Below are 72,089 nucleotides of genomic sequence, written 5' to 3' on the forward strand. Positions count from 1 at the left end.
GGATATATAACAGTAGTGTACAGCAGCCGCTGTACTAGTAGTCAGAGTGACGCACCAATAGAAATATATTTTTTGCTTTGGCTCACACACAGAGGATATACAGCAGTAGTGTACGGCAGTACACAGCCCCTTATAGACAGAGAATACCTGGTCCTATACATACACAGCCACAGTATGCTACTATGCAGAGCCCTAACACAGTGACAGCACACTCAACTCAACTCTCCTTGCAAAACAACCCTTCTGCTCTCTCCTGTCCCCTTTTGCACTCTCCCTGCTTGCTCCTTCCCTAACAGCACACAAGGAATAGCACACAGCACAGAAGGAACACATCCTTACTGTGTACTCTCCAAGTCCGGAGTGAAGATGGCGCAGATCAACGGGACTATATATAGAATCCAAAACCCGCAAAATCAGATAGCATGATGATGATGATGTTTTGCCTCATTTTTGGATCCGAGTCAGGCGAGCAAAACCGAGCCTGACTCGTATCCTTGCCCGGATCCCGATGTTCGGGCGGGTTCGGTTCTCAGGGAATCGAACCCACTCATCTCTAATATTAAGTGCAATTCACTTCCATTAAAATTTATTATCTACAGTATGGAAAACTATTTAAATTTCCCAGATTCTTTATGTAGTATTGATCCTAGTAAGAAAATCCTCTGAATATGTCCTAACACGATCAGGAGCAAATAAAATATATTTACAGATAGTGCTGTTATGTTATAAAGAAAAGGTTGATAACATTTTGTGATTGAAACTTAAAAGTGCAAATGTTCTACTGTATATGAGCAAAACTTATGGACAGGCAGCATCTGGAGAAAACATTTTATTTGAAAAAGTTTCTACTACTTTGCCATGTTTATTATAGTATTGTTCTCCTATGTCACCTTCTATGGTACCAGCAGACACCTGGCCTCTAGATGTGGCATCATCACGATTTCTGCCACAGTTTCCTAACAAAGTTAGAAAAACTGGAAGAAAAACTAGCCCATGCAGGATTCCAAATGTAATGACGAGGAATATGATCTTAAAAAATGTTCTAAAGATGTAACTCGCTGATGCGGATAGAGCGATGACCCCAAGGAAGGTGGACAGAGCACCCTGCACTATAGGATAACCAAGAGAGTGTAAAGCATCAGTCATCCTCTCATTGACTGTGGTCTTCTGACTAGACACATAGGCATATGAAATGTGTGCTGAGAAGTCGACTGAGAACCCAATGCAGATAACAAGGTTGATCATAGAGATGGAATCTAAGTTAACATCCCAGAAAGCCATAAAGCCGGTGACACCAACTATAATAGAAGCTATGGTGAAAGTCACCCACAGGGAACATAGAGGATTTGGAATTAGCAGCATTGAGACCACAAACATGGCAGCTGCAGCAACCACAACATTCTGGATGGTGTTGTGGATGATTACGGCATATTGGTCAAAGTATATGAAGGCTGGATGATACACAAGAACCGGGATGTCACAGCTGATCACTGTGTTCCGGACATGGTTTAACATTTGTCTCTCATCCACTGCAGAAGTAACATTCACAGTCTGGATGAAGACACGAGAGGCTCGTATAGACCCTGAATAAATGTCCACATCCTGTTCATAATCAGGAGCTAATTTAAATAGTTGTGACAAGTTACCAATAAAATCACTTTTAGTATTAATGTCAAGTTTAATGAGATTAGCCATGCCTATGTATATATCCAACCAGGACTCTGAGAGGGACTCACTAACATAGCAGTCATCTTTAAGTGACTCTATACACCTGTCAATTTTAAGACGTACATCTGAATCCCAGTATGAAATCTCTTCTCTAACAACAACCATAACTCTGGGACCATACTGTGAAAAATATAACTCTTCATTGTCATAGAAGGAACGAACATATGAGTTGTCAGTAGCCAAATTTCGTAGGTCGATTCCTTCCTGCACCTGAAAACAGCCATATATACTGCTGGCCAGATATCCACCATACAGACCCAGCACCAAGCACTTGATCCACTTGTTTGTGATGAATGGACCATATTGCTTATGGAAAAAATCAGCAACTGGTTGGTCACTCTCTTTACCAGTGATCTGGCTGTATTTTCCCCCAACACAACACAGGTTATATGAACATGAACGATGATCATCTGTTTGGTCCTTCACCCTTCTACAAATCAGCCAATGCCTATTACTCTCTTCCCTTCTACCATTAAGGGCTAAAAATGCCCCAAAGAAAGTGATATTATACAGGAAACAGAACAATAATGAAGTTCCAGCATAGATACAAAATGCCTTCACTGATTGAAAAGGCGTCATAATTCCTATGTAGAGGGCTAGAACATCTGTGAGTGTTGTAATTGTTATCGAGACAGCGGCTTCAGTGTATGTCTCAGCCATTCTTTCTTCCACTTTACTCTTTACTTTAGTTTGTTGCCAACTGGAAATCATAATGAACATGTCATCTACCCCGACACCTAGAAGACAAAGTATTAATATATATTATTCATTCTAACACATTTCAGTACAAGCTCCTTAATAGTTTGAAAGTTTGGGGATAAATTATTTGGATTTTTTTTAATGAGGATTGGTTTCTATGTACCTTATATGCTGCATGCTATATTACTCTTAATTAAAGATTTTTTTTTTCTTTACCAACATTGCACTTGTTTTTTCTTATTAGATCCCTAATATCTAAAATACATTACTTACAGTATGTGAATTCCAATTAGATACAAGCATTATACATTGCCTTGTTATAAAAGTACATAAAAATGTATATAATAGCAGTATAAGCATAAATGTAATACATGGTTATCCACCACACAAAGTGAAATACACAGTAAGAATGTAATGTATTATGCACAGTATATATATACACACACACACACACACACACACACACACACACACAGTGATTCAAAAGTCGCAGTACACCCTTTTGTTTAAAAAACTGTGCAGGAAATGTTGTGAAAACTGAATACACCAGTAAGGTATGGGTGAGGTGGTATATACCGAACATGGGCGCCATCTTGAAATCGGCCATCTTGAATCTAAATCATTTTTGACAAATGGAAAAGGGGTCGTGTAACATATCAAACAACATCAGAATTTGCTGAAAAGTTTATTGCTGCTAACATATTTGAAATAGCAGTTATGCTTCAAAAGTTACAATACTTTTTTTGTTGCAGGTAACTGAAGATGGCTTTGACAAAAGAGGAGAGAATTTAGGTAATTTTGATGTCTGGAGAATAAAGTTTCCTTGTGACATAGCTGCAAATGCTAACAACCGGCACCCAGAAAGACCTCCAATTTCACATAACACTGTCATGTGCCTAATTTCCAAATTCCGAGAAACTGGGACTGTGGCTGACAAGTCACGGAGTGGTCGTCAAAAAAGTGCTACTGACGAGACAACCACAACAATGGTTGAATGGTTGAATTTGTGTTGACCAAGAGGGACAACATGTTGAAAACATTAAATGAGAACAGTTCAGCCTGTAATTCCAACAAAAAAAGTGTTGTAACTTTTGAACCATAACTGCTATTTCAAATCTGTTCCCAGCAATAAACTTTTCAGCAAATTCTGATGTTGGTTAAAATGGTACACGACCCTCTTTCCATTTGAAAAAACTGACTTTGATGAGACTGACTTTTGATGACCGATTTCAAGATGGCGCCCATGTTCGGCAAATGCCCTAAAAGATAGCCCACCTCACCCATACCTTACTGGCATATTCAGTTTTCCCATTTCCTGCACAGATTTTGAAACAAAAGGGTGTACTGCGACTTTTGAATCACCCTGTACATAGTATACATCTCACAGCAATTTCTATATACTGTAATCTTGAGGCATTTATCTAATAGCTGTTTTTCCTCTTACCAATGTTGTTCCACACTGTTGCTTCCTCTCCCTCTAATCTAATCTAATTTTCTTTTACTCCTCACATTATTCACACATGCAGCAACAGCTGCTCCTACCTCTTTAACCCTATATTTGTATCACTCCTGCGATGCCCTGGGGTTGTCTGGCTGGGTGGCTCTGGGGTGTCCTGCCCCCCGGACCTGAACCCCTATAGTTAGTGTTAGGGACTTACCCAATGAGAGGCTACCTTGATGCGGTGGGTAAGCTCATAGCCCTGGCCAGGAATAAGCTAAGTGCCTCTGGTTACTACAGGTTGAGCTAGTGTGAGATAGTGCACCTGCTACCTTTTCCCTCTGTACACTTTACTAAGTCTCAAGCAGAGTAGCACCTCACTACCTAATTAAGGTGTGCAAATGAGGGCCCTTTTCCCTCTGTAACTGATGTATTCATACATTTTTGAAGGTAGGAGACACCTTCACCCTAATTTAGCACCCTGCCCCACCCACCCCTCTGATTTTAAATAGTCCAACACTCTAGCCTTTACATTTGGAATGAGCACACTGAGGTAAGACTCTTACATTTTGTTTAATATGGCAGTCCATAAAATGGGGGGAATTCTCTGGGGTGCGGGGCTCCCTGTGCCTGCCTTGGCTGGGTGTCCCTGGGGCATCGCAATTTAACACTATTTCATCACTCCATGGCACTTATAGTTTGTTTTATATATATGTAACACCTTCACATAATTTTCTTTTACCCCTCACATTATTCACACATGCAGCAACAGCTGCTCCTACCTCTTTAACCCTATATTTTTATCACTCCTGCGATGCCCTGGGGTTGTCTGGCTGGGTGGCTCTGGGTTGTCCTGCCCCCCGGACCTGAACCCCTATAGTTAGTGTTAGGGACTTACCCAATGAGAGGCTACCTTGATGCGGTGGGTAAGCTCATAGCCCTGGCCAGGAATATGCTAAGTGCCTCTGGTTACTACAGGTTGAGCTAGTGTGAGATAGTGCACCTGCTACCTTTTCCATCTCCCTCTAATCTCCAAGACTTCACTGAGGATTCATCCTTGCTGTGGAACTCACTTGCTCAGGTTTTTCTACCAGCCTCCCCAGTTTTAAATGTGCCCTCAAAACGTAACTTTTTATTAAAGCATACCAGCGCTCCTCTTAAAATGATCCTTCTACAATACCCCACCATTTATCTTTCACAGTTCACCCTCCAACTGTTCTATGCTCTGACTAGTATGGCCTTCCTCCCTCTTTTTCTTCTCTAGTACACTGTGTCACTAGTGCTCTGTGCCCTGGTCTCTTTGTCCCCTTCATCAAGTCTGATTCTGTCTCCTCGTCCATACATTATACTGTACATTGGTTGCAGCAGAATTTCTCTATTATAGTCCAGATTGTATGGATATTCATGCTTGAGTTCAGAGTGTAGCCATGTTCATCTTACTGCATGTGGCATGCTGCATCACCAGGCGATTGCTCCATCAAGTTCCTAATGGAATTAATGGATTGATCGTCGGCTGCGAATTGTTACAGCTCGGTGCGTCGTGCAGCTTGCCACATCGCAGCAAAAATTAACATGGCTATATCTGTAGTAACATTTAAGAGTTAATATAAAAAGTCCTGTGCTTTAGCCAGTGATTTATCCTTTGGTTAAGGAGTTAAGAGATATATGTTATGCCAAATATAATGTTTAATAAAGTGATTACAATTACACCTTATTTAAAAGAGTTCTTGCACACTATTTGACTTGCTACAGCAGATGGAAGCAAGCCAATCTGAAACAGAAATTATTTATTTTGATTGAGAGTCAATCCAGAACAGTCACCTTAATAACATGGTTACAGGTAAGGGTGAAGCCAGAGGCGTCACTCACCTCTGTAATACCCGGTGCAGCAGCGAGAGAAAAGGGGACGGGGCTTTGCGGGAATGGGCTTAAATAGAGGGGCGGGGCTTCCAGGCGGCACCCGTTTTTAGCCCATTGAAGGCACAAAAAGGGGCGGGGCTTTGCGGGAGGGGCAGGGCTTCGTGTCCCGACACTCGTTTTTTTGTCACTGGGGGGTGTTGGAGGTGAGGGCTGACTCTCAGGGGTGCTGTCCCTGCAGTGCTGGCTCCTACACAGTGATAGGAGCCGAGTGCTGCACATAATATAACAGTGCAGCACTCGGCTCCTGTCACTGTGCAGGAGCTGACATTTTGGTGTCACCCCTCGGCGGGTGACACCCGGGAGCGGGCCGCACCCCCCTTGTGACGCCACTCGGTGAAGCTAGGCTTTCTGAGGGCGAGGCAGCAGGGTCTCAGGCAGGGATAGGAGTATAAGAAAGGACAGGGTTAGGAGGGGGCAGGGATCTTGGGTTTCAGGCAGGGAGGGCAGGAAGTACTTGGGCATCTGCAGCATGAGCACTGGCAATTGGTTCTTCAGAACCCCCCTAGGTGTGTCCCTGCTTACAGGTTATTGTGCCATCTAAAACTAGCTGTCTGTTATTATTGCAACACAATTTTTTCATCTGAAAAACGACTCACAGTTTTCAGTCACCGACTGAACAAAAAAACAGACAGGACAATTACAAATATGGAATTATATTCACATAGCAAATTGAGTAGAAACATGACTGGGTGTAGTATGTTATGCCGGCAATCAAGTAGTCCCCTGGCGCTAACAAGATAGTTAAATTCAATTGTAATAAACGTGTGTGTCCCAAGAAAAAAAAAAAAAAAAATCTGATGCAGCTCACTGCAGAGCTGGGGGACCTCTCCACCCCCTGCAAAAAACAGTTACCACAGAAAAAAAAAAACACAGACAGCGCTACCAGATTTCTTATTAAAATACAAATGTATTTAATTTATTCTGTTATCATTAAACTTTCATTAACCATTCTCATCTCTAAGGCTAATTTGCATACATTTATAAAATTGGTATTTAAAATACTGGCCTAATCAATGAACAATCATACCATAATTCTCTGTTCCCTATACCACTTAATACTCCCCTGCTGCACAGAGCCTCCAGCTGTAATCAATTACCTAACACTGTTTCACTTGGATATTGAGTGTAACAGTTTAGTATTTAGTACATTGATACAAAGAATACCAGCTCTGATTCAGATGTAAAATGTCTCTATTCCATTCCAGATAGAAGTATATATTGTACTGATACTTTTTGTAGCGGAAGAATCACTTGTTTCGAATCAAGTTGTATATTTAAGACTCTTTACTTCCAACAGTTCATATGAAATGTAGATATTTAGACAGCTGTTTACTTTCTTTTGTAGAATCAATTTTGATTTTGTGCACAACCCATATCAATAATTATTTGATTAGTTGATTAAATGTGCATGCATATATGAATTGATCTCAAAGCAGCAGAGTTAATATGATGTCTCAGCAGACATTTAAAACATGGCCATGTTAAAATCCCGTCTTTACCGCAATTACTTCTGGGTTTCTTTTTACCAAGCTCCCGGCTTCTGGTGCCAAATACCTTTATCCAAAGCCTTATCCGGAGACCCAGGTTCCTTCCCAGCACAGCAGCCATCTCGCTGCACAGCGGTCACGGGTTTCACAAGTATAAAAGACGCGTTTCTCCGCCTATCGGCATCGGCGGCTTCCTCAGTCAGATCCCGACTGCCAGCCGGGATCCCGACTGCCAGCATGCAGGCAGTGGGGTGAGCGCAAAAGAGCCCCTTGCAGGCTCGCTGTGCTCGCCACACTGGGGGTATGGTGGCGCGCTAAGCATGCCACGCTATTTATTCTCCCTCCAGGGGTGTCATGGACCCTCCAAGAGGGAGATAAGTTGTCAGTATGGTGAGCGCTGGGATCCCAACAGCCGACGTATCAAATGCCTCCCACATGAATAATAGCCAATATTGTACAGTATGTAACAATATTGGGGGTAATTCCAAGTTGATCGCAGCAGGAAATTTTTTAGCAGTTGGACAAAACCATGTGCACTGCAGGGGAGGCAGATTTAACATGTGCAGAGAGAGTTAGATTTAAAAGTGTAAAAATAAAGCAGCCAGTATTTACCCTGCACAGAAATAAAATAACCCACCCAAATCTAACTCTTTCTGCACATGTTATATCTGTCTCCCCTGCAGTGCACATGGTTTTGCCCAACTGCTAAAAAATTTCCTGCTGCGATCAACTTGGAATTACCCCCAATAACATTGATTGTCCAAAGTTGAGTTTATAACCATAAAGACAGTTCAAACAAAGTAACAAATAACATGTTTAATCCCAGAGTTATATTCCCCCCCCTCAAATAAACTTACCCAGAATAAGAAATGGAGCATTTGCTACAGTAATGACAAAGGGCACTCCACACAGTAACAACAGCCCAAAACTAGAGAGAATGGCTAATCCAGAAGAAAGGACTCCGAAAGCAGCAGTCCATGCTTTAGTTCTCACACAATCAAGTCTGTGTAGAATTACAAATAAGAGAAATGTAAAAGTAAAAACATTAAAATCATCAAATTAAACATTTTAATTCCACTATATTATTATCAATTATATTTAAAAACAAACAAATAAAAACACAAACAACCTAATACACACTAACATAACCGGGAGTGAAACTGCCTTTGTGATTTACAATGTAAAGTTGGATATAAGAACTTAACTTTATACAGATCAGAGAGAATTCAATGACACATATGCTTGTAAAGTATTAAATAACACAAATTCAATTTATTAAAATATAAATTTTATGTATCCCACAGTCGACTGGACAGAAAAGATATTAAAAACCCACAATATATAAAATGCTATATAGTATGAGCTTTTGTATATAACATCACTCCCCAGGAGGCTAATTCGAGGATTTGTCCATATAGCAGCAAATATTAATCACTTTAATGCTGATTATGATGGTTCACTTGCAACTACAGCTCTGCAGTTTTATAACTCTGTGCACAGAGAGAATGTTCTTTCTGGAAATCTCACACCATAGTGATAATAAAGGCTCTTTATCTTGCAGTGTCCATAGGCAGTGTCGGACTGGCACATGAAGGGCCCACCGGGGAAAAGCAGTGGTAGGGGCCCATTCTTAGAGGCTTGGCAAACCATTAGTGCATGGTCTGGGCCCCTAGATATATAATACACTGCTCAAAAAAATAAAGGGAACACTTAAATAACACAATGTAACTCCAAGTAAATCACACTTCTGTGAAATCAAACTGTCCACTTAGGAAGCAACACTGATTGACAATCAATTTCACATGCTGTTGTGCAAATGGAATAGACAACAGGTGGGAATTATAGGCAATTACCAAGAAACCCCCAATAAAGGAGTTGTTCTGCAGGAGGTGACCAGAGACCACTTCTCAGATCCTATGCTTTCTGGCTGATGTTTTGGTCACTTTTGAAAGCTGGCAGTGCTTTCACTCTAGTGGTAGCATGAGATGGAGTCTACAACCCACACAAGTGGCTCAGGTAGTGCAGCTCATCCAGGATGGCACATCAATGCGAGCTGTGGCAAGAAGGTTTGCTGTGTCTGTCAGCGTAGTGTCCAGAGCATGGAGGCGTTACCAGGAGACAGGCCAGTACATCAGGAGACGTGGAGGAGGCCGTAGGAGGGCAACAACCCAGCAGCAGTCCCGCTACCTCTGCCTTTGTGCAAGGTGGAACAGGAGGAGTACTGCCAGAGCCCTGCAAAATGACCTCCAGCAAGCCACAAATGTGCATGTGTCTACTCAAACGATCAGAAACAGACTCCATGAGGGTGGTATGGGGGCCCGACGTCCACAGGTGGGGGTTGTGCTTACAGCCCAACACCGTGCAGGACGTTTGGCATTTGCCAGAGAACACCAAGATTGGCAAATTCGCCACTGGTGCCCTGTGCTCTTCACAAATGAAAGCAGGTTCTCACTGAGCACATGTGACAGACGTGACAGAGTCTGAAGACGCCAAGGAGAATGTTCTGCTGCCTGCAACATCCTCCAGCATGACCGGTTTGGCAGTGGGTCAGTAATGGTGTGGGATGGCATTTCTTTGGGGGGCCGCACAGCCCTCCATGTGCTCGCCAGAGGTAGCCTGACTGCCATTAGGTACCGAGATGAGATCCTCAGACCCCTTGTGAGACCATATGCTGGTGCGGTTGGCCCTGGGTTCCTCCTAATGCAAGACAATGCTAGACCTCATGTGGCTGGAGTGTGTCAGCAGTTCCTGCAAGACGAAGGCATTGATGCTATGGACTGGCCCGCCCGTTCCCCAGACCTGAATCCAATTGAGCACATCTGGGACATCATGTCTCGCTCCATCCACCAACGACACATTGCACCACAGACTGTCCAGGAGTTGGCCGATGCTTTAGTCCTGGTCTGGGAGCAGATCCCTCAGGAGACCATCCACCACCTCATCAGGAGTATGCCCAGGCATTGTAGGGAGGTCATACAGGCACGTGGAGGCCACACACACTACTGAGCCTCATTTTGACTTGTTTTAAGGACATTACATCAAAGTTGGATCAGCCTGTAGTGTGTTTTTCCACTTTAATTTTGAGTGTGACTCCAAATCCAGACCTCCATGGGTTAATAAATTTGATTTCCATTGATCATTTTTGTGTGATTTTGTTGTCAGCACATTCAACTATGTAAAGAACAAAGTATTTAATAAGAATATTTCATTCAGATCTAGGATGTGTTATTTTAGTGTTCCCTTTATTTTTTTGAGCAGTGTATATATATATATAGTAAATACTGCTAGTGCATGCATGATAATGTTACAGAATAATAACAGCAATGCACTGTAGAAAATACACCATAGTCCTGTGCAGCATAATGTAACATATTCATAATGTATAAGTGAGAGGGTGGGCCCCCAGGCAGTGGGGCCCACCGGTGGTTTCCCCTGTACCCCTATGGGCCAGTCCGGGCCTGTCCATATACCTCTCCTTATTAGGATGCTCCCGGCTGCTGGTTGAATCCTTTAGGCACAGCTCAGGCTTGGTGCTCCAGATAGAAACAGAGGGTAGAGACGGTTTCCTGAACATGCAGGTCGGCTCTCTGTCAGTAGTACAGACACTGTAGAGGCTGTAACGTAGAGTGGTGTTATATAAAAAAGCTCATAATATATAGCATTTTAAATGTTGTGGGTTTTTAATATTTTTTCTGTCCGGTCGACTGTGGGGTATATGATATTAATATTTTAATAAATTGAATTTGTATTTTTTAATACTTTACAAGCGCATGTGTCATTGAATTCGCTCTGATTTGTGTTTTTCTTTTAAGGGGTTGAGTATTCCCCTCTCTGACACAGCTGCTAGGTAAAGGGATTTTTTACAGGGCAAACCAGGAGCATTATCACTTTTCTGTCTGTTTAACCTTATACAGAGCTGCGATGGCAGAGCTATCATATGCAATTTTTCAAAAACTATGCAGGATTTTGACAGGATTTTGCCAAAACCACCCTCTGTGTTTTGTTTTTGCCAAAACCACCATCAAGTGTTTTGGTTCGGATTTGGTTATAGATTTCTTGAAAATTGATAAAACATCAGATGAGTTGGTTAAGTTTCTTAAAGATAAATGTAGGTATGCATGGCAATATAGATCTATTAAAAATGTGGGGGTTCATTTATCTAGAGATAGAGATTTATTTGACTGTAATTATAATGTCTTGCTATGTAGCTTTGAGAAACTTGTTACAGATTGGCTGACTCATGAGATATCTTGGTTGGGGCGTATTGCAGCCACCACGATGATCCTACTCCCAAAACTTATGTATCTATTCCTTACTATCCCCAGACCACTCCCCAAATCTGTAAGTGATAAATTTAATAAGATCCTATCCCAATATGTTTGAAAAGGTGCTAGGCCCCGTATAGCCAGACGGACTCTTGTTCTACCCAAACCTATTGAGGGTGTGGCCTACCTTGATCTAGACGGCTATCATGCAGCCTGCATACTCAATCAGGTTCGAGATTGGTTTGCTTCACTGACACCGAAGCCCTGGGTAATGATAGCACGTTCCTTTGTATTACCAGTGACGCTTACAGACTTGCTTTGGCTCCCTTCACATGCTGCCCCTCAGTTGCTCGGTCCGGGAGCGGTGATTAGGACAACCTTGTCCGTGTGGCATAGACTTGTCTCCAAACTGATGATTTATCTATGCCTGCCCCTGACCTTATGCTTTTGACTATCGCACGGCTCATTCCTGATTTGAAGCTTGATTCGTTGCACTTAGTGGGCCTCTCGAGCTTAAGAGATATCTTCCCTGAAGGGCAACTAGCATCCTTTTCCTACATACAGATGCACTTTCATATTCCTAAACAGGATTTATTTAAGTGTCTCCAATTACGTCACTGGTTGACCACCTACCTTGGTGGGGCGCATGTTCTCCCTCTTTTCCCTAAACTGGTACTGTCTAGATTGACCTCCCCACTGTGCAAGAGGGCATAATTCACACCAGAGCTGCAACACAGTATATGGCCTTCCACTTCCCGGTATTGCTGGAGGTACTGTGGCTGTATAGGGAGTATAGATCATATTTTTTGGGAATGCTCTGTGCTCCGTCCGCTTTGGTCTGAGGTATTCTCTCTTATAGAAGATGTGTTACTTGTGATAATTCCTGTTGACCCTATAGTGGCATTATTTAATTATTCTTCTCAGCAGCTTCTTAGGGGCGACACTTATCTCCTTGGACATGTATTGATTTCTACTAAGGCTTCTATAGCGCAGTTATGGAAATCAGCTTCTGTGCCTTGTATTCAGCATATTGTTCATAAAGTCCACAAACATTATGTGTTTGAAACGGCTGCCTATAAATATTCCTCCTCTGCCTCTTCTATACATATGAAGTGGTTCAAATGGAGCGAATACCGGGAGACTGTGGGTCAGTCCACTATATACAGTGATCCAGAAGTTTTCACGGTTTTACAGTCTACAAGAGACACTTTTGTCCCATGATTCATCTGAACCACGGTATACTGTTTGATTTATGATTGACATGCACATAGTACTGTTTGTGTTTATTACCTTGTCTACCCTTGTCTGTCTTTGTCTAGCCCTCTTGTTTCCCCCTTATATTTGTTTGCTTAATTAATTGTAAGATTGTTTGGCTTAGTACATAGTACATTGCACTGTATTCTTGTCACTGTACCTGGAGTTTTGGGTTATTTGATCATAACATTGCTTGTACTCTGTTTTTCTTTTATGCGTTCTTGCTGTTTAATTAATAAAAAAAATATTATTTAAATTAAAGAAAATAGATAAAACAGCTAAAATCATGTCATTTGGACCTATTTTTGTTACTATAGTATTTTTAACCCAAATAACATTCATTTCCAGTATTTCCAGCAAATTTGACTCATGCTGTGTCACTTGTTTTAATTTTTAACAATAGCAGCAGGAACAATTGCTCAATATTTTCTAGTAGACAGGCGGTATATATCAGCCAGGCCAAGCACCCAGTATGTATTATGTAACACACAACCCAGCTAATACTGTATGATATGTTGTGTCACTTGTTTTAAGAGCAGCAGGAACAATTGGTCAACTTCAATAAGAATAATTTTCTAGTATATAGATAGGCATAATATTAATAAAGTATCTTAAAAAATATTTAATGATTATAAACAGGACATATTTTTTTAATTATTCTTTTTTATAACAGCCACGAAAACACTCAAGATGGCTACTGCAGTGTGTATCTGTGTATGTCTGTGCGTTTGTGTGTGTGACCAGAGCCATATTTACATTCAATATATGAGCCAAAAGGTACATCCGGGCATTATATACAGGTGCAGCAGTATAAACTCCTAGAAATTTGGGGAGTTTTGATTAAAGATGTGCGGAAAAGGTAACCAGGTGAGGCACTGCTCCATCTGCCATAGACTTTTTACTCCAGAGTTTTGGCTATAAAAATGATTAGAATAATGAAAAAAAGATATTTCAAACATATTCCTTGTACTTTTCATATACTTTATACAGTCAAAACTCTGTCACAAACGTTAGTATGATAGGAAAGGCTCTGCCTCATCTGCCTCACCCCACCACACGTCACTGCTGTGCAGTATGTGTGTGACAAATAGTGCACTTGCAGTGTGTGTGTGTGTGTGTGTGTGTGTGTGTGACAAACAGTGCACTGACAATAATGATGCCTGCAGATACTGACAGGCAAAACCACTAAGTACAATTATTGTTTATAACAGGCTCTCTATACTCCTATAGCACAGTAATGGTGCCCTGATGGTGTGCTATAAGAGTATAGAACACTTGGTAAATGGTAATGGTGTTTTTACTTGAAATAAACATCTGATGCAGCCTCCTCCAGCATTGTGCCCGCGTCCTTCACCCGCTCCCTCCGGTCTACAGTGTGAAATGGCGTTCACAGTCATGAGGGAGGGACTTATATGGAATCCAAAACTAGAGATGAGCGGGTTCGGTTCCTCGGAATCCGAACCCCCCATTGACCCCCCCCCCCTGAACTTCACCCATTTTACACGGGTCCGAGGCAGACTCGGATCCTCCCGCCTTGCTCGGTTAACCCGAGCGCGCCCGAACGCATCATCCCGCTGTCGTATTCTCGCAAGATTCGTATTCTATATAAGGAGCCGCGCGTCGCCGCCATTTTCACTCGTGCATTGGAGATGATAGGGAGAGGATGTGTGCAGCGTTCTCTCAGTTGTGTTCAGTGTGCTGCAAATATCTGTGCTCAGTGTGCTGCAAATATCTGTGCTCAGTGTGCTGCAAATATCTGTGCTCAGTGTGCTTTATTGTGGGGACTGGGGACCACCAGTATTATATAGTAGGAGGACAGTGCAGAGTTTTGCTGACCAGTGGCCACCAGTATTATACGTTCTCTGCCTGAAAAACGCTCCATATCTGTGCTGCATTGTAGTATATAGTAGGAGGACAGTGCAGAATTTTGCTGACCAGTGACCACCAGTATTATATCAGTACGGTACAGTAGTCCACTGCTCTACTTACCTCTGTGTCGTCAAGTATACTATCCATCCATACCTGTGCTGCATTTTAGTTGTTGTGCGCAGTAGTAGGAGGACAGTGCAGAATTTTGCTGACCACCAGTATTTAATATATAGCAGCAGTGCCGTAACTAGGCATTTTAGCACTGTGTGCAAGAAACGACAGTGGCGACCCCCCCATGCAAGATAGGAGCAGTGCGCGCCGTAGGCGCGCAAAACCATATATAGAGGCGTGGCTTCATGGGGAAGGGGCGTGGCCACAAAATAATAGCAATTCATACTACGGTGCACAGTAGTCTACATTATTCAAATTACGCTGCACAGTAGCGCCACTACACCAGGTAGAGACCCTTTTATACATTACAGCAGACAGCGTCCCCCTTTTTACACATTACAGCAGACAGTCTCCCTTTTAAAACATTGCGGCAGCCAGTCCCCCTTTTTACACATTGCGGCAGACAGCGTCCCCTTTTTTACACATTACAGCAGACAGCGTCCCCTTTTTTAACATTACGGCAGACAGCGTCCCCTTTTTATACATTACAGCAGACAGCGTCCCCGTTTTTACACATTACGGCAGACGGTGTCCCGCTTTATACACATTGCGGCAGCCAGTCCCCCTTTTTACACATTACGGCAGCCAGTCCCCCTTTTTACACATTGCGGCAGCCAGTCCCCCTTTTTACACATTGCGGCAGCCAGTCCCCATTTTTACACATTGCGGCAGCCAGCCCCCCTTTTTACACATTACGGCAGCCAGTTCCCCTTTTTACACATTACGGCAGCCAGGCCCCATTTTTACACATTGCGGCAGCCAGTCCCCATTTTTACACATTGCGGCAGCCAGTCCCCCTTTTTACACATTACGGCAGCCAGTCCCCATTTTTACACATTACGGTAGCCAGGCCCCATTTTTACACATTGCGGCAGCCAGGCCCCCTTTTTACACATTGCGGCAGCCAGTCCCCCTTTTTACACATTACGGCAGCCAGTCCCCATTTTTACACATTGCGGCAGCCAGTCCACTTTTTACAGATTGCGGCAGCCAGTCCCCCTTTTTACACATTGCGGCAGCCAGTCCCCCTTTTTACACATTGCGGCAGCCAGTCCCCTTTTTACACATTGCGGCAGCCAGTCCCCTTTTTACACATTGCGGCAGCCAGTCCCCCTTTTTACACATTGCGGCAGCCAGTCCCCCTTTTTACACATTGCGGCAGCCAGTCCCCCTTTTTACACATTGTGGCAGCCAGTCCCCCTTTTTACACATTGCGGCAGCCAGTCCCCTTTTTACACATTGCGGCAGCCAGTCCCCCTTTTTACACATTGCGGCAGCCAGGCCCCCTTTTTACACATTATCGCAGACGGTGTCCCCCTGAGAGAGAGAGAGAGAGAGAGAGAAAGAGAGAGACATACTTACCATCTCCCCGCTGACAGGCTCCTCGTGCAGCTCCCTCGGTGCAGGCAGGTGAGAAGGAGGAGGAGGGAGGGGGACTGGAGCCGCAGCAGCGCTATTTCATTGGTAGTAAGCGCCGCTGCAGCATCCCCCTCTCCTTCCGTATTGGCTGCCCGGCGCTGCTGTGGATGCTGGGATGGAGGAACCGCATCCCAGCATCCACAGCAGCGCCGGGCAGCCAATACGGAAGGAGAGGGGGATGCTGCAGCGGCGCTTACTACCAATGAAATAGCGCTGCTGCGGCTCCAATCCCCCTCCCTTCTCCGCTGCCCGGCGCTGTAGCTCTCCTCCACAGCGCGGCGCACGGCGCAGACTTCAGAGGCATGTAATGAGTCAATTTGACTCATTACATGCTGCTGGCCTTGCGCCCTCAGGGCAACTGCGCTGTGTGCCAAGCCCACTTGGCACACACGTAGTTACGGCCCTGTATAGTAGTACGGTACAGTAGTCCACTGCTCTACCTACCTCTGTGTCGTCAAGTATACTATCCATCCATACCTGTGTGCATTTTAGTTGTGCGCAGTAGTAGGAGGACAGTGCATAATTTTGCTGACCACCAGTATATAATATATAGCAGTATGGTACAGTAGTCCACTGCTCTACCTACCTCTGTGTCGTCAAGTATACTATCCATCCATACCTGTGGTGCATTTTAGTTATTGTGCGCAGTAGTAGGAGGACAGTGCATAATTTTGCTGACCACCAGTATATAATATATAGCAGTACGGTACAGTAGGCCACTGCTATTGATATATTACTGGCATATAATTCCACACATTAAAAAATGGAGAACAAAAATGTGGATGGTAAAATAGGGAAAGATCAAGATCCACTTCCACCTCGTGCTGAACCTGCTGCCACTAGTCATGGCCGAGACGATGAAATGCCATCAACGTCGTCTGCCAAGGCTGATGCGCAATGTCATAGTAGAGAGCATGTAAAATCCAAAAAACAAAAGTTCAGTAAAATGACCCGAAAATCTAAATTAAAAGCGTCCGAGGAGAAGCGTAAACTTTCCAATATGCCACTTACGACACGGAGTGGCAAGGAACGGCTGAGGCCCTGGCCTATGTTCATGGCTAGTGGTTCAGATTCACATGAGGATGGAAGCACTCATCCTCTCGCTAGAAAACTGCAGTGCCACTCCTAGATGGGCCAGGTGTTTGTGTCGCCCACTTGGGTCGCTTAGCTTAGTCACACAGCTACCTCATTGCACCTCTTTTTTTTCTTTGCATCATGTGCTGTTTGGGGACTATTTTTAAATCTGCCATCCTGTCTGACACTGCAGTGCCACTCTTAGATGGGCCAGGTGTTTGTGTCGGCCACTTGGGTCACTTAGCTTAGCCATCCAGCGACCTTGGTGCACCTCTTTTTTTCTTTGCATCATGTGCTGTTTGGGGACTATTTTTTGAAGTGCCATCCTGTCTGACACTGCAGTGCCACTCCTAGATGGGCCAGGTGTTTGTGTCGGCCACTTAGGTCGCTTAGCTTAGCCATCCAGCAGCCTTGGTGCACCTCTTTTTTTCTTTGCATCATGTGCTGTTTGGGGACTATTTTTTTAAGTGCCATCCTGTCTGACACTGCAGTGCCACTCCTAGATGGGCCAGGTGTTTGTGGCTTAGCTTAGTCACACAGCGACCTTGGTGCACCTCTTTTTTTCTTTGCATCATGTGCTGTTTGGGGACTATTTTTTGAAGTGCCATCCTGTCTGACACTGCAGTGCCACTCCTAGATGGGCCAGGTGTTTGTGCCGGCCACTTGGGTCGCTTAGCTTAGCCATCCAGTGACCTTGGTGCACCTCTTTTTTTCTTTGCATCATGTGCTGTTTGGGGACTATTTTTTAAATCTGCCATCCTGTCTGACACTGCAGTGCCACTCCTAGATGGGCCAGGTGTTTGTGTCGGCCACTTGGGTCACTTAGCTTAGTCACCCAGCGACCTTGGTGCACCTCTTTTTTCTTTGCATCATGTGCTGTTTGGGGACTATTTTTTTAAGTGCCATCCTGTCTGACACTGCAGTGCCACTCCTAGATGGGCCAGGTGTTTGTGCCGGCCACTTGGGTCGCTTAGCTTAGCCATCCAGTGACCTTGGTGCACCTCTTTTTTTCTTTGCATCATGTGCTGTTTGGGGACTATTTTTTAAATCTGCCATCCTGTCTGACACTGCAGTGCCACTCCTAGATGGGCCAGGTGTTTGTGTCGGCCACTTGGGTTGCTTAGCTTAGTCACACAGCGACCTTGGTGCACCTCTTTTTTTCTTTGCATTATGTGCTGTTTGGGGACTATTTTCTGAAGTGCCATCCTGTCTGACACTGCACTCCTAGATGGGCCAGGTGTTTGTGTCGGCCACTTGGGTCGCTTAGCTTAGTCACCCAGCGACCTTGGTGCACCTCTTTTTTCTTTGCATCATGTGCTGTTTGGGGACTATTTTTTGAAGTGCCATCCTGTCTGACACTGCAGTGCCACTCCTAGATGGGCCAGGTGTTTGTGCCGGCCACTTGGGTCGCTTAGCTTAGCCATCCAGCGACCTTGGTGCACCTCTTTTTTTCTTTGCATCATGTGCTGTTTGGGGACTATTTTTTAAATCTGCCATCCTGTCTGACACTGCAGTGCCACTCCTAGATGGGCCAGGTGTTTGTGTTGACCACTTGGGTCGCTTAGCTTAGTCACACAGCGACCTTGGTGCACATTTTTTTTCTTTGCATCATGTGCTGTTTGGGGACTATTTTTTTAAGTGCCATCCTGTCTGACACTGCAGTGCCACTCCTAGATGGGCCAGGTGTTTGTGCCGGCCACTTGGGTCGCTTAGCTTAGCCATCCAGCGACCTTGGTGCACCTCTTTTTTTCTTTGCATCATGTGCTGTTTGGGGACTATTTTTTAAATCTGCCATCCTGTCTGACACTGCAGTGCCACTCCTAGATGGGCCAGGTGTTTGTGTCGGCCACTTGGGTCGCTTAGCTTAGTCACACAGCGACCTTGGTGCACCTCTTTTTTTCTTTGCATCATGTGCTGTTTGGGGACTATTTTTTGAAGTGCCATCCTGCCTGACACTGCAGTGCCACTCCTAGATGGGCCAGGTGTTTGTGTCGGCCACTTGGGTCGCTTAGCTTAGCAATCCAGCGACCTTGGTGCACCTCTTTTTTTCTTTGCATCATGTGCTGTTTGGGGACTATTTTTTAAGTGCCATCCTGTCTGACACTGCAGTGCCACTCCTAGATGGGCCAGGTGTTTGTGTCGGCCACTTGGGTCGCTTAGCTTAGTCACCCAGCGACCTTGGTGCACCTCTTTTTTTCTTTGCATTATGTGCTGTTTGGGGACTATTTTCTGAAGTGCCATCCTGTCTGACACTGCAGTGCCACTCCTAGATGGGCCAGGTGTTTGTGTCGGCCACTTGGGTCGCTTAGCTTAGCCATCCAGCGACCTTGGTGCACCTCTTTTTTTCTTTGCATTATGTGCTGTTTGGGGACTATTTTTTTAAGTGCCATCCTGTCTGACACTGCAGTGCCACTCCTAGATGGGCCAGGTGTTTGTGCCGGCCACTTGGGTCGCTTAGCTTAGCCATCCAGCGACCTTGGTGCACCTCTTTTTTTCTTTGCATCATGTGCTGCTTGGGGACTATTTTTTAAATCTGCCATCCTGTCTGACACTGCAGTGCCACTCCTAGATGGGCAGGGTGTTTGTGTCGGCCACTTGGGTCGCTTAGCTTAGTCATCCAGCGACCTCGGTGCAAATTTTAGGACTAAAAATAATATTGTGAGGTGTGAGGTGTTCAGAATAGACTAAAAATTTGTGGAAATTATGGTTATTGAGGTTAATAATACTATAGGATCAAAATGACCCCCAAATTCTATGATTTAAGCTGTTTTTGAGGGTTTTTTGTAAAAAAAAACACCAGAATCCAAAACACACCCGAATCCGACAAAACATTTTCAGGGAGGTTTTGCCAAAACGCGTCCGAATCCAAAACACGGCCGCGGAACCGAATCCAAAACCAAAACACAAAACCCGAAAAATGTCCGGTGCACATCACTATCCAAAACAGGAGAGATCTGACTCTGGGAAAATACAAAACATGCAGGGGCCGACACTGGGAATATGATGTTTTGTCTAGTGCACAGGTTCTCAAACTCGGTCCTCAGGACCCTACACAGTGCATGTTTTGAAGGTCTCCTCACAGAATCGCAAGTTAAATAATTAGCTCCACAGGTGCTGGGGACACCTGTTTTTTTAAGATCATGCCTTGTTTGTCTACTTGTTAAGGTGGACAATCCTTTATGGTGAGAGTCCAGTGTTCATCCTAGCTTGTTTGTCTTATGTTAATAAAAGCGGTATTATACTATACCTGTTTGTACTCTTTATGACATTGGAAAACGTGAGAGACATATATCAGAGAGGAATAGACGATGAAGCTGAATTCCATTAAGGATTGACCTTCTCCATTCACGCTATTAGTGTATACAATTGCAGTAGACAATTCCTCACAGTACGGATCCCACTTGCAGTGTTATTATAAGAACTGAATTGAAATAACAATATCACACCATTGTTGTTCTTTTTTGTTTTATTATACATGTTGGAGGATTGTAAAAGGTTGGAAATTCAAAGTCCTTCTGCTAAGGAGCATTATTCCAAACGCAGATCCATCAGTGCCTGTGGGCAGTTTGGTGATATCTCTGGTTAATTAGAATATTGTTTTGGGTGTATGGTGACACGCTATTTCATTGAACAGTTCATGCTGGGCAGCTAAATTCCTGCGCACTATTCATCGTCACTTTCTTTTGACTTGTGCTATTAGAGAGATGCAGGCGGTCGGGAGACCAGAAAAACTGAAGAGTCTATGCACACACCAGCTATCTCTACGTAGCTTATGCTGACGCACTTATAACATCAACGGGCTCTCTAGGTGAATGGATATAAAACATAGGACATGAATGTCCGGAAATGATTGTATACAGATGGGGCCTTTCTAATCTATGCCTGCCTAGTCGCAGGCGTGCACTCCCGGCGTGACTAGGCGATCCGTCCGCCTTGTTACCCTGGGAGTGCACAGAGCTGCTTCCCATTGTAAGAGTCTCTGTGTGGATATATATATATATATATATATATATATATATATAGTGATGGTGGATGCCGTGACATGACCCTGCTCTAGGAGTAATTTCTCCACTCATTGGCATTAGACTGCCCCTCATATCAGTCATACTTACAGAACATCAGTTATAAGATGGCGGGGCTGGCAAAAACATTGTCAAACATTGAGGTAAGTGGTGTGACCAGATTTTTGTGTCTAAAGTTGACGAGATGTACGGTGGCAATGTTGTGTCATGGAAACAGGTTTGGGTGTGACGTACTGCCTTTGAATATGGCAGGACAGGCTTTCAAGATAAGCAGCAATCCCACCAGCCAAGCACATCAATCAAGCACATACATTTATTATTGTAAAAAGTTTGAATCCACTTTAGACTGACCATATCAAAACTATCCAAATATTCTATACATAAACACTCTGGAGGTGGAATATTATTTGTTAAGCATGTATATTAGTTATGTGTAAGAAGAGAGATAACCTTACCTTACACATGAAACAATAGAAAAGAATATGGTGATGAAGTATGTAATGGAAAAAAGTGGAATCATAGCGGTTGTTGTGCCTTCAAATTCCTGCTGCCGAGATACTGATGTGAAATAGGATATCTGGTATAAAAAAGAAAATATCTTTGGTGATTATATTATTTAGCTGAGGGCGCAGCAGTAAAATAGTCAGGAATTTTTTTTATAAGTTTCATTAAGCCAAAACATTATGCTGCTTTATTTGTTTACTATTTTATATATACTCTATCATTCCATCATATTGTAAATTACCCTGAGGCATGTTTATTAAACAGATTTTACATGATATTCCCTGAAAATGGGTGTTTTGGGGGGGATATCTGCAAAATATAAGTACACCAGATGGGTATAGTTTTCAAATATTGTTATAAGTGCTAGCTGGTGTGCAGTGGGATACCAGAGGGGAAAAAGGACCCCCCATTTCTGTTTGTTGTGACCCCTCCCTTTTCATGCACCTGACATGTGCTTCCAGAGTGATTGAGCAGCTACCACTGTGTTTTTTGCATATTAGTCACTGTGTTTACTAATTTTCCTAGAAGGGTCCATTTTACCAGAAGTGAGTCTAATTGTGCCACTTGATATTAATCTTTTATATATTTATTATATTTTTGTGTTTATAGTGAATACATTTGTTTTTATATAGAACTATACAATTGTATTTGATTGCTATCTAATAGGTAATGTGCTCCAATTAGTGAGGTATTTCACCAGTTCCCCAATACCTTTCTAAATGTAATCTAGCACAGCTAGTCCCATTGGTCATATGAAATAACTTAATAGAGTATTTCTTCTTAAATGACCTCCCTACTTATGTATCACAGTCCAAAGACATAATGTTCTTATAAACTAGAATCAGCTTTTTACATAAGCGGTACTTGAGAAAGTTAAAAAAGCATATGAATGCTGGCATCAATGTTCAAAGGTAATGTAATTTTGCAGGTAATAATAAGCTTTTCTTATGAGTGGGTTGCTACTGATTGGGGTTGGTGGGAAGTTTCGAGTTGTGAAGGACACGTCAGAAGAGGGGACCTTGTGTGAAGGAACCTTTATTGTAGGTTCAGGTTTTTAATGGAATTCAAGACTGAGGTGTCATTCTTACATCTTTTAACTGATGCTTTGGAGGCTAAAGTGAGTAAGAACTGTAAAGAAAGTTCAATAATATAGTTTCCTGGAGCAAACATCTCTAAAAACTTATGTGGGCTGGATAAAGGACAAGATTGAAAGCCTTGAGAACAGGTTACATCTTAATAATATCCAGATCAAATATATTCCCAAAACTATTGACATGGTCAAGCTTTCTGCTGACCTAGAAGCATAGTTAGAGGAGATGTTCAAACTAATTTAACCAGATGTTGCCTCAGAAAGTTTATACTTGGACCAAGCTTATTGTGTCTTACTGTATGTGATGTTTGTTGTACCCTGTTGAAGTTGTCGCCGCAGCTGAAAAGGTCTTTCAAACTGTGCATCCACCATTGACCCAGAGAGCCTGTTCATTGAAGTCCTATCTAGAAAAGTATTAGTTCAGGGAGGTGGCACTTGGACCGGGGGCACAGCAGGATGTAAAAGTTGGCACCCTGAAGAGGGGCTAAGCTTGCCCCACAGTGGACATTTCAGAGCACGGTGCTGCTAACTGCCCACTGCTGTTGCTGCTGCTGAGTACCAGCGGCTCCCCTCAGCCATCTCCCAGGGATCAGTATGAATGACCGATGGACGGGATGCCGGTGGTCAGCATACTGACACTGGCATCCCATCCATCATAATCCCGACAGCCCCCAGTAAGCCCCCTAACCCTCACCTTTTGGCTACATTAACCCTAACCCTCCCTCCCCGGTGGTGCCTAACCCTAACCCTCCCCGTTGGTGCCTAGCCCTAACCCTCCCTGCTAGGTGACTAACCCTAACCCTCCCTTCCCTGCTGCCTAAACCTAACTCTCCCTGCTTAATGCCTAATTCTAACCTCTCTTTCTATGTACCTAAACCTAACCCTCCCTCCTCGGTCCCTAACCCTAACCTTCCCTGTGCTTCCTCCTAACCCTAACACCCCTTATTCTGCCTAAACCTAACCTCCACCCCAGCACGGCAGGATGCCAGGACATACAGGTGTCAAAAGCTACTCCCCCACCTGTCTGTGATTGGCCGTGGACTCCACTGACAGCATGATGCCGGCCGCGTCAGGACTTCACTACAGGGCCGAAACATTTCACTTTTCAGAATATTTTGGTTTACAGGTATCCGGTTACCACTGAACAATACAAAACAGGATAGAAAGCAACATAATTTTCCTTTCCGGAAACCTATAACTCAAAGTAAGAGCATAGAGCTACCAATAGGTAAGAGTACCAACACTAGCCTCTTTTTGCAGAAAACAAATGAAACTGTAAAATTTTATGAACAGTATTATATATCTTTGCACAGTATGGAGCAAATTTTCCCACCTTAATCTAGGTCTGTGAAATTACGGAAGTAAACAATTAGCAATACTGTCATGTATGGGACATTTATACAAGTTTTAACATATACATTTTTGTTAAAACTTAACAAAGAAATTAAAATAAAAAACATAATATCAAAGTGCCTAGCTAGGCTCATTTTTTAGGTAGAATTTTTTTTGCTGCTTTAAACTCAAAACAATTTTCACAAAATTTAGTTGTCATGTACGGGACAAGCCAAGTCCACCACTCCTGCCATGTTACAGACTGTTTGAAAAATGACAGGAGCGGATTGGATTGTACTGTGGGGTTTATGTACTAAGTCCCAGAGATAGACAAAGTGGATGGAGATAAAGCACCAACAAACCAGCTCCTGCCTGTTTCATGTAAAGATGAGCGGGTTTGGTTTTACTCGGATTTACTTGGATTTACCCGAATATCCTTATTGGCTATAGGACGTCACGTGTTTTGGTTAGCCAATAAGAAAAATCCAGAAAATAAGAAATGGCGATAATTCTGGCGTAAAGAAACGAGTAAATCCAAATCCGCTCATCTCTAGTTTCATGGCAGTTGGGAGCTGATTGACTGGCACCTCATCTCCGTCCACCCCACCCCTCTCCAAGGCTCAGTACATAGACCCCTTTGTTTCTCTCCGCGATTTAATAAATCTCCCATTAAGTACTTAGGTTTAGTCCTTTGAGTATCAACTTTGGAAGCAAAAAAGAAAAATACTTATGGTATTGTAGCATCTGCACAGTGGTTCTGGGGCGGAATAATTACCCGAACCCAGGTCTGATGGAGGGGCCAAGTCCACCCCCACCCCCCTTGACTGACAGCATCAGCTGCAGCTCTTCTCCGTAACCCAGCACATGCTGCTCTGTGCTGGGCTGGAGTGTGGCCAGGGAGGCGCTTAAAGTACTATTTTGTCTGGATTTATTTTCTAAGGGTGCACGGCCACACCTCCTGTGATTAGACCACGCCCCCTGAAAAGTACCTGGGCCCAGCCAGGCTCTCTACTGCCCTGCATCTGCATGATGTGCTCCTTGATCATGGGGAGTACTAACTTTCCAAGTCGCAGGATATTCTGTCCAAGGCACTTTCACCATCGTTCTAATTCCAAAGTGCCACTATAAGCATTTGGTTATGTGTTTGTGCATCGCTATATTTTACACATATTTCATAGAGAAAACTCTGCACCATGTGGTTTTATTGTATTTTATTCAGCATAAAGAAATGCTATTAATAGTGGAAGTTACATTTATATATACTTAATATTATTGGACTTATTCTTATGGGAAGAGCATGTTACATGTCTTAGCTTATACAGTGAGCACCATATTCCTTTTCTTTTTTTCTCCCCTATCACTCCAAAATTGGAGACATATTTTGGTACAAGAAAAACGTATCTACTCCACGTCTGGCGTTCTCGGACTCCATTACATCCGGCCCAATATCTCAACTGCCAGAAGTAAGTACATAGCATTAGGCAAATTATAAATTCATTTATTTTCATGATTCACAATATATTCTTTTTCTTTTGAGTCCATCTGTGTCACCATGTTAAACTTTAATTTTGAAGCTTGCATCAGTATTTTAAATTCTTTACGTTCAATCAGATACAGTACATATAGGGCTAAATTCAGTAACCCAGGGCTTGTAGTTCCCAGGTAAAGGGGACTATTCATGAAGCAGTGAAAAGTGCGGAGAAGTGAGCCAGTGGAGAAGTTGCCCATGGCAACTAATCATCTGCTACGTATAATTTTATAGAAGGCACTTAATAAATGTTACCTCGAAACTTGATTGGTCGCCATGGCTCAACACTGATTGGTTGCCATGGGTAACTTCTCCACAGGCTCACTTCTCCACCCTTTTGACTGCTTTATGAAGAGACCCCTAAGTGCCTGGGGCTATACCTTTACATTATGCAGTAAGCCCGCAAGCTGCACTTCATGAGTTTCCGTTTGCACCATCCTGAGGTGCAGACAGAAATCAGCAGTAAGTGCAGTAGGGTTTTTTGGGGTTTACCTGGCTACTCCCAAGCAGTTAACCCAATGCACCACTAAAAGTATATATACAGTATATTTTTTCATTTAACTGATACATCATTTAAATATATTTATAAAATGTGTAAAACACAATGTAAAAAATATATGCTTGGCAGGTGTGATATTGTTTGTTTTAAAATCAGCGTGTCTATCTATCTATCTATCTATCTATCTATCTATCTATCTATCTAATCTATCTATCTATCTATCTATCTATCTATCTATCTATCTATCTATCTATCTATCTATCTATCTATCTGTAACCTACCTTTATATGTCTGAGTTGTAATGTGTCTATATCCTGCGAGACGGATTGGAGAAAGTGCTGGATCCATTGCCGGCTGTTGTCGAGGTCCTGCTCATTGTCCTCTCTCAGGTAATACACTAACCTGATTGCCTGGGCTTTCTGCACAGTGTTGTCTGTGTTCAGTGTCACCCCACCCAGGTGTGTACCAAGGAATGTTCTGCCCTGAAACATGGGGTAAGTTATATTCATTGTCTCTATGAGACTGGCGTCACCTTGCACTGCGGATAGGAGTGGATTGGCAGCAACACATCTTTGCCCCGGTATTTCTGCACACAGCTGCTGGAAATTGAGACTGACATCAGCACCAGGTTGTGTCATGGTGATGTTCAGGTTCTGCACCATCTCATCCAGCCTCAGCAGCTCTGTGAATGTGTCTGTAGTAAGGACATTATCGGACACACTGACAGCAATGAGGGAGACAAATGATCCTTCTGTATACAGTCGCTGTGCAGAAAACTGGCCTGAGTCATTGGTTGGAAAATGCACCTTGACAAATTCTCGTTCAGATTTAGCTGGACCTCCGAGTGGTGTGAAGTGGTCTTCTATGTCATTAGCTTCTCTCTGGGGTAAAAAGTAAAAGCCAGCTCCCAGCCCAGCAGATACAATAAGAGGAATGACTAGGAACCACCAGGGATACCTTGCCACCAGCGTTCCAAGCCCGCAGAATACGCGAGAGAGGGGTTTCTGTATACAGTCTGTCTTACACCGAGACATTATCACTTTCCTATTATCTCACAGAGAAGGAAGACAGGAAAGTATAAAGCCAGCATTGTTAGTTCCAAGTATAATGTGAGACTATAACAGATATATTTAGATAAGGAAGTGAGAGCAGATACTTGGTGATGAATGGTGTCATTAACTATGTAAAACAGACTACTGAGGGAGTTGGTGACATTTTCATGACTTGTAAACTCATAATTGTATTTGACTTTTGAAGCTTTATCGTATTTCTTCAGAGCAAATAAACATGTATTGCTTTATAAAGGTATACAGTATATATATCTATATATATATATATCTATATATATATATATATATATATATATATATATACCTTACATATAGGCAAGCTGGTCATCTGGCACTCTGGTCACATGTGGTAATGCCGGGTTGCCCTCCTTGGACTAATATAAAAGCAGTTTTCCTGAACCTGTTGCTAGGCTCTGTTAGGAAAAAATTAAGGCGGCACTCCACAGGATTCTTTTGAAATACTTGCATTGGAAAATGACATCACAAAAAAGGTGCTATAAGAAGGGTTACATGACAACAACATTTCAAGGCTAAAATGCCTTTTTTTCAGTTTGAGTAACCAAAATGTGCAAAACAAACCGTGAAGTGAAGTGGCAACAACATATGCATGAGTAGGTGAGTAGACAGCAGTGCTGCAGCCAGGGACATGCAGGCAATGGGCAACGTTATTAGTTCCCTCAGCGCACTGCGTCCTATAACACTGACTGGTGCCCCCTTGCCCCCCTCTTTACTCATGTGTGGTTCTGATCCTCCCCATTACCTGCTCTGTGGCATGACAACAGAGACAATTCAATGTGTTTATTATTTTGTTCACTAATTAGCAACAAGATGATTCATAGCCTACAGTATGTTACTTGGAATATCTCAAGGAACATTTACGTGAAAAGCCGATCAAAATTGTGTAAGTGTTTCTCGAGTTTACACAAATATACATACAAATGAACAATTTTATTAATAGTATACCTGGTGAATTGGTTTGCTAATTTGCCAATTAACATGATAGCGAGAGATTCATAGCCTATGTTAACCAGAGTATTTAAAGTAACATTTCAGTGAAATGAAATCAAATCAAAATCGGTTCAGTAGCTCTCGAGTTTATCGTGAACATACAAACAAACTATCAATATATATATATATATATATATATATATATATATTAGAGATGAGCGGGTTCGGTTCGTTGAGATCCGAACCCCCCCGAACTTCACCTATTTTACACAGGTCCGAGGCAGCCTCGGATCTTCCAGCCTTGCTCGGTTAACCCGAATGCGGACGAACGTCATCATCCCGCTGTCGGATTCTCGCGAGATTCGTATTCTATATAAAGAGCCGCGCGTCTCCGCCATTTTCACTCGTGCATTGGAGATTGAACGGAGAGGACGTGGCTACGTTCTCTGCCTGAAAAGCTCCATATCTGTGCTCTGTGTGCTGCAAATATATGTGCTTAGTGTGCTGCAAATATCTGTGCTCAGTGTGCTGCAAATATCTACGTTCTCTGCCTGAAAAGCTCCATATCTGTGATCAATGTGCTGCAAATATCTGTGCTCAGTGTGCTGCATTTTGGTGACCAACAGTATATAGTTGTACAGTACAGTAGGCCATTGCTGTATCTTGCAGCTCTGTGTCACTGCAAGTACCCATTCCATATCTGTGCTGCATTTCTGTGAGCAGTATATATAGTAGTACAGTGCAGCATTTTGGTGACCAACAGTATATAGTTGTACAGTACAGTAGGCCATTGCTGTATCTTGCAGCTCTGTGTCACTGCAAGTATCCATTCCATATCTGTGCTGCATTTTTGTGAGCAGTATATATAGTAGTACAGTGCAGCATTTTGGTGACCAACAGTATATAGTTGTACAGTACAGTAGGCCATTGCTATATCTTGCAGCTCTGTGTCACTGCAAGTATCCATTCCATATCTGTGCTGCATTTTTGTGAGCAGTATATATAGTAGTACAGTGCAGCATTTTGGTGACCAACAGTATATAGTTGTACAGTACAGTAGGCTATTGCTGTATCTTGCAGCTCTGTGTCACTGCAAGTATCCATTCCATATCTGTGCTGCATTTTTGTGAGCAGTATATATAGTAGTACAGTGCAGCATTTTGGTGACCAACAGTATATAGTTGTACAGTAGGCCATTGCTGTATCTTGCAGCTCTGTGTCACTGCAAGTATCCATTCCATATCTGTGCTGCATTTTTGTGAGCAGTATATATAGTAGTACAGTGCAGCATTTTGGTGACCAACAGTATATAGTTGTACAGTACAGTAGGCCATTGCTGTATCTTGCAGCTCTGTGTCACTGCAAGTATCCATTCCATATCTGTGCTGCATTTTTGTGAGCAGTATATATAGTAGTACAGTGTAGCATTTTGGTGACCAACAGTATATAGTTGTACAATACAGAAGGCCATTGCTGTATCTTGCAGCTACATGTCACTGCAAGTATCCATTCCATATCTGTGCTGCATTTTTGTGAGCAGTATATATAGTAGTACAGTGCAGCATTTTGGTGACCAACAGTATATAGTTGTATGGTACAGTAGGCCATTGCTGTATCTTGCAGCTCTGTGTCACTGCAAGTATCCATTCCATATCTGTGCTGCATTTTTGTGAGCAGTATATATAGTAGTACAGTGCAGAATTTTGGTGACCAACAGTATATAGTTGTACAGTACAGTACAGTAGGCCATTGCTATTAATATAATAATATTACTGGCATATAATTCCACACATTAAAAAATGGAGAACAAAAATGTGGAGGGTGAAATAGGGAAAGATCAAGATCCACTTCTACCTAGTGCTGAAGCTGCTGCCACTAGTCATGGCGAGACGATGAAATGCCATCAACGTCGTCTGCCAAGGCCGATGCCCAATGTCATAGTAGAGAGCATGTAAAATCCAAAAAACTAAAGTTCAGTAAAATGACCCAAAAATCTAAATTAAAAGCGTCTGAGGAGAAGCATAAACTTGCCAATATGCCATTTACGACACGGAGTGGCAAGGTACGGCTGAGGCCCTGGCCTATGTACATGGCTAGTGGTTCAGCTTCACATGAGGATGGAAGCACTCATCCTCCTGCTAGAAAACTGAAAAGAGTTAAGATGGCAAAAGCACAGCAAAGAACTGTGCGTTCTTCTAAATCACAAATCCCCAAGGAGAGTCCAATTGTGTCGGTTGCAATGCCTGACCTTCCCAACACTGGACGAGAAGAGGTGGCTCCTTCCACCATTTGCACGCCCCCTGGAAGTGCTGGAAGGAGCAACCACAGTCCAGTTCCTGATAGTCAAATTGAAGATGTCACTGTTGAAGTACACCAGGATGAGGATATGGGTGTTGCTGGCGCTGAGGAGGAAATTGACAAGGAGGATTCTGATGGTGAGGTGGTTTTTTTAAGTCAGGCAACCGGGGAGGCACCAGTAGCAGCATCTCGCAAACGCCAACTCGTTCCTAGGCAGGCTACGCTTTGTATCATCGCTTTCCATAAGAGGCACACAGCTGATAACCTCTTACGGAAACTGAGGAACATCATCGCAGAATGACTTACCCCAATTGGACTCTCCTGGGGATTTGTGACATCGGACAACGCCACCAATATTGGTCGTGCATTACATCTGGGCAAATTCCAGCACGTCCCATGTTTTACACACACATTGAATTTGGTGGTGCAGAATTTTTTTAAAAACGACAGGGGTGTGCAAGAGATGCTGTCGGTGGTTCGACAAATTGCGGGCCACTTTCAGCATTCAGCCACCGCGTGCCGAAGACTGGAGCACCAGCAAACACTCCTGAACCTGCCCCACCATCAGCTGAAGCAAGAGGTGGTATTCAACCCTCTATATGCTTCAAAGGATGGAGGAGCAGCAAAAGGCCATTCAAGCCTATACATCTGCCTACGATATAGGCAAAGGAGGGGAAATGCACCTGACTCAAGCGCAGTGGAGAATGATTTCAACATTGTGCAAGGTTCTGCAACCCTTTGAACTTGCCACACGTGAAGTCAGTTCAGACACTGCCAGCCTGAGTCAGGTCATTCCCCTCATCAGGCTTTTGCAGAAGCAGCTGGAGAGATTGAAGGAGGAGCTAAAACGGAGCGATTCCGCTAGGCATGTGGGACTTGTGGATGGAGCCCTTCATTCGCTTAACCAGGATTCACGGGTGATCAATCTGTTGAAATCATAGCACTACATTTTGGCCACCGTGCTCGATCCTAGGTTTAAAGCCTACGTTGTATCTCTCTTTCTGGCAGACACAAGTCTGTACATGTTCAAAGACCTGCTGGTGAGACACCCATCAACTCAAGCGGAACGTGACCCATCAACAGCTCCTCCTTCACATTCTCCTGCAACTGGGGCTGCGAGGAAAAGGCTAAGAATTCCAAGCCCACCCGCTGGCGGTGATGCAGGGCAGTCTGGAGCGAGTGCTGACATCTGGTCCGGACTGAAGGACCTGCCAACGATTGCTGACATGTCGTCTACTGTCACTGCATATGATTCTGTCACCATTGAAAGAATGGTGGAGGATTATATGAGTGACAGCATCCAAGTAGGCACGCCAGACAGTCCGTACGTATACTGGCAGGAAAAAGAAGCAATTTGGAGGCCCTTGCACAAACTGGCTTTATTTTACCTAAGTTGCCCCCCTTCCAGTGTGTACTCCGAAAGAGTGTTTAGTGCAGCCGGTCACCTTGTCAGCGATCGGCGTACGAGGTTACTTCCACAAAATGTGGAGAAGATGATGTTCATCAAAATTAATTATAATCAATTCCTCTGTGGAGACAGTCACCATCAATTGCCTCCAGAAAGTACACAGGGACCTGAGATGGTGGATTCCAGTGGGGACGAATTAATACTCTGTGAGGAGGGGGATGTACACAGTGAAAGGGGTGAGGAATCGGAGGATGATGATGAGGTGGACATCTTGCCTCTGTAGAGCCAGTTTTTTGGTGGGGGCCCAAACCAACCAGTCATTTCCGCCACAGTCGTGTGGCAGACCCTGTCGCTGAAATGATGGGTTTGTTAAAGTGTGTATGTCCTGTTTATACAACATAAGGGTGGGTGGGAGGACCCAAGGACAATTCCATTTTGCACCTCTTTTTTTTAATTTATCTTTGCATCATGTGATGTTTGGGGACTATTTTTTTAAGTGCCATCCTGCCTGACACTGCAGTGCCACTCCTAGATGGGCCAGGTGTTTGTGCCGGCCACTTGGGTCGCTTAGCTTAGTCATCCAGCGACCTCGGTGCAAATTTTAGGACTAAAAATAATATTGTGAGGTGTTCAGAATAGACTGGAAATGAGTGGAAATTATGGTTATTGAGGTTAATAATACTATAGGATCAAAATTACCCCCAACTTCTATGATTTAAGCTGTTTTTGAAAAAAAACACCCTAATCCAAAACACACCCAAATCCTACAAAAAAATTTAAGGGAGGTTTTGCCAAAACGCGTCCGAATCCAAAACACGGCAGCGGAACCGAATACAAAACCAAAACACAAAACCCGAAAAATTTCGGGTGCACATCTCTAATATTCACAAGCCCAAAGGATTACTTTGGACATGTCTTTTGTCACAGAGGGCTTCAGAATTTCTTCTCTATTCATGGCCAACGTCTTCCTTTTGGCTGTTTACAAAAGTGTATGGGGATAACCCCTGGTTTTAAATCTTAACTCCATCTCATCCAATTGTTTATTTCTTGTTTCCTGGTAAGCCCCTAACAGTAGCTGGCGGGTGGAAACTATCGTATCATAACTATCATATCTGGAAACTATCATATCGCAATTTCTTAGAGTGTGTAGAACCAATAGCAATGAGGAGACAAGAAATGTAAACGCGCTCAAAGGCCAATGCCTCCCTAGGTGAAGAATGCCATTTAATAACATTTTTACAATCTTCAGTGTTTTTTTTGTCCTCATTTTAATATTTCCATTACAGGAGGACTACAGGTGCCAGTGGGCCCATAATGTCTGGGCATTGTGGTTTTCCAATTGCCATGATGCTGGGGCATGCTTGCTGGTTCCTGTATTCCCCCTGTAATGGACAGTAATACTTACAGTATGTCAGCTATCAACATCACCAGTGCCGTAACTAGACATTTTAGCGCTGTGTGCAAGAAACAGCATTGGTGCCCATCCCCCCCCCCCCGCCCCATATATAAAACAGAGCCAATGTGCATCATTGGGCGTGGCTTCATGGGGAAGGGGCGTGGCCACAGAGCTCCCTTTTACACATTACGGCAGGCAGAGCCCCCTTTTACACATTATGTCAGGCAGAGCTTCCTTTAACACAGTATGGCAGGCAGAGCCCCCTTTTACACAGTACGGCAGGCAGAGCCCCCTTTTACACATTATGGCAGGTAGAGTCCTCCTTTTTACACATTACGGCAGCAGAGTCCCCTTTTACACATCACGGCAGGCAGAGCTCCCTTTTACAAATTACGGCAGGCAGAGTTCCCCCATTTTACACATTACAGCATCAAAGTCCACTTTTTTCACATAACGTCAGCAGAGCCCCCTTTTTTACACATCAGGCAGGCAGAGTCCCCCATTTTTATACATTACAGTAGCAGAGTCCCCCTATTTTTACACATTACAGCAGCAGAGTCCCCCTTTTTACACATTAAGCAGTCTTCTTTTACAAATTAAGCAGAGTCCCCTTTTTACACATTACAGCAACAGTGTCCCCCTTTTTACACATTAAGCAGAGTCTTCTTTTACACATTACAGCAACAGTGTCCACCATTTTACACATTAGAGTCCCGCTTTTTTACACATTACAGCAACAGAGCCCCCCTTTTTTTACACATTACAGCAACAGAGCCCCCCTTTTTTACACATTACAGCAACAGAGGCCACCTTTTTTACACATTACAGCAACAGAGCCCCCCTTTTTTTACACATTACAGCAACAGAGTCCCCCTTTTTTACACATTACAGCAACAGAGGCCACCTTTTTTACACATTATAGCAACAGAGCCACCTATTTTTACACATTAGGCAGGAAGAGTCACCCTTTTTTCACTCAACACAGCAGCAGTCCCCGCTTTACACATTAAGCAAGCAGAGTCCCCTTTTTACACATTATGGCAGTCCGTCCCCCTATTTACACAGTATGGTAGGCAGTCCCCCTTTTTTACACATTATGGCAGGCGGGGAGAGAGAGAGTTATACTCACCTGTGATGAGCCGGCATGCCTCTCCTTTTCCTGCCCTACACTGCGCTTCACAGCGCAGGGCATTGTGGGTGGGCTGGCGGCGGGTTGGGAGAGACATCACCTCTTCCAGCACACGGGAGGGAGCAGAGGGGGAGCTACAGCACTGCCCGGCTACCTATGTGAGAAGTAGCCGGGCAATGCAGCTGGGTGGCGGGCGGTGATGGCGGGGGGGGTGGCGGCTCGGACCCACAGTGCGGCCCCGATGGAGCGGCCAGGCGGGTGTTGCCAGTGGTCCTGTGCCAGTGGTCCTGGCACATACCTAGTTATGGTCCTGCCTATATATATATATATATATATATATATACAGTGGCGTAACTACTGCCCCCGCAGTCCTCGTGGTGGCTTGGGGGCGAGGGGCTGCGGGGGCGCCACTGATTTACAGCAGACTGACATGCGGACGAGCGTCCGCATGTCAGTCTGCAGTCTCCTTCCCTCCGCCGCTTGTTGGAGGGACACGGAGGGCACACAGCGCGCCTCCCTGTGTCCCTCCTGCTGCATCATCTCCGGCGGCCGCGGGTCTAATAGGGGGAAGTGCCGTCCGTGAGCTCTAATTGGCTCACGAACCGGCACTTCCCCCTATTAGACCCGCGGCCGCCGGAGATGATGCAGCAGGAGGGACACAGGAGAGACGAGCTGTGCCCTCCGTGTCCCTCCAAAAAGCGACGGCGGGGGGGGGGGGTAAATATCTGGCACTGGGGGCATATATGGCACGGGGGGGGGAGGGAGGAATATCTGGCACTGGGGCATTTCTGGCACTGGGGGGAATATCTGGCACTGGGGGCATATATGGCACGGGGGGGAGGGAGGAATATCTGGCACTGGGGCATTTCTGGCACTGGGGGGAATATCTGGCACTGGGGGCATATCTGGCACTGGGGGGGGATATCTGGCACTGGGGCATATATGGCACTGGGGGCATATATGGCACTGGGGGGGATATCTGGCACTGGGGGCATATATGGCACGGGGGGCATATATGGCACTGGGGGGAATATCTGGCACTGGGGGCATATATGGCACTGGGGGGGAATATCTGGCACTGGGGGCATATGTGGCACTGGGGGGGATATCTGGCACTGGGGGCATATATGGCACGGGGGAATATCTGGCACTGGGGGGGAATATCTGGCACTGGGGGCATATATGGCACGGGGGGAATATCTGGCACTGGGGGGGAATATCTGGCACTGGGGGCATATTTGGCAATGGGGGGAATATATGGCACTGGGGGCATATCTGGCACTGGGGGCATATGTGGCACTGGGGGGGAATATCTGGCACTGGGGGCATATGTGGCACTGGGGGGGTATATGTGTACCTGGCACATGGGGACGACGACTATATTTGGCACTGGGGCATGTAAGTACCTGGCACCGTGGGGGAATGTCTGGCACTGGGGACATATGTGGCACTGGGAGCACAGCCCTAGCAACAAGGACTACCTCCTAGCAATGAGCATGACACCCAGTGCATGAAACACCTGGCAACGAGCATGACACCCTGAGCATGAAAACCCCTGGCACCGTGCATGGAACCAAGAGCATGAAACCCCTGGCAACGAGCATGACACCCAGTGCATGAAACCCCTGACAACGAGTAAGTAATTGAAAAGTAATTAGAAGCCTTACTGTAGGACTTAATGTGTAATGGGCATTACGGTGTGTGGCATAATGTATCACGGACATTGCGGTGTGTGTCATAATGTGTCACAGGCATTACGGTGTATGGTATACTATATCGCGGGCATTGTGATATGTGGTATAATGTCTCAGGGTATTGCAGTGTGTGGCATAATGTATCACGGACATTGCGGTGTGTGTCATAATGTGTCAGGCATTACGGTGTGTGGTATACTATATCACGGGCATTGTGGTATGTGGTATAATGTCTCAGGGTCATTGCAGTGTGGCATAATACATAACGGGCATTGCGATGTGTGGCATAGGGTATAACGGGCAGGGCATTGCGGTATGTGTCACAGGCATTACGGTGTATGGTATACTATATCACGGGCATTGTGGTATAATGTCTCAAGGTCATTGCAGTGTGTGGCATAATGTGTCACAGGCATTGTATGTGCTATAATGTATCGGGCATTGCAGTGTGTGGCATAATGTATCACGGACATTGCGGTGTGTGTCATAATGTGTCACAGACATTGTATGTGCTATAATGTATCAGGGGCATTGCAGTGTGTAGCATAATGTATAACGGGCATTGCGATTCCTGTCATAATGTGTCACAGGCATTACGGTGTGTGGCATAATGTGTCACAGACATTACGGTGTGTGGCATAATGTGTCGGGGGCATTACAGTGTGTGCATATTGTGTCGTGCATTATTGTGTGCGGCATAATGTCTAAGGGCCATTGCAGTATGTGGCATAATGTATACTGGGCATTACTATAAGGAGGAAAAATGACAAATAATGTAAGGGGCATGAATCAGGATTATTTTTCTTTTCTGTGGTGGCCAACGTATGGGCGTGCAGGTTGCAAAACTGGGGTATAAGGTAGTCTTTTCCTGCAATGCCACGCCCCTTTATGCAAAACCACGCCCACTCCAACAAAACCACGCCCCTTTGGCTTGGGGGAGAAAAATTTCTAGTTACGCCACTGTATATATACACACACACACACACACACACACACACACACACACACACAGCCTGTTCCCCACCAGTCCCTATACACACACACTCTGTCCCTGTAGTCACCAACACACACACACTTTACCTCCAGGGTGAATGACTGCAGGAGTAATTAGAAGACGAGAGAGCACTGAGTAGGTAGGGCTGCACACATTCTGCACAGGCCAAGTCGGGGGCGTGGCCTAATCGCGGACCCCCGTGGCCACACCCCCTTTAAAAAATTCCCGAGCTATAGAGCAGGCACCTCCAGCTGCTGACCTGACCGGGAGAGCAGGAGATCCGAGAATGCAGGCAAGGACTTGCAGTGCCCAGCAGCACATCAGTTCAGGTGCCCCACTCAAGCTGGGCCAGCGTGGGGGCGTGACCAACAGGTGTTGCTGGGCGGGGTCTCTGCCTTGCTTCCTGAGGTACTGCAGCAGCAGGCAATTGCAGAGTCCCCCTCCCTCCTCCCCTCGCTCCGGCGGCAGCGCACATCACAGGGCACAGGCGGCTTGTAATGAGTCAGTCTGACTCATTACAATGCTGCACACTTTGGGCCCCTTGAATGGGTATGCGGCATACTTGCCTACCTGACCCTCTCCATGAGGGAGAAAATGCTCTGTTCCTGGACTTTTCTGGTAATGTATGATTGCCGTCACCTGTGGTGAAACACCTTTCTTATCAATTAACTAGCTCACCACAGGTGATGGCAATCCTACATTACCAGGAAAGTCCAGGAACAGAGCATTTTCTCCCTCATGGAGAGGGTCAGGTAGGCAAGCATGGTATGCGGGCAGTTGCGCCCCAAGGACGACTGCGCTGTGTGCCAGGCACACCTGGCACACACGTAGTTACGGCCCTGAACATCGCACCCACTTCCCAGGGGTGCGGGGGATAGATTGAGGCTTCAACCCTGGCCTAGGGTAAACTGGAGAGTGGAGACCCTTCATTTGTGGGGTCCTTGCCTGTGTTGACTAGTTGAAGGGGATTATGCTTTGGCCGGAGTGATATTATGAAGTGAGTAATCTGGCTGTGGCATTACCCCCATGCTAGTGGAGCCCGGTGCCGGTTCTAAAAATACGAGGGATTCCTACTCATTTCCCCCCCTGAATATTTAGAACCAGGGCTAGCTCCAAGAGCCCAGTGCTGGTTCATTACATATGGAGGACCCATACACATTTTGTTTCCCATATTTTTTAAACTAGGCCGACTCATAGAGCCCAGAGCTGGTAATGCTTGGGGACTCCATGAATTTTGTTTTCTAATTTTTAACTTAATTAATAAAAGGAGATATTGTGGTGGGAGAGTAATGTTATTGAGTTCAAGAGTAGAAGGGGGATGGCAGGTAGTAGTACCAGCCATTATTTAAATTTTTTACATGTGACTAGTAAAATGACAATCGATTGAGGTGATGTACAGTATGGCTACCTTCATGATTTGCAGATCCAAACTTTGGAAAAAATCTGCAGATCACTGAGACAAATCTCCAATGTATTGGCAAAATTAGATGAATTGGGGAAACAATATATCTGGGGGGGGAAATCACAGACTCTGTAAGACAATAAATTGCGTTTGCTGATGTATGGGGGCCATGTCTCTGAATCTGTACATAAACTGCTACAATGCAACGGACACAGCTTTTCTCTATGCCAAGTTCCGGTTGTGCTACTTATGCAGACTCAGTCACACACAGATATACAAGTGTCACATATCAAATGAATCAGTGCTAGCAGAGTTGCACAGGATCGGGCGTCTCACATGCTGCAAGGTGTATTGAGGCTAGATGTATGCGGTCACATCTGTATAGTGGGTTAGGTGACCATGTTTATGAAGTTCCACATTGTTATAACATTACTATAGTGCAGTAGAGATGAGCGCCTGAAATTTTTCGGGTTTTGTGTTTTGGTTTTGGGTTCGGTTCCGCGGCCGTGTTTTGGGTTCGAACGCGTTTTGGCAAAACCTCACCGAATTTTTTTTGTCGGATTCGGGTGTGTTTTGGATTCGGGTGTTTTTTTCAAAAAACACTAAAAAACAGCTTAAATCATAGAATTTGGGGGTCATTTTGATCCCAAAGTATTATTAACCTCAAAAACCATAATTTACACTCATTTTCAGTCTATTCTGAATACCTCACACCTCACAATATTATTTTTAGTCCTAAAATTTGCACCGAGGTCGCTGTGTGAGTAAGATAAGCGACCCTAGTGGCCGACACAAACACCGGGCCCATCTAGGAGTGGCACTGCAGTGTCACGCAGGATGTCCCTTCCAAAAAACCCTCCCCAAACAGCACATGACGCAAAGAAAAAAAGAGGCGCAATGAGGTAGCTGTGTGAGTAAGATTAGCGACCCTAGTGGCCGACACAAACACCGGGCCCATCTAGGAGTGGCACTGCAGTGTCACGCAGGATGGCCCTTCCAAAAAACCCTCCCCAAACAGCACATGACGCAAAGAAAAAAAGAGGCGCAATGAGGTAGCTGTGTGAGTAAGATTAGCGACCCTAGTGGCCGACACAAACACCGGGCCCATCTAGGAGTGGCACTGCAGTGTCACGCAGGATGTCCCTTCCAAAAAACCCTCCCCAAACAGCACATGACGCAAAGAAAAAAAGAGGCGCAATGAGGTAGCTGTGTGAGTAAGATTAGCGACCCTAGTGGCCGACACAAACACCGGGCCCATCTAGGAGTGGCACTGCAGTGTCACGCAGGATGTCCCTTCCAAAAAACCCTCCCCAAACAGCACATGACGCAAAGAAAAAAAGAGGCACAATGAGGTAGCTGACTGTGTGAGTAAGATTAGCGACCCTAGTGGCCGACACAAACACCGGGCCCATTTAGGAGTGGCACTGCAGTGTCACGCAGGATGTCCCTTCCAAAAAACCCTCCCCAATCAGCACATGATGCAAAGAAAAAGAAAAGAAAAAAGAGGTGCAAGATGGAATTGTCCTTGGGCCCTCCCACCCACCCTTATGTTGTATAAACAAAACAGGACATGCACACTTTAACCAACCCATCATTTCAGTGACAGGGTCTGCCACACGACTGTGACTGATATGACGGGTTGGTTTGGACCCCCCCCAAAAAAGAAGCAATTAATCTCTCCTTGCACAAACTGGCTCTACAGAGGCAAGATGTCCACCTCATCATCACCCTCCGATATATCACCGTGTACATCCCCCTCCTCACAGATTATCAATTCGTCCCCACTGGAATCCACCATCTCAGCTCCCTGTGTACTTTGTGGAGGCAATTGCTGCTGGTCAATGTCTCCGCGAAGGAATTGATTATAATTCATTTTAATGAACATCATCTTCTCCACATTTTCTGGATGTAACCTCGTACGCCGATTGCTGACAAGGTGAGCGGCGGCACTAAACACTCTTTCGGAGTACACACTTGTGGGAGGGCAACTTAGGTAGAATAAAGCCAGTTTGTGCAAGGGCCTCCAAATTGCCTCTTTTTCCTGCCAGTATAAGTACGGACTGTGTGACGTGCCTACTTGGATGCGGTCACTCATATAATCCTCCACCATTCTATCAATGTTGAGAGAATCATATGCAGTGACAGTAGACGACATGTCCGTAATCGTTGTCAGGTCCTTCAGTCCGGACCAGATGTCAGCATCAGCAGTCGCTCCAGACTGCCCTGCATCACCGCCAGCGGGTGGGCTCGGAATTCTGAGCCTTTTCCTCGCACCCCCAGTTGCGGGAGAATGTGAAGGAGGAGATGTTGACAGGTCGCGTTCCGCTTGACTTGACAATTTTGTCACCAGCAGGTCTTTCAACCCCAGCAGACTTGTGTCTGCCGGAAAGAGAGATCCAAGGTAGGCTTTAAATCTAGGATCGAGCACGGTGGCCAAAATGTAGTGCTCTGATTTCAACAGATTGACCACCCGTGAATCCTTGTTAAGCGAATTAAGGGCTCCATCCACAAGTCCCACATGCCTAGCGGAATCGCTCCGTGTTAGCTCCTCCTTCAATGTCTCCAGCTTCTTCTGCAAAAGCCTGATGAGGGGAATGACCTGACTCAGGCTGGCAGTGTCTGAACTGACTTCACGTGTGGCAAGTTCAAAGGGCATCAGAACCTTGCACAACGTTGAAATCATTCTCCACTGCGCTTGAGACAGGTGCATTCCACCTACTATATCGTGCTCAATTGTATAGGCTTGAATGGCCTTTTGCTGCTCCTCCAACCTCTGAAGCATATAGAGGGTTAAATTCCACCTCGTTACCACTTCTTGCTTCAGATGATGGCAGGGCAGGTTCAGTAGTTTTTGGTGGTGCTCCAGTCTTCTGTACGTGGTGCCTGTACGCCGAAAGTGTCCCGCAATTCTTCTGGCCACCGACAGCATCTCTTGCACGCCCCTGTCATTTTTTAAAAAATTCTGCACCACCAAATTCAAGGTATGTGCAAAACATGGGACGTGCTGGAATTTGCCCATATTTAATGCACACACAATATTGCTGGCGTTGTCCGATGCCACAAATCCACAGGAGAGTCCAATTGGGGTAAGCCATTCCGCGATGATCTTCCTCAGTTGCCGTAAGAGGTTTTCAGCTGTGTGCGTATTCTGGAAAGCGGTGATACAAAGCGTAGCCTGCCTAGGAAAGAGTTGGCGTTTGCGAGATGCTGCTACTGGTGCCGCCGCTGCTGTTCTTGCGGCGGGAGTCCATACATCTACCCAGTGGGCTGTCACAGTCATATAGTCCTGACCCTGCCCTGCTCCACTTGTCCACATGTCCGTGGTTAAGTGGACATTGGGTACAACTGCATTTTTTAGGACACTGGTGAGTCTTTTTCTGACGTCCGTGTACATTCTCGGTATCGCCTGCCTAGAGAAGTGGAACCTAGATGGTATTTGGTAACGGGGGCACACTGCCTCAATAAATTGTCTAGTTCCCTGTGAACTAACGGCGGATACCGGACGCACGTCTAACACCAACATAGTTGTCAAGGCCTCAGTTATCCACTTTGCAGCAGGATGACTGCTGTGATATTTCATCTTCCTCGCAAAGGACTGTTGAACAGTCAATTGCTTACTGGAAGTAGTACAAGTGGGCTTACGACTTCCCCTCTGGGATGACCATCGACTCCCAGCAGCAACAACAGCAGCGCCAGCAGCAGTAGGCGTTACACGCAAGGATGCATCGGAGGAATCCCAGGCAGGAGAGGAATCGTCAGAATTGCCAGTGACATGGCCTGCAGGACTATTGGCATTCCTGGGGAAGGAGGAAATTGACACTGAGGGAGTTGGTGGGGTGGTTTGCGTGAGCTTGGTTACAAGAGGAAGGGATTTACTGGTCAGTGGACTGCTTCCGCTGTCACCCAAAGTTTTTGAACTTGTCACTGACTTATTATGAATGCGCTGCAGGTGACGTATAAGGGAGGATGTTCCAAAGTGGTTAACGTCCTTACCCCTACTTATTACAGCTTGACAAAGGGAACACACGGCTTGACACCTGTTGTCCGCATTTCTGTTGAAATACCTCCACACCGAAGAGCTGATTTTTTTGGTATTTTCACCTGGCATGTCAACGGCCATATTCCTCCCACGGACAACAGGTGTCTCCCCGGGTGCCTGACTTAAACAAACCACCTCACCATCAGAATCCTCCTGGTCAATTTCCTCCCCAGCGCCAGCAACACCCATATCCTCCTCATCCTGGTGTACTTCAACACTGACATCTTCAATCTGACTATCAGGAACTGGACTGCGGGTGCTCCTTCCAGCACTTGCAGGGGGCGTGCAAATGGTGGAAGGCGCATGCTCTTCACGTCCAGTGTTGGGAAGGTCAGGCATCGCAACCGACACAATTGGACTCTCCTTGTGGATTTGGGATTTCGAAGAATGCACAGTTCTTTGCTGTGCTGCTTTTGCCAGCTTGAGTCTTTTCATTTTTCTAGCGAGAGGCTGAGTGCTTCCATCCTCATGTGAAGCTGAACCACTAGCCATGAACATAGGCCAGGGCCTCAGCCGTTCCTTGCCACTCCGTGTCGTAAATGGCATATTGGCAAGTTTACGCTTCTCCTCCGACAATTTTATTTTAGGTTTTGGAGTCCTTTTTTTTCTGATATTTGGTGTTTTGGATTTGACATGCTCTGTACTATGACATTGGGCATCGGCCTTGGCAGACGACGTTGCTGGCATTTCATCGTCTCGGCCATGACTAGTGGCAGCAGCTTCAGCACGAGGTGGAAGTGGATCTTGATCTTTCCCTAATTTTGGAACCTCAACATTTTTGTTCTCCATATTTTAATAGGCACAACTAAAAGGCACCTCAGGTAAACAATGGAGATGGATACTAGTATACAATTATGGACTGCCTGCCGAGTGCAGACACAGAGGTAGCCACAGCCGTGAACTACCGTACTGTACTGTGTCTGCTGCTAATATAGACTGGTTGATAAAGAGATGTCTATGTAACTATGTATGTATAAAGAAGAAAGAAAAAAAAACCACGGTTAGGTGGTATACAATTATGGACGGACTGCCTGCCGAGTGCAGACACAGAGGTAGCCACAGCCGTGAACTACCGTACTGTACTGTGTCTGCTGCTAATATAGACTGGTTGATAAAGAGATGTCTATGTAACTATGTATGTATAAAGAAGAAAGAAAAAAAAACCACGGTTAGGTGGTATACAATTATGGACGGACTGCCTGCCGAGTGCAGACACAGAGGTAGCCACAGCCGTGAACTACCGTACTGTACTGTGTCTGCTGCTAATATAGACTGGTTGATAAAGAGATGTCTATGTAACTATGTATGTATAAAGAAGAAAGAAAAAAAAACCACGGTTAGGTGGTATACAATTATGGACGGACTGCCTGCCGAGTGCAGACACAGAGGTAGCCACAGCCGTGAACTACCGTACTGTACTGTGTCTGCTGCTAATATAGACTGGTTGATAAAGAGATGTCTATGTAACTATGTATGTATAAAGAAGAAAGAAAAAAAAACCACGGTTAGGTGGTATACAATTATGGACGGACTGCCTGCCGAGTGCAGACACAGAGGTAGCCACAGCCGTGAACTACCGTACTGTACTGTGTCTGCTGCTAATATAGACTGGTTGATAAAGAGATGTCTATGTAACTATGTATGTATAAAGAAGAAAGAAAAAAAAACCACGGTTAGGTGGTATACAATTATGGACGGACTGCCTGCCGAGTGCAGACACAGAGGTAGCCACAGCCGTGAACTACCGTACTGTACTGTGTCTGCTGCTAATATAGACTGGTTGATAAAGAGATGTCGTAGTAGTATGTATGTATAAAGAAGAAAAAAAAACCACGGTTAGGTGGTATACAATTATGGACGGACTGCCTGCCGAGTGCAGACACAGAGGTAGCCACAGCCATGAACTACCGTACTGTGTCTGCTGCGACTGGATGATAAATGATATAAAAAATATATATATATCACTACTGCAGCCGGACAGGTATATATTATATATTATATAATGACGGACCTGCTGGACACTGTCTGTCAGCAGAATGAGTTTTATTTTTATAGAATAAAAAAAACAACAACACACAAGTGAAGTCACACGACGAGTGTTTAACTTTTTCAGGCAATCACAATATAAGTATACTACTAACTATACTGGTGGTCAGTGTGGTCAGGTCACTGGTCAGTCACACTGGCAGTGGCACTCCTGCAGCAAAAGTGTGCACTGTTTAATTTTAATATAATATTATGTACTCCTGGCTCCTGCTATAACCTATAACTGGCACTGCAGTGCTCCCCAGTCTCCCCCACAATTATAAGCTGTGTGAGCTGAGCAGTCAGACAGATATATAATATATATAGATGATGCAGCACACTGGGCTGAGCCTGAGCAGTGCACACAGATATGGTATGTGACTGAGTCACTGTGTGTATCGCTTTTTTCAGGCAGAGAACGGATATATTAAATAAACTGCACTGTCTGGTGGTCACTCACTAGTAAACTCTCTGCACTCTCTACACTTCTACAGTACTCCTCCTAGTCCTAAGCTCCAGTAAATCTCTCTCTCTTATAATCTAAATGGAGAGGACGCCAGCCACGTCCTCTCCCTATCAATCTCAATGCACGTGTGAAAATGGCGGCGACGCGCGGCTCCTTATATAGAATCCGAGTCTCGCGAGAATCCGACAGCGTCATGATGACGTTCGGGCGCGCTCGGGTTAACCGAGCAAGGCGGGAGGATCCGAGTCTGCTCGGACCCGTGAAAAAAAACATGAAGTTCGGGCGGGTTCGGATTCAGAGAAACCGAACCCGCTCATCTCTATAGTGCAGTGGTTCTAAAACTCATTTCACTGAGATACACTAACAGTCCCGGATTTAGAGATAGCCATGCTTAAGTATCTCAGTTAGTTTGATTACACCATCTGTGCAGAAGCATGGATATCTTTAAAACCTGGCTGTTACTGTAGGTTACCTTGAGGACTGAATCTGAGAAATGCTACTGTACTATGGCCCTCATTCCGAGTTGATCGGTCGCAAGGCGAATTTAGCAGAGTTACACACGCTAAGCCGCCGCCTACTGGGAGTGTATCTTAGCATCTTAAAATTGCGACCGATGTATTCGCAATATTGCGATCACAAACTACTTAGCAGTTTTAGAGTAGCTCCACACTTACTCTGCCTGTGCGATCAGTTCAGTGCTTGTCGTTCCTGGTTTGACGTCACAAACACACCCAGCGTTCGCCCAACCACTCTCCCGTTTCTCCGGCCACTCCTGCGTTTTTTCCGGAAACGGTAGCGTTTTCAGCCACACGCCCATAAAACGCCGTGTTTCCGCCCAGTAACACCCATTTCCTGTCAATCACATTACGATCGCCGGAGCGATGAAAAAGCCGTGAGTAAAAATACTATCTTCATAGCAAAGATACTTGGCGCAGTCGCAGTGCGAATATTGCGCATGCGCACTAAGCGGAATTTCACTGCGATGCGATGAAAAATACCGAGCGAACGACTCGGAATGAGGGCCAATGGGCCTAATTCAGACCTGATCGCAACAGCAAACTTTTTCTCTAATGGGCAAAACCATGTGCAGTGCAGTTGGGGCAGATATAACATTTGCAGAGAGAGTTAGATTTGGGTGGGGTGTGATCAAACTGATATCTACATTGCAGTGTAAAAATAAAGCAGACAGTATTTATCCTGCACAGAAACAATATAACCCACCCAAATCTAACTCTCTCTGCACATGATATATCTGCCACACCTGCAGTGCACATGGTTTTGCCCATTAGAGAAAGATTTTGCTTTTGCAATCAGGTCTGAATTAGGCCCTATCCTCAAACAAAGGGAGAATGGATAAAACATTAAGGTGCTGTAAGGGCGGAAGTTCTCATCTGCCCTCTGGTGCTGTCACTTCTGGGTCCTGATCACAAAGGGAACATAGACACATCCTAGACCCTATAGTGGGTTAAGTATCACATTGAGGATCAGAAACAATCGATGGGCACACCATGGTTACTAACCATATTAACATCAATATTCTGGCAAAATCAATATAAGTAAATAAAAAGAACTGCTATATTCATGAATAGAGGATAAAAGAATATAGAGGATAATCATACATATATGTTTATGGAGAAACATACAAATATATTACAATGCATATACAGTAAGTGCACAGTATACATCACATAATACATATTATACACTTACACAGTACACATACTGTACAGTAATACATACTTACATATTACAGTAATTGGTACAGGTGGTACTGTATTACAGTATTACAATTATAACTACCACTTTGTACTACATTGCGTTAAGACAGGAGTATAAAATGAAGGATGTAAAACCAAACAGTAAAAGAGTCAGTCTGTCTGTCTTAGACAGCAAATTGTTGATTATTCTACACACCCTCACATACTTCGCATTTCTAAACTGGTCCAGAGCTCATGAATGTGAATGTAAATCACTCATCAGTAAGGTAACAGAGCAATAAAAAACAATAAAAAATTGTACATTACAGTAGATAAACCTTGTGAACTTTCAAGCTGAAAAATGGGATGCAGTCAAAATACCGTCTGTCGGGATCTCTGCATTCAGGAGAACGATGCTGCATTCCCAACAGCTGGTGAAATACCGACGCCAGGAATCTTGACAAATGCTCGGTATTCCCACTCGCTCGATGGGTACATGCCACTAACCAAGTGGGAATAGAACCTGTATTCCGAAAAAACAAAGGGGGGGTGCACTGAGGTACATTGAATTACAGGGGAAGAAATGGGTGCAGATGCACTATACAATCATTACTGTAAATTACAATATATAATATATAATATAAGAGGTTGTTAGCATATAATTGGCCAATGATATGGGCTTGCTCACCGCGTCGAGGTCACCTCTATCGAGCAAGTCCCTAACACTTTGGGGTTCACATTGGGACGCAGGGCACCCCCAAATCAGCCCAGCCATAAACCATAAAATCTCAGCAGATAGCACCTTTCATTACAACCACTAGGGTGTGCAGTCTGGACCCATTTCCTCTGTATAGTCTGTACATTGAATTACAACTATTATGCACTGTATCCAAGGCCAAGCACAGCAGTGAAAGAGGGCCTCAAAGTGGTCATGACCTTTGTCGAAACCAATGTGTCTCAGTATAGATATATTTTTAAAATGCAAAGTGACAGACACAAATTTGTTGTGGACATCAACGTATATACTGTGAAATTCATGATGGTGGCATCTACAAATGCTGAGGGAAGTCAGATTCTGCTTCACTCCTACACCACAAGATAACATGGAGAACATTGTTAAGGCCTTGCTGCAGGTTACGTCTGGTCAGCAGGAAGCCACAAGGACTCAGCATGAAGCCGCCAGGGTTCAACTATTGACCTTTGAGGCAGTCCAGAGGCAACAGCAAGTGGCCATAGAGGAAAACCACCAGGACTTAAGAGAGGTAGTACAGCAACTAGCAACTAACTCTCGTTCCATATGGGCCAGTAATTTTCTGAAACAGATGACCCCGAGTGATGATGTTGAAGTTTATATAACCACTTTTTAAAGAACGGCTGAAAGAGAGAACTGACCTAAAGATCAGTGGGCAAGCCTTGCGGCACCATTCCTGTCAGAAGAACCATTAAAAGCCTGTTTTGACTTGTGCCTGACTGATGCTAAAATTATAATGTTATAAAAATAAATCTTAACTTGTTTGGAAGTCATAGTGTTTGTTTGTGCTCCAACAAGTTCATTGCTGGGAATACCAAACAGAAAAGACTTCCCACTCTCAAATGCATGAGCTCATCCATATTATCACAAAGTGGCTACAGGCAGAGTCTTTAACAGGACTACAGAACGTGGAAAGGATCATTATGGATCGATATCTATTGACCCTACCTACAATTCCGCGCAAGTGGGTGAGCCACGCGGACCCTAAAACAGCAGACAAATTGGTAGAAATTGTGGAGATGTATGTGGCGGCTGAGGAACTATTAAGTGGTCCCTTCTGGGTCTTAGTCCCTCAACAATGACCTCCAGTGACGACTAGTAAGACTGTTCCAAGGGAGAAGGTTGCTGGGAGGTGGAATGAACCTTAGACTGTGGTGTTGGGACCTGGAAATAGGCCAGAAGTGCTAAGAAGGTTCTAACCCCATAAAAAACTTGATAATAATATGATCCAATGTTTTTGATATGGTGGTTTGGGCCATATTTCTGGTTATTGAGTTCTTACCTCTGTATCGCATCATGCGCAGTTTTGATCTGATTGCCCGTTGTGCGAAAACGCACAGCAGCGATCAGATCTGAATGACCCCCTGAGTCAGTTAAACAAATGTGTATAGTCACTATAGAAGGCAAATGAGTGGAGGCTTTGTTAGATTCTGGTAGCCTGGTTACTATTTTGTTTTTGTATTATCTGCTTTTACTAAAGAATCAAAAGCAACAGAACATTCAGGTACAGTCAATACAAATAGGTCACTCCATTACACAAATTGTGATAGACAATAACAATCAAATATATGATCAATAACATGGAGCAATACATATGACATGTTCAAGTACTTGCCAAGTAAATGGTAACAAGGTTTAGAAAAAACCAATAGAAAAATGAGGGAGAGATAAAGAGAAAATGATAAGGATGGAAAAACAGGGGTACAAGGGAACTTTCAGGAGAGGATCCTAGGAAGGCTATATGACAACCAAAGATGGACAGTAAGCGGATGGTAAATATATCCAAACAACTCAGAAGACATATTCTAACCTAGGGAACAATGTGCTTGTGAAAATAAGATTTTAAACCTACCGGTAAATGTATTTCTCCTAGTCCGTAGAGGATGCTGGGGACTCCGTAAGGACCATGGGGTATAGACGGGCTCCGCAGGAGATAGGGCACCTAAAAAGAACTTTGACTATGGGTGTGCAGTGGCTCCTCCCTCTATACCCCTCCTCCAGACCTCAGTTAGAGAACTGTGCCCAGAGGAGATGGACAGTACAAGGCAGGAGTTAGCAATCCAAGGGCAAGATTCATACCAGCCTACACCAATCATACCATGTAACCTGGAACATACATAACCATTTAACAGTATGAACAAACGACAGTAACGGTCCAAGACCGATTTCAACTGTAACATAACCCTTATGTAAGCAACAACTATATACAAGTCTTGCAGAGTTTCCGCACTGGGACGGGCGCCCAGCATCCTCTACGGCAGGGGTGGCCAAACAGTCGATCGCGATCGACTGGTCGATCGCGGACATGTGACCAGTCGATCGCGATCCGCCGCCCAGCCACCCGAAGCCGCGCCTCTCCTGCCTGCCGCTCTGCCTCCTCAGTGATGGCAGAGTATATAGCTCAAATCAGGTGCCGGTTCGTTAGCCAATGAGAGCTCGCGGACCGGCGCCTGATTTGAGCTATACACGCTGCCGTCACCGCCGGAGATTAGACTGAGAAGCAGGGCGGAAGACAGGAGAAGAGCGCGCTGCGCTGCGCTCTCCACTCCGGTGAGCTCTACTATGGGGGCATATCTGGCATTGTGGGCACATGGCTCAGTGGGCATATCTGGCAATGTGGGGCATATCTGGCACTGTGGGGTCATATGTGGCACTGGGGGCATATCTGGCTCTGCGGGCACATGGCACTGTGGGGGCATATCTGGCACTGTGGGGGAATATCTGGCACTGTGGGTACATGGCACTGTGGGGCATATCTGTAATCTGGCGCTGTGGGGGCATATCTGGCACTGTGGGCACATGGCACTGTGGGGGCATATCTGGCACTGTGGGGGCATATCTGGCACTGTGGGCACATGGCACTGTGAGGGCATATCTGGCACTGTGGGGGGCATATCTGGCACTGTGGGCACATGGCACTGTGGGGGCATATCTGTAATCTGGCGCTGTGGGGGCATATCTGGCACTGTGGGCACATGGCACTGTGAGGGCATATCTGGCACTGTGGGGGCATATCTGGCACTGTGGGGGCATATCTGTAATCTGGCACTGTGGGGGCATATCTGGCACTGTGGGGGCATATCTGTATCTGGCACTGTGGGGGCATATCTGGCACTGTGGGCACATGGCACTGTGGGGGCATGTGTATCTGGCACTGTGGGGGCATATGTATTTGAGGTTTTTACCTGTGGGGTCCAATGTGTTATTTCGTGTGAGGCAGTCATTACACTCTGTGCAGCAAAGCTACGTCCCTTTTTTTGTTATACCACGCCCACTTTTTGTTATAACACGCCCACTTTTTTATTATGCCACGCCCCTTTTTGCCTTTTATTCCTCCTAGGTAGATCACAAAAGCTTTTTAGCTTTCAAAGTAGATCGCCAACTCCAAAAGTCTGGCCGCCCCTGCTCTACGGACTAGGAGAAATAGATTTACCGGTAGGTTTAAAATCTTATTTTCTCTTACGTCCTAGAGGATGCTGGGGACTCCGTAAGGACCATGGGGTTTATACCAAAGCATCCAATCGGGCGGGAGAGTGCGTATGACTCTGCAGCACCGACTGAGCAAACGCTAGGTCCTCATCAGCCAGGGTATCAAACTTGTAGAATTTAGCAAAAGTGTTTGACCCCGACCAAGTCGCCGCTCGGCAAAGTTGTAATGCCGAGACGCCTCGGGCAGCCGCCCAAGAAGAGCCCACCTTCCTAGTGGAATGGGCCTTAACCGAGTTTGGTACCGGCAATCCAGCCGTAGAGTGAGCCTGCTGAATCGTATTACAGATCCAGCGAGCAATAGTCTGCTTCGAAGCAGGAGCGCCAATCTTATTGGCCGCATACAGTACAAACAGAGCCTCTGTTTTCCTATTCTAGCCATCCTGGCTACATAAATCTTTAAGGCCCTGACTACGACCAGGGATCTGGAATCCTCCAGGTCACCTGTAGCCACAGGCACCACAATAGGTTGATTCATATGGAACGAAGAAACCACTTTAGGCAAAAATTGCGGACGTCTCCTCAATTCAGCTCAATCCACATGAAAAATCAAGTAGGGGCTCTTGTGTGACAAAGCCGCCAATTCTGACACTCGCCTTGCTGATGCTAAGGCCAACAACATAACCACCTTCCAGGTAAGAAATTTCAACTCAACCTTGTTAAGTGGTTCAAACCAGTGTGATTTTAGGAACTGCAACACCACGTTCAGGTCCCATGGTGCCACTGGAGGCACAAAAGGGGGCTGGATGTGCAGCACTCCCTTCACAAACGTCTGGACTTCTGGAAGAGAAGCCAATTCCATCTGAAAGAAAATTGAGAGGGCTGAAATCTGTATCTTAACCAAGCCTAATTTCAGGCCCATATCCACTCCTGTCTGTAGGAAGTGGAGAAGACGACCCAGATGAAAATCTTCCGTAGGTGCATCCTTGGTCTCACACCAAGACACATACTTTCGCCAGATACGGTGATAATGTTTTACCGTCACCTCCTTCCTAGCCTTTATTAAAGTAGGGATGACCTCTTCCGGAATCCCCTTTTTCGCTAGGATTCGGCGTTCAATCGCCATGCCGTCAAACGTAACCGCGGTAAGTCTTGAAATACACAGGACCCCTGCTGCAACAGGTCTTCCCTGAGAGGAAGAGGCCAGGGATCTCCTGTGAGCATCTCTTGTAGATCCGAGTACCGGGCCCTTCCAGGCAAGTCTGGGACAACGAGTATCGTCTGTACTCTTCTTCGTCTTATGATCCTCAACACTTTCGTGATGAGAGGAAGAGGAGGAAACACGTAGACCGATTCGAACACCCACGGTGTTACCAGTGCGTCTACTGCTACTGCCTGAGGGTCCCGAGACCTGGCGCAATACCTCCGAAGTTTTTTGTTGAGGCGTGACGCCATCATGTCTATTTGAGGAGTTCGCCAAAGATGTTTTACGTCTGCAAAGACTTCTTGATGAAGTCCCCACTCTCCTGGATGGAGATCGTGTCTGCTGAGGAAGTCTGCTTCCCAGTTGTCCACTCCCGGAATGAAGACAGCCGACAGAGCGCTTACATGATTTTCCGCCCAGCGAAGGATCCTTGTGGCTTCCGCCATTGCGACTCTGCTTCTTGTCCCGCCTTGGCGGTTCACATGAGCCACTGCTGTGACATTGTCTGATTGAATCAGAACCGGTAGGTTTCGAAGAAGACTCTCCGCTTGTCGAAGGCCGTTGTAAATGGCCCTGAGTTCCAACACATTGATGTGTAGACAGGACTCCTGGTCTGACTGACACCCTTTTCAGTTTTAGCAGGTTTCTGACCATGTTCTGGATGTCTTGGGCTTTCTCTATTGGGAGGAAGACCTTCATTTGTTCCGTATCCAGTATCATACCTAGGAACGGTAGTCGAGTTGTCGGAATCAACTGTGACTTCGGTAGATTTAGAATCCAACCGTGTTGCTGGAGCACTCTCAGAGAGAGCGCCACACTGCTCAACAATTTGTCCCTTGATCTCGCTTTTATCAGGAGATCGTCCAAGTATGGGATAATTGTGACTCCATGCTTGCGCAGGACCACCATAATTTCCGCCATTATCTTGGTGAAAATCCTCGGGGCCGTGGAAAGTCCAAACGGCAGCGTCTGAAATTGGTAATGACAATCCTGTACAGCGAATCTCAGGTATTCCTGATGGGGGGCAAATATGGGGACATGAAGGTACGCATCCTTTATGTCCAGAGACACCATAAACTCCCCCTCCTCCATGTTGGCTATTATCGCTCTGAGTGATTCCATTTTGAATTTGAATCTTTTTATGTACAGGTTTAGGGATTCAGATTCAAAATAGGTCTGACCGAACCGTCCGGTTTTGGGACCACAAATAGGGTTGAATAGTAACCTCTTCCCTGCTGGTGCAGGGGAACCTTGATTATCACTTGCTGTATACACAGCGTTTGAATTGCAGCTAACACTACATCCCTTTTTGATGTGGAAGCTGGTAGGGCCGATTTGAAAAATCGGCTCGGGGGCACCTCCTCGAATTCCAATTTGTAACCCTGGGAAACTATTTCCAACACCCAGGGATTCAGGTCCGAACTGACCCAGGCCTGACTGAAAAGTCGAAGACGTGCCCCCACCGGTGCGGACTCCCTCAGGGGAGCCCCATCGTCATGCTGTGGGTTTTGGAGCAGCCGGGGAGGACTTTTGTTCCTGGGCACCTGCCGAAGCAGGTGCTCTCTTGCCTCTGCCCTTACTTCTGGTGAGGAAAGAGGATCCCCGACCTCTTTTGGACTTGTGCGACCGAAAGGACTGCATCTGATAGGGTGTTACTTTCTTTTGCTGTTGGGGAATATATGGTAAAAAATTTGATTTGCCTGCTGTAGCCCATCCCCAAACAATACATCCACCTTATAGGGTAGTACTTCCATATGTTTCTTGGAATCTGCATCACCCGTCCATTGGCGAGTCCATAAGGATCTTCTCGCTGAGATAGACATGGCATTGGCCATAGAAGCTAGCAATCCAATGTCCCTTTGAGCATCCCTCGTCTTTAATATGGGCTAGAGTAAGGAATATAGTATCCTTATCCATATTATCAAATTGATCTGTCAGCTCATCTGTCCAAGCTGCAATTGCGCTACACACCCATGCCGACGCAATTGTCGGTCTTAACACAGCACCCGTATGAGAATAAATACACTTTAAGGTAGTTTCTTGCCTGCGATCTGCAGGGTCCTTAAGGGCCGCTGTGTCAGGAGACGGTAGCGCCACTTTCTTGGACAAGCGCGTCAGGGCCTTGTCCACAGTGGGGGGTGATTCCCAAATCTCCCTGTCCTGTTTAGGGAAAGGGTATGCCATATAAATTCTTTTGGGGATCTGCGGTCTCTTATCCGGAGTCTCCCAAGCTTTTCCAAAGATTTCATTTAATTCATGAGATGTGGGAAAATTAATAATCTGTTTCTTTTCCTTAAATATGTGTACCCTTGTGTCGGGGACCGAGGGTTCATCCACAATATGCAACACATCCCTTATTGCCACAATCATACACTGAATGGTTTTAGTCACCCTAGGGTGCAATTTACTTTGTCATAGTTGACACTGGAATCAGAATCCGTGTCGGTAGTAGTGTCTTGTGTTAAGGGAAGCTTTTGAGACCCTGACGGGCCCTGTGAGTCGGTCCAATCTGAGGATTGACCCCCTGATGTCCCCACTAAACCAGCCTAATCAAGCCTTTTATGTAAAGATGCCACACTTGCATTCAACATATGCCACATGTCCATCCAATCTGGAGTCGGCACAACCGACGGGGACACACCACTCATTTGCTCCACCTCTTCCTTGGAGAAGCCTTCCGCCTCAGACATGTCGACACACCCGTACCAACACCCCACACACACAGGGATTAACCTATAAGGGGACAGAACCCCAACCAGGTCCTAAGGAGAGACAGAGAAAGAGTATGCCAGCACACACCAGCGCTTAAAACACTGGAAAAAAATATGTCCAGATAGCGCTTTTTTATATATATATTATGCCAATTCCCACTCACTGCGTCGCTAATGTGCCCCCCTCCTCTTTTTTCCAGCCTGTGTTCAGCAGGGGAGAGACCAGGGAGCCAGCGTTTTCTCTCATGCAGCTTCTGTGGAGAAAATGGCGCTGGTTAGTGCTGAGGATCAAGCCCCGCCCACCCGACGGCGGGCTTCGGTCCCAGTGATTTTTCAATAAAATGGTGGGGGATCATAGATTTACTGCCTCAGCAGTCTAATCCAACTGTATTTGTGCCAAAATGTGAGGTATATTGCTGCCCAGTGCGCCCCCCCCCTGCACCCTGCACCCTTCAGTGCTGCTCTGTGTGTGTGTGACTGGGAGCAATGGCGCGCAGCTTACCGCTGCGCGCCTTACCTCATGAAGATCTGATGTCTTCTGCCGTCTAAGATGTCCTCTGCCTTCTCTATCCGGCTTCTATCTTCGGCATCTGTGAGGAGGACGGCGGCGCGGCTCCGGGACGAACCCCAGGTGAGACCTGTGTTCCGACTCCCTCTGGAGCTAATGGTGTCCAGTAGCCTTAGAAGCAGTGCCCAACTTGACAAGCCAGCTCTGCTTCTCTCTCCTCGGTCCCACGATGCAGGGAGCCTGTTGCCAACAGGACTCCCTGAAAATAAAAAACCTAACAAAATTATTTTTCCACAGAAAACTCTGGAGAGCTCTCTGCAGTGCACCCATTCTCCTCTGGGCACAAGATCTAACTGAGGTCTGGAGGAGGGGCATTGAGGGAGGAGCCAGTGCACACCCATAGTCAAAGTTCTTTTTAGGTGCCCTATCTCCTGCGGAGCCCGTCTATACCCCATGGTCCTTACGGAGTCCCCAGCATCCTCTAGGACGTAAGAGAAATTGGATAGTTTTTTCTGCTGAGGATAAATTAATCTCCTCCGTAGTCATAAAAAAATCCAGTTAATCCCCCTTCCCACACTGGGGTAAATTTACTAAAGTGGGAGATTTTTTTAGAAGTGGTGATGTTGCCCATAAATGCGCTATACTTTGAGAACTGTATTTTAAAATTAGACAACTTCCCAAATTTCTCAAATTCTAGCATTCATTGTTGGAGGGAAGTGACAGGATTGGAGACGATAGCCAGCAGATCATCAGCGAATAATGCTAATTTATGTTCTATACCTCCAACCTGACAACCATAAATATATATATATATATATATATATATATATATATATATATATATATATTGGAAAAAGCAAATAAGATCAGAGCGACCATAGGTGGTAAATACTCTAGGAGACTAAAAAGATGTTTTTTTAAAAACAATGCAGGGTTTATTTACAACGAACGTTTAAAAAAAAAATTTTGGACATGAAAAGGCAACATATAAGAATGCTTTTTTAAAAAGCTGTTACAAAGTCATTAAAAAGCATTCCAAAGGACATGAAGACAATAATAAAAAATAACAGCGATAAAAATGGTGCTAAAAATTCACGTACTTAGAAAATAAGAACCATTAGAAACAACTGTGTATCTAAAATTATGTAAAAAAATAATATAAATATGTATATAAAAAATTCCGTAAATAGAAAAAGCAGCTTAACTGAGGATTTCAGTAGTAGCAGGAATCAACCAACGCGTTTCGTCTGGTCTGACTTCATCAAGGGGTAATGAGCATGACCGCACGGCATACATGGTGATCATGGACCGCACGGCATACATTGTGGAAGCCGAAAGACTTCTAGGAGACAGGTCCTCGTATAAACCACTAGCAGCGGATCCGAAGGAATCCTTCGTGGAGGAACTTAGAGTCATCCTCCTTAAAGGCCTCAGAAATGAGACACTGTCTAAGGAAGAGTACCAGTACCTCCTTAACACCAACCCCGTCACCCCCATCTTTTATTTCCTCCCAAAAGTGCACAAATCGATGACCAACCCACCGGGGAGGCCTATTGTGGCAGGAATCGATTCCCTAACATCCCACCTGTCGGAATACGTGGATATCTTCCTCAGAAAATATGTCATGGACCTACCTGCGTATCTTAAAGACACCACTTCAGTTCTTAACTTAATGGAATCACAAGGGTGGAAAGACACGTACAGATGGGTCACGATAGATGTACAGTCTTTATATACGTGCATCGAACATGAGAAGGGAATTCAGGCATGTAATTTTTTCATGGGCAAGGATCATCTTATCACGGACGACCACCGGATTTTTATTTGTGAGATTATGAATTTTATCCTGAAACACAATTATTTTAAATTTCTGGATCAATTTTACCTTCAGACCTGTGGGTCAGCTATGGGCACTGTATTCGCGCCAAGTTTCGCTAATCTTTTTATGGGCCACTGGGAAAATGAATATATTTTTACGAATCATCCTTTTAATCTGAATATCATCTTTTACAAAAGGTATATAGATGATATTTTAATCATATGGGATGGCGATGAATCCTCTTTTAAAGACTTCCTCATTTATATATCTGACAATACCATGAACTTGAAGTTCACATCCAACAACAACACGGAACAAATAGAGTTTTTAGATCTGATACTGACCCACCAAGGAAATGAGGTCATTACAAAGAACTTCATAAAAAAGGTGGATACAAACAGCTATGTTCATTATCGGAGTAACCATCTTAAACGATGGAAAAATAATATTCCCCTCTCTCAGTTCACCAGGATTGCACGAAACTGCAAGAAAATGGATGATCGTGATGCACAACTGTCAGTCTACACAGAGAGATTCAAAGAAAAAGGATACCCTGAACATATTATAGCAGCAGCCAATACTAAAGCAAAAATTCTGGAAAGAAGCAAACTTCTGGAATACAAACCAAAGGAGAACAATAAAGATAACGTTAGATTCATCACCACTTACAGTAAACATGACAACCTGATTAAACAAGCACTTAAATCTCACTGGAACATACTGCTAATGGACCCCATTCTCAAAGACTATTTACCAACTGAACCTCATGTGGTGTTTAAGAAATCCCAGAATCTAAAGGACCTCCTTGCACCAAGTATGCTAAGAAACCGTGATACTCCAAAAAGTACATTACCGAAGTGTGTGGGATGTTTCAAATGTGGCCATTGCAACATCTGCAAGTACGTGAACCCAAATAGAAAGACCTTCAAGAACACAGGTGAAACTAAGGAGTACAAGATTAAGCACTTTATCAACTGCAACACATCTTCAGTCATCTACCTCCTGGAATGCCCTTGCAAGATGAAGTATATCGGCAAGACAAAGAGGCCATTGAAAATCCGTATACAGGAGCATGTGTCACAACTGAGGGCCTGAGCTGACGGGAGGCAGCCTCAGTTGTAGGGGCTGAGATGTACCGGAACCTGGGAGGTTGTATCAGACCCCTGGACATGTAAGTAACATGAATAATAACTGCCCGAAGGCGTGACCACGACAACTTAGATAAAAGTCAATGATGTTTATTATGACAACTCCGCATCACAGCAGCAATAAAGAAAACGTAAAAGTCAGCAAAGAATAAATACAGTTCCTGAGTACTACAGCATGGCAGGAGCCACAGGGCACTGGTAGTGTGAGATAGTTCTTATGATCTTCTAGATGGAAAGTCCTTACCAGGCCCGGCTGTAGCAATGGAGATAACCCAGGATTGTACCAGCTGGTGTTCCAGGAAGAGCTGGGTTGCTGAAGGTAAAACAGCTGCTGTGGATACTGGCTGGAACCAGACTGTTGTTAGCACGGAGTGGATACTGGCTGGAACCAGTTAAATAATAAATGAACTTTGGGAGCGATGAAATGTGAACTGAAATGTAGAACTTGAGAGCGGAGAAATAATAATTCCGGTGGAGAGTGGTAAAGTGTAGAAAGGACACCGGCCCTTTAAGGGAAGCTGTATTCTGCTGGAAGCTGAGGCTGGAAGCAGGTAGTGTTGTAGCTGGAAACAGATGAATCCACAATGGATTGGAGAGTCAGGCTACACCGCAGGTGGAATGCTGGTGCGGGTCTCTATGGTGGAAGTCTTGAGACAGGAGCTGGAACCTGGAAGACAATCATAGAAGAGAGACAAACAGGAACTAGGTTTGACAACCAAAGCACTGACGTCTTCCTTGCTCAGGCACAGCTTACTTATACCTGCAGCAAGGAAGGGGTTGGCTAGGCAATTATGCAAATCAACAATACAAACAGCAGATTGGTGGAAATGATCAGATGACAGAATCCAAGATGGCTGCGCCCATGCAGACACTTGGAGGGAAGTTTGGTTTGTAATCCATGTGGTCTGGGAAACAGTAATGGCGGCGCCGGCCAGCGGAGACAGGAAACGCCAGGCTGATAGATGCACATTTAACCACGCGGGCACAGCGGAGGCCGCGGCTGATGAAAACACCACTCTGACACTCTGCATGTGGAAACTCAGGAACAGCGGAATCTGGTCCTGGAACGCTGAGCCCGCCTTAGGAGGCATCTGAAGGGTAAGTAATGGCGTCCAGATACCCGGATCGTGACAGCACCCCCCCCTTTAGGAGTGGCCCCAGGACACTTCTTAGGCTTTAAAGGAAACTTTGCGTGGAAATTCCGGACCAAGGCAGGAGCATGGACGTCAGAGGCATTGGTCCAAGAGCGTTCTTCAGGACCATAGCCCTTCCAGTCAATGAGATACTGAAGTTGACCGTAACGGTGACGTGAGTCCAGGATCTTGGCCACTTCATACTCAACGCCTCGTTGAGTTTGGACTTTCGGAGTTGGTGGAAGTGAGGAATGAAACCGATTCAAGATTAGCGGTTTCAACAGGGAAACATGGAATGTCCTGGGTATTTTTAAGAAGGGAGGTAACTGGAGTCTGTAAGCAACAGGATTGATGACTTGATCAATTTTAAAAGGACCGATGTAGCGAGGTGCAAACTTCATACTGGGAACTCTTAACCTCAAATTCTTCGTGGATAACCATACCCGATCACCCACCTTGAGAGCAGGAACTGCTCGACGCTTCTTATCCGCAAACTTCTTGTACCTGAACGATGCCTTGAGCAGAGCTGATCGTACGCTCTTCCAGATATTGGCAAACTGATGCAAGGTGATATCCACTGCGGGAACAGAAGTTGCTGGAAGCGGTTGGAACTCAGGGACTTTAGGGTGGAATCCAAAGTTGGTGAAGAATGGTGTTGAAGAAGATGAAGAATGATACTGGTTGTTATGACAGAACTCGGCCCAGGGAAGTAATTGAACCCAGTCATCTTGAGAGGAGGACACATAGATGCGGAGGAAGGCCTCCAAGTCCTGATTCACCCTCTCAGTTTGACCATTGGTCTGAGGATGGTAAGCCGTGGAAAACTTTAACTTGACTTGGAGGACTTGACATAAACTTCGCCAGAATTTGGCTGTGAATTGAACTCCTCGATCTGAGATAATTTCTTCTGGAAGACCGTGGAGTCGGAAGATCTCTTGTATGAATACTTGAGCCAACTTGGAAGCTGACGGAAGACCGGTGAGAGGAATGAAGTGTGCCATCTTGGTGAACCGGTCAACTACCACCCAGATGGTATTGAACTTGTTGCACATGGGCAAATCTGTAATAAAATCCATCGACAAATGGGTCCATGGTCGACGGGGAACAGATAGTGGAACCAGTTGCCCCGCAGGCGACTGGCGGGATACTTTATGTTGAGCACACTTTGGGCAAGATGCAATAAACTCCAAAACGTCCTTTTTCAGAGTTGGCCACCAATAGGACCTAGAGATAAACTCCAGGGTTTTTTGGATACCTGTATGTCCGGCAAAACGGGAAGCATGGGCCCAATGCATGAGCTTCTTCCTTAGTGTCGGTTTCACAAAACTTTTCCCTGATGGGGGCGTAGAGTCCATCCCTACCGTGGAGAATGCCAACGGATTTATAATAGGATGCTTGTCTGAAGACTCTGACTCATTTTCTTGCTCCCATGAGCGGGAAAGGGCATCGGCCTTGCGATTCTGAGAGCCCGGACAGAACTGGAGTTTAAAGTCGAACCTGGAAAAGAAAAGTGCCCATCTGGCCTGACGAGGGTTGAGACATTGTGCGCCTTTTAGATATAGAAGGTTCTTGTGGTCTGTAAGGATGGTGATTGAATGAGAAGCTCCCTCCAACAGATATCTCCACTCCTCTAGAGCGAGCTTGATGGCTAGCAACTCCTGGTCGCCAATGGCATAGTTGCGCTCCGCTGGGGAGAACTTCCGTGAGAAGAAACTGCAAGGATGTAAATGACCATCTTTAGCCCTCTGAGATAACACCGCTCCTACTCCAACGGAGGAGGCATCCACCTCTAAGATGAAAGGAGAGTCGACGTCAGGCTGTTTCAGGACAGGTGCAGAGATGAACCTCTGTTTTAAAAGATGAAAAGCTTGCATGGCTTCTTCAGACCACTTGGACGGGTTAGCACCCTTCTTGGTGAAAGCAGTAATAGGCGCCACAATGGTGGAAAAGTCTCGTATAAACTTTCGGTAATAATTGGCGAACCCTAAGAACCTCTGGACCCCTTTGAGGGTTAAGGGTACTGGCCAATTCTGGATTGCTTGTAGTTTCTCAGGATCCATCTCTAGTCCGGAACCGGACACAATGTACCCTAGAAACGGAATGGACTTGACTTCAAAGGCGCATTTCTCTAATTTGCAGTAGAGATGATTGACACGGAGACGGGACAGAACCTCCTTTACCCAGAAACGATGTTCCTCTAAATTGTTGGCAAAAATGAGGATATCATCTAGATAGACCACGACATGACGGTATAGAATGTCTCTGAAGATCTCATTGACGAAATGCTGGAAGACAGCTGGAGCATTGCTCAATCCGAAGGGCATGACGAGGTACTCATAATGTCCGTCACGGGTGTTAAATGCGGTCTTCCACTCGTCACCCTCACGGATCCGGATGAGATTGTATGCACCTCTCAGGTCCAGTTTTGTAAAGATGGTAGCTCCGCTAACTCTGTCAAAGAGCTCAGTAATCAGGGGTAAAGGATAGCGGTTCTTGATGGTAATGTCGTTCAAACCTCTGTAGTCGATGCACGGCCGCAGACCACCATCTTTCTTCTTTACAAAAAAGAAGCCTGCGCCGGCTGGAGAAGAAGAAGGTCGAATGAACCCCTTTGCTAGGTTCTCTTTTATGTATTCCTCCATAGAATGCGTCTCGGGGAGAGACAACGGATAAGTTCGGCCTCGAGGTGGAACCTTCCCTGGAACGAGATCAATCGGGCAGTCCCATTCTCTATGAGGGGGAAGGATATCAGCAGAAGCTTTACTGAACACATCCGTGAAATCTTGATATGGAGGAGGTGGAACATCAGACGACCTGGGGGAGGAGGAACAGACAGGCAACACTTTAAACAAACATGTCTTAGTACAGGAGGAACCCCATGCCAGGATTTGCGTAGTCGTCCAATCAATTGTAGGATTGTGAAGACGGAGCCATGGAAGGCCCAGGACCACAGGATGTGTGGCTCTTGGAATCACTAAAAGTGAAATAAGTTCGGAATGAAGAACTCCCACTCTCAGACGAACTGGTAGAGTCCTTAGAGAAATAACTGTATCAAAAATTTTACTGCCATCCACAGCAGTTAAGGAAAAGGACGAAGGAAGTCTCTTGGTGGGTAGGGACCACCGTTTAACATAGGCTTCGGTAATAAAGTTCCCAGCTGCTCCGGAATCCAGGAGGGCAATGACGTTCTGATAACGTTGAGCAACTTGAAGCGAGACTGGGAGGTTACAATCTTGAGGAGATGGAGAGGAGATCATTACTCCTAGCCGGCCCTCTCCTTGGCGAGCTAGGATTTGGAGTTTCCCGGACGTTTGGGACAGGCATTAATGGTGTGAAACGGAGCTGCACAGTACAAACAGAGAAACTCGGAGAGACGTCTTCGGCGCTCAGCAGGAGTTAAACGGGAACGGCCAATTTGCATGGGTTCATCTTTAGTTGGTGACAGTTGGCGAGGAGGAGGAGCAGAAGATTTTGGAGCAGATGATCTTCCACGCTCAGTTGCTCTCTCTCTGAAACGTAAGTCAACTTTCGTACAAAGTGAGATTAACTCATCTAACTTGGAGGGTAAGTCTCTGGTAGCTAACTCATCTTTAATACGCTCGGATAAACCATGCCAGAATGCAGCATACAGGGCCTCATCGTTCCATGCCAGTTCGGATGCCAGGATCTGGAACTGTATAAGATATTGTCCTACAGTACGTGATCCCTGGCGTAAACGGAGAATCTCAGACGAAGCTGAAGTTACCCGGCCTGGCTCGTCGAAGATGCGCCTGAATGTTGACACGAATGCAGTGTAAGAAGATAGCAGGGTGTCGGACCTCTCCCATAACGGTGATGCCCAATCGAGGGCTGAGCCACTGAGAAGAGAAATAATGTAGGCAATTTTTGTACGGTCACTGGGGAAATTGCCAGGTTGTAGCTCAAACTGAATCTCACACTGGTTGAGAAATCCCCTGCAGAATCTTGGAGATCCGTCAAATTTTGCTGGCGTTGGAAGATGAAGACGTGGAGCAGGAATGGGTAAGGTGGGTGGGGTTATAGCTGGAGTCACTGTGGTTGACGCACCAGACGCGCCTGATCCACGGAGAGTGGTCTGAATCCCATCCAGCCGAGTAGAGAGATCCTGGAGACAGCGGATGATGTGGCCCTGTGCAGCCTCCTGATGTTCTAGTCGGGCTGCCAGTTCTTGCATCGGCCTGGCCGCTTGATCCTGGTCTCCGGCTGGATTCATTAGGTCAGTGCTTACTGTCACAACTGAGGGCCTGAGCTGACGGGAGGCAGCCTCAGTTGTAGGGGCTGAGATGTACCGGAACCTGGGAGGTTGTATCAGACCCCTGGACATGTAAGTAACATGAATAATAACTGCCCGAAGGCGTGACCACGACAACTTAGATAAAAGTCAATGATGTTTATTATGACAACTCCGCATCACAGCAGCAATAAAGAAAACGTAAAAGTCAGCAAAGAATAAATACAGTTCCTGAGTACTACAGCATGGCAGGAGCCACAGGGCACTGGTAGTGTGAGATAGTTCTTATGATCTTCTAGATGGAAAGTCCTTACCAGGCCCGGCTGTAGCAATGGAGATAACCCAGGATTGTACCAGCTGGTGTTCCAGGAAGAGCTGGGTTGCTGAAGGTAAAACAGCTGCTGTGGATACTGGCTGGAACCAGACTGTTGTTAGCACGGAGTGGATACTGGCTGGAACCAGTTAAATAATAAATGAACTTTGGGAGCGATGAAATGTGAACTGAAATGTAGAACTTGAGAGCGGAGAAATAATAATTCCGGTGGAGAGTGGTAAAGTGTAGAAAGGACACCGGCCCTTTAAGGGAAGCTGTATTCTGCTGGAAGCTGAGGCTGGAAGCAGGTAGTGTTGTAGCTGGAAACAGATGAATCCACAATGGATTGGAGAGTCAGGCTACACCGCAGGTGGAATGCTGGTGCGGGTCTCTATGGTGGAAGTCTTGAGACAGGAGCTGGAACCTGGAAGACAATCATAGAAGAGAGACAAACAGGAACTAGGTTTGACAACCAAAGCACTGACGTCTTCCTTGCTCAGGCACAGCTTACTTATACCTGCAGCAAGGAAGGGGTTGGCTAGGCAATTATGCAAATCAACAATACAAACAGCAGATTGGTGGAAATGATCAGATGACAGAATCCAAGATGGCTGCGCCCATGCAGACACTTGGAGGGAAGTTTGGTTTGTAATCCATGTGGTCTGGGAAACAGTAATGGCGGCGCCGGCCAGCGGAGACAGGAAACGCCAGGCTGATAGATGCACATTTAACCACGCGGGCACAGCGGAGGCCGCGGCTGATGAAAACACCACTCTGACACTCTGCATGTGGAAACTCAGGAACAGCGGAATCTGGTCCTGGAACGCTGAGCCCGCCTTAGGAGGCATCTGAAGGGTAAGTAATGGCGTCCAGATACCCGGATCGTGACAGCATGTAAGAAACATAAAAAAACGGGTCCAAACTAGAGATGAGCGGGTTCGGTTTCTTTGAATCCGAACCCGCACGAACTTCACTTTTTTTTTCACGGGTCCGAGCGACTCGGATCTTCCCGCCTTGCTCGGTTAACCCGAGCGCGCCCGAACGTCATCATGACGCTGTCGGATTCTCGCGAGACTCGGATTCTATATAAGGAGCCGCGCGTCGCCGCCATTTTCACACGTGCATTGAGATTGATAGGGAGAGGACGTGGCTGGCGTCCTCTCCATTTAGATTAGATTTAGAAGAGAGAGAGAGAGAGAGATTGCTGTGATACTGTAGATTAGAAGAGAGTGCAGAGTGCAGACAGAGTTTAGTGACTGACGACCACAGTGACCAGTGACCACCAGAGACAGTGCAGTTGTTTGTTTTATTTAATATATCCGTTCTCTGCCTGAAAAAAACGATACACAGTCACACAGTGACTCAGTCTGTGTGCACTGCTCAGCCCAGTGTGCTGCACATCAATGTATTGTATATAAAGCTTATAATTGTGGGGGAGACTGGGGAGCACTGCAGGTTGTTATAGCAGGAGCCAGGAGTACATGATAAATAATATTATATTAAAATTAAACAGTGCACACTTTTGCTGCAGGAGTGCCACTGCCAGTGTGACTAGTGGTGACCAGTGCCTGACCACCAGTATATTAGTAGTATTGTATACTATCTCTTTATCAACCAGTCTATATTAGCAGCAGACACAGTACAGTGTGGTAGTTCACGGCTGTGGCTACCTCTGTGTCGGCACTCGGCAGGCAGTCCGTCCATCCATAATTGTATTATATACCACCTAACCGTGGTTTTTTTTTTCTTTCTTTATACCGTCGTCATAGTCATACTAGTTGTTACGAGTATACTACTATCTCTTTATCAACCAGTGTACAGTGCGGTAGTTCACGGCTGTGGCTACCTCTGTGTCGGAACTCGGCAGGCAGTCCGTCCATCCATAATTGTATTATAATATATACCACCTAACCGTGGTTTTTTTTTCGTTCTTTATACCGTCGTCATACTAGTTGTTACGAGTATACTACTATCTCTTTATCAACCAGTGTACAGTGCGGTAGTTCACGGCTGTGGCTACCTCTGTGTCGGAACTCGGCAGGCAGTCCGTCCATCCATAATTGTATTATAATATATACCACCTAACCGTGGTTTTTTTTTCGTTCTTTATACCGTCGTCATACTAGTTGTTACGAGTATACTACTATCTCTTTATCAACCAGTGTACAGTGCGGTAGTTCACGGCTGTGGCTACCTCTGTGTCGGCACTCGGCAGGCAGTCCGTCCAACCATAATTGTATTATATACCACCTAACCGTGGTTTTTTTTTCATTCTTTATACCGTCGTCATACTAGTTGTTACGAGTATACTACTATCTCTTTATCAACCAGTGTACAGTGCGGTAGTTCACGGCTGTGGCTACCTCTGTGTCGGCACTCGGCAGCCCGTCCATAATTGTATATACCAGTGACCTAACCGTGGTTTTTTTTTCTTTCTTTATACATACATACTAGTTACGAGTATACTATCTCTTTATCAACCAGTCTATATATTAGCAGCAGACACAGTACAGTGCGGTAGTTCACGGCTGTGGCTACCTCTGTGTCGGCACTCCGCAGCCCGTCCATAATTGTATATACCAGTGACCTAACCGTGGTTTTTTTTTCTTTCTTTATACATACATACTAGTTACGAGTATACTATCTCTTTATCAACCAGTCTATATATTAGCAGCAGACACAGTACAGTGCGGTAGTTCACGGCTGTGGCTACCTCTGTGTCGGCACTCGGCAGCCCGTCCATAATTGTATATACCAGTGACCTAACCGTGGTTTTTTTTTCTTTCTTTATACATACATACTAGTTACGAGTATACTATCTCTTTATCAACCAGTCTATATATTAGCAGCAGACACAGTACAGTGCGGTAGTTCACGGCTGTGGCTACCTCTGTGTCGGCACTCGGCAGCCCGTCCATAATTGTATATACCAGTGACCTAACCGTGGTTTTTTTTTCTTTCTTTATACATACATACTAGTTACGAGTATACTATCTCTTTATCAACCAGTCTATATATTAGCAGCAGACACAGTACAGTGCGGTAGTTCACGGCTGTGGCTACCTCTGTGTCGGCACTCGGCAGCCCGTCCATAATTGTATATACCAGTGACCTAACCGTGGTTTTTTTTTCTTTCTTTATACATACATACTAGTTACGAGTATACTATCTCTTTATCAACCAGTCTATATATTAGCAGCAGACACAGTACAGTGCGGTAGTTCACGGCTGTGGCTACCTCTGTGTCGGCACTCGGCAGCCCGTCCATAATTGTATATACCAGTGACCTAACCGTGGTTTTTTTTTCTTTCTTTATACATACATACTAGTTACGAGTATACTATCTCTTTATCAACCAGTCTATATATTAGCAGCAGACACAGTACAGTGCGGTAGTTCACGGCTGTGGCTACCTCTGTGTCGGCACTCGGCAGCCCGTCCATAATTGTATACTAGTATCCAATCCATCCATCTGCATTGTTTACCTGAGGTGCCTTTTAGTTGTGCCTATTAAAATATGGAGAACAAAAATGTTGAGGTTCCAAAATTAGGGAAAGATCAAGATCCACTTCCACCTCGTGCTGAAGCTGCTGCCACTAGTCATGGCCGAGACGATGAAATGCCAGCAACGTCGTCTGCCAAGGCCGATGCCCAATGGCATAGTACAGAGCATGTCAAAACCAAAACACCAAATATCAGTAAAAAAAGGACTCCAAAACCTAAAATAAAATTGTCGGAGGAGAAGCGTAAACTTGCCAATATGCCATTTACCACACGGAGTGGCAAGGAACGGCTGAGGCCCTGGCCTATGTTCATGGCTAGTGGTTCAGCTTCACATGAGGATGGAAGCACTCAGCCTCTCGCTAGAAAACTGAAAAGACTCAAGCTGGCAAAAGCACCGCAAAGAACTGTGCGTTCTTTGAAATCCCAAATCCACAAGGAGAGTCCAATTGTGTCGGTTGCGATGCCTGACCTTCCCAACACTGGACGTGAAGAGCATGCGCCTTCCACCATTTGCACGCCCCCTGCAAGTGCTGGAAGGAGCACCCGCAGTCCAGTTCCTGATAGTCAGATTGAAGATGTCAGTGTTGAAGTACACCAGGATGAGGAGGATATGGGTGTTGCTGGCGCTGGGGAGGAAATTGACCAGGAGGATTCTGATGGTGAGGTGGTTTGTTTAAGTCAGGCACCCGGGGAGACACCTGTTGTCCGTGGGAGGAATATGGCCGTTGACATGCCAGGTGAAAATACCAAAAAAATCAGCTCTTCGGTGTGGAGGTATTTCACCAGAAATGCGGACAACAGGTGTCAAGCCGTGTGTTCCCTTTGTCAAGCTGTAATAAGTAGGGGTAAGGACGTTAACCACCTCGGAACATCCTCCCTTATACGTCACCTGCAGCGCATTCATAATAAGTCAGTGACAAGTTCAAAAACTTTGGGTGACAGCGGAAGCAGTCCACTGACCAGTAAATCCCTTCCTCTTGTAACCAAGCTCACGCAAACCACCCCACCAACTCCCTCAGTGTCAATTTCCTCCTTCCCCAGGAATGCCAATAGTCCTGCAGGCCATGTCACTGGCAAGTCTGACGAGTCCTCTCCTGCCTGGGATTCCTCCGATGCATCCTTGCGTGTAACGCCTACTGCTGCTGGCGCTGCTGTTGTTGCCGCTGGGAGTCGATGGTCATCCCAGAGGGGAAGTCGTAAGCCCACTTGTACTACTTCCAGTAAGCAATTGACTGTTCAACAGTCCTTTGCGAGGAAGATGAAATATCACAGCAGTCATCCTACTGCAAAGCGGATAACTGAGTCCTTGACAACTATGTTGGTGTTAGACGTGCGTCCGGTATCCGCCGTTAGTTCACAGGGAACTAGACAATTTATTGAGGCAGTGTGCCCCCGTTACCAAATACCATCTAGGTTCCACTTCTCTAGGCAGGCGATACCGAGAATGTACACGGACGTCAGAAAAAGACTCACCAGTCTCCTAAAAAATGCAGTTGTACCCAATGTCCACTTAACCACGGACATGTGGACAAGTGGAGCAGGGCAGGGTCAGGACTATATGACTGTGACAGCCCACTGGGTAGATGTATGGACTCCCGCCGCAAGAACAGCAGCGGCGGCACCAGTAGCAGCATCTCGCAAACGCCAACTCTTTCCTAGGCAGGCTACGCTTTGTATCACCGCTTTCCAGAATACGCACACAGCTGAAAACCTCTTACGGCAACTGAGGAAGATCATTGCGGAATGGCTTACCCCAATTGGACTCTCCTGTGGATTTGTGGCATCGGACAACGCCAGCAATATTGTGTGTGCATTAAATATGGGCAAATTCCAGCACGTCCCATGTTTTGCACATACCTTGAATTTGGTGGTGCAGAATTTTTTAAAAAACGACAGGGGCGTGCAAGAGATGCTGTCGGTGGCCAGAAAAATTGCGGGACACTTTCGGCGTACAGGCACCACGTACAGAAGACTGGAGCACCACCAAAAACTACTGAACCTGCCCTGCCATCATCTGAAGCAAGAAGTGGTAACGAGGTGGAATTCAACCCTCTATATGCTTCAGAGGTTGGAGGAGCAGCAAAAGGCCATTCAAGCCTATACAATTGAGCACGATATAGGAGATGGAATGCACCTGTCTCAAGCGCAGTGGAGAATGATTTCAACGTTGTGCAAGGTTCTGATGCCCTTTGAACTTGCCACACGTGAAGTCAGTTCAGACACTGCCAGCCTGAGTCAGGTCATTCCCCTCATCAGGCTTTTGCAGAAGAAGCTGGAGGCATTGAAGAAGGAGCTAAAAGGGAGCGATTCCGCTAGGCATGTGGGACTTGTGGATGCAGCCCTTAATTCGCTTAACAAGGATTCACGGGTGGTCAATCTGTTGAAATCAGAGCACTACATTTTGGCCACCGTGCTCGATCCTAGATTTAAAGCCTACCTTGGATCTCTCTTTCCGGCAGACACAGGTCTGCTGGGGTTGAAAGACCTGCTGGTGACAAAATTGTCAAGTCAAGCGGAACGCGACCTGTCAACATCTCCTCCTTCACATTCTCCCGCAACTGGGGGTGCGAGGAAAAGGCTCAGAATTCCGAGCCCACCCGCTGGCGGTGATGCAGGGCAGTCTGGAGCGACTGCTGATGCTGACATCTGGTCCGGACTGAAGGACCTGACAACGATTACGGACATGTCGTCTACTGTCACTGCATATGATTCTCTCAACATTGATAGAATGGTGGAGGATTATATGAGTGACCGCATCCAAGTAGGCACGTCACACAGTCCGTACTTATACTGGCAGGAAAAAGAGGCAATTTGGAGGCCCTTGCACAAACTGGCTTTATTCTACCTAAGTTGCCCTCCCACAAGTGTGTACTCCGAAAGAGTGTTTAGTGCCGCCGCTCACCTTGTCAGCAATCGGCGTACGAGGTTACATCCAGAAAATGTGGAGAAGATGATGTTCATTAAAATGAATTATAATCAATTCCTCCGCGGAGACATTGACCAGCAGCAATTGCCTCCACAAAGTACACAGGGAGCTGAGATGGTGGATTCCAGTGGGGACGAATTGATAATCTGTGAGGAGGGGGATGTACACGGTGATATATCGGAGGGTGAAGATGAGGTGGACATCTTGCCTCTGTAGAGCCAGTTTGTGCAAGGAGAGATTAATTGCTTCTTTTTTGGGGGGGGTCCAAACCAACCCGTCATATCAGTCACAGTCGTGTGGCAGACCCTGTCACTGAAATGATGGGTTGGTTAAAGTGTGCATGTCCTGTTTTGTTTATACAACATAAGGGTGGGTGGGAGGGCCCAAGGATAATTCCATCTTGCACCTCTTTTTTCTTTTCTTTTTCTTTGCATCATGTGCTGATTGGGGAGGGTTTTTTGGAAGGGACATCCTGCGTGACACTGCAGTGCCACTCCTAAATGGGCCCGGTGTTTGTGTCGGCCACTAGGGTCGCTAATCTTACTCACACAGTCAGCTACCTCATTGCGCCTCTTTTTTTCTTTGCGTCATGTGCTGTTTGGGGAGGGTTTTTTGGAAGGGACATCCTGCGTGACACTGCAGTGCCACTCCTAGATGGGCCCGGTGTTTGTGTCGGCCACTAGGGTCGCTAATCTTACTCACACAGCTACCTCATTGCGCCTCTTTTTTTCTTTGCGTCATGTGCTGTTTGGGGAGGGTTTTTTGGAAGGGACATCTTGCGTGACACTGCAGTGCCACTCCTAGATGGGCCCGGTGTTTGTGTCGGCCACTAGGGTCGCTAATCTTACTCACACAGTCAGCTACCTCATTGCGCCTCTTTTTTTCTTTGCGTCATGTGCTGTTTGGGGAGGGTTTTTTGGAAGGGCCATCCTGCGTGACACTGCAGTGCCACTCCTAGATGGGCCCGGTGTTTGTGTCGGCCACTAGGGTCGCTTATCTTACTCACACAGCGACCTCGGTGCAAATTTTAGGACTAAAAATAATATTGTGAGGTGTGAGGTATTCAGAATAGACTGAAAATGAGTGTAAATTATGGTTTTTGAGGTTAATAATACTTTGGGATCAAAATGACCCCCAAATTCTATGATTTAAGCTGTTTTTTAGTGTTTTTGGAAAAAAACACCCGAATCCAAAACACACCCGAATCCGACAAAAATAATTCGGTGAGGTTTTGCCAAAACGCGTTCGAACCCAAAACACGGCCGCGGAACCGAACCCAAAACCAAAACACAAAACCCGAAAAATTTCAGGCGCTCATCTCTAGTCCAAACACATGCCGTATCCAGACACTTCCTACAATACCACGGCTCTAACCCGGAGGAACTCACGTTCAAGGGTTTAGAACTAGTGACACTTGGAGAAAGAGGGGGGGGGACCTCTCCAACCTTCTATCAAGGAGAGAAATGTTCTGGATACACTAAATGAAATCTCTTCATCCGGACGGACTGAATGAAGGCTACGAAATAGCTCCT

At 45.5% G+C, this 72,089-nt stretch overlaps 1 protein-coding gene across 1 annotated transcript; it reads right to left on the reverse strand.

Moving 5' to 3' along the window:
- Positions 1 to 798: 798 nt before the first annotated feature.
- Positions 799 to 27,333, reverse strand: LOC134929568 (patched domain-containing protein 3-like). Its single transcript, XM_063925159.1, has 4 exons — positions 26,581 to 27,333; positions 21,802 to 21,923; positions 8,130 to 8,275; positions 799 to 2,465 (listed from the first exon to the last, which is right to left on the reverse strand). The coding sequence occupies exons 1-4, from the start codon at positions 27,331 to 27,333 to the stop codon at positions 799 to 801; spliced, it is 2,688 nt and encodes an 895-aa protein (XP_063781229.1).
- Positions 27,334 to 72,089: the final 44,756 nt, after the last annotated feature.

The sequence above is a fragment of the Pseudophryne corroboree genome, chromosome 5, assembly GCF_028390025.1.
Source record: "Pseudophryne corroboree isolate aPseCor3 chromosome 5, aPseCor3.hap2, whole genome shotgun sequence".
Taxonomy (NCBI): domain Eukaryota; kingdom Metazoa; phylum Chordata; class Amphibia; order Anura; family Myobatrachidae; genus Pseudophryne; species Pseudophryne corroboree.

Bases quoted from the DNA above. Each gene is read 5' to 3' on its own strand.
- LOC134929568 (XM_063925159.1), bottom strand. From the start codon at position 27,333: ATGTCTCGGTGTAAGACAGACTGTATACAGAAACCCCTCTCTCGCGTA. The intron at 21,924-26,580 runs GTAGGTTACAGA...TTTTTATACCAG, and splicing joins TACAACTCAGACATATAAAG to ATATCCTATTTCACATCAGT. The intron at 8,276-21,801 runs GTAAGGTTATCT...AATTCTACACAG, and splicing joins TCTATTGTTTCATGTGTAAG to ACTTGATTGTGTGAGAACTA.